This window comes from Coffea arabica, chromosome 9e (genome assembly GCF_036785885.1).
Source record: "Coffea arabica cultivar ET-39 chromosome 9e, Coffea Arabica ET-39 HiFi, whole genome shotgun sequence".
NCBI lineage: Eukaryota > Viridiplantae > Streptophyta > Magnoliopsida > Gentianales > Rubiaceae > Coffea > Coffea arabica.
Genome location: NC_092327.1, coordinates 10629175 through 10701263, shown reverse-complemented (window position 1 = coordinate 10701263; position 72089 = coordinate 10629175). Strand labels below are relative to the sequence as shown.

The following is a 72089-nucleotide window of genomic DNA, read 5'->3' as shown; positions in this document are numbered from 1 at the left end:
AAGAACTATAGTTACTGATAAAATGTTGATAAAAGTAATATAATAAAGAAATTAAAAGAAAACGGGTGCACAGGAATAAAATAATAAATAAATAAATAAAAAATTTTTTTTTTCTGGGTTCTCACACTCTCTCCCCCTTAACGAATTTCGCCCTCGAAATTGCTCACCTGGGTTACTAAATAGCTCAGGGTATTTCTTTTGCATCTCTTCCTCCAACTCCCAAGTTGCCTCTTCTATTCCATGATTTCTCCACAAAACCTTTACCAATGGAATTTGCTTATTCCTCAGTTCCTTAATCCTTCGATCGAGTACTTGTACAGGTCTCTCTTCATAAGTAAGTGCCTCATCTAACTCAATCTCCTCTGGTCGCACAACGTGGGTTGGATCAGGATAGTATTTTTTCAGCATCGAAACATGGAAGACGTCATGAATCCGAGATAAACTTGGCGGCAACTCGAGTCGGTACGCTACCTTCCCAACTCGTTGGAGAATTTTGTAAGGCCCCACGAACCGTGGTTGAAGTTTCTTTCCTCTACCCGCAGTGACGCTTCGTAGTGGTGTGATTTTAAGGAAAACACGGTCTCCAACTTCGAACTCTAAATCTTTCCTTCGATTATCTGCGTAGCTCTTTTGTCGGCTTTGAGCTGTTTGGAGTCTTTGACGGATCAATTTAACCTTCTCTTGTGCCTCCTCCATCCAAGGAATGGTTGTTGGATCTAGAGCTTTCTTTTCCCCTACTTCATCCCAATAAATGGGCGAACGACACTTCCGTCCGTAGAGAGCTTCATATGGTGCCATTTGAATGGACGAATGGAAACTGTTATTGTAGGCAAACTCTACCAAAGTCATATGTTGACCCCAATTACCCCCAAAATCCAGAATACAAGTCCGTAACATATCCTCGAGGGTTTGAATGGTTCGCTCTGACTGTCCATCCGTCTGGGGGTTGTGAGGACTCGCAAATTTCTTGTATTTTTCTCAAAAATACCCTTTTATTTGAAAATTAGTATTTATCAAAGGCCACTATCCAAATATTTCACATTAAGTGTAGATAAACCTAGAAAATAGGGTTTTACGCTTCGGTTTCAAGTTTGGAGCGAAATTAGGGTTTTCGCGATTTTTCGCCGGATGAATTTTCGGTACAGAGTAAGAATTAATTTGGGGATTAAAAGTGACTTTTAAGTGAGAAATAATATGTGACTAGTGGCAATGATATAAGGTTAGTGAATGGGAAGAAAAAACCCTAGTACATGAGTTTTTAAGAAAAACGGCGCGAACCGGCGGGTCCCGCGCACTACCGGTTGAACGCACCACTTGACCACCACTTTCTTACCATACAAGCTTATTGATATTTGAGCAAAATATCTCCTAAATTCCAGCTAAGCTTGACCGAAATTAGAGGCTGAAAATACAAGAAAAGAAAAGGAAATTTTGCTTGGTAAGGGTTGTGACAAGTGTCACACCATTAGAGGCCATTGACCAAGACATTGTCCAACCTTCTTATCCCCAAAATTGCACCATTCTTCCTCATTATTTTTGCTGAAGAGCCGTGAGAGAGAGAGAGCAAAAACAAGAGAAAAGCTTCTCCATTTCTTCTTGAATCAAGTCACAAAGTGAGGAAACAAAGGAACTAAACCGATTAAAGGCACCCTTGAGTGTTTATTGAGTGAGTTGTGGTGAGTTTTTTGAAGGAGAAAGCTTGGGCTACTTGTAGTGACCTTTATTCAAGGTAAGAGAGTTTATCTCTCTAAGTTTTGCTTTCAATTTTGTTAAATTAAGCTTAGTAGTTTGATTTTGTGGTGGAATCATGGATGATTAGCATGTTTTAGAAGTTTTCCCCAATTTATTTGATGAACTAGGGCTTGTGGAAATTCTGCCCAAATTGGTGTAAGATGCTTATATGTTGCAATTGAAGTTTTATAGGGTGTTGTGGTAGTGATTAGACCAAGAAATTAAGGAAAGTTGCACTAGAAACTCAAAATTCCAGAATCTGGAAAATTTTCCCAACATTCTGTCCGAATTTGTATCTGTGTGTTAGAGGCCGAATGGGCCTTAGCTCAAAGAAGAAAAGTTGTAGAGAATGGCATTTTATAGGTTCCTACAAAATTTCAGCTCAATCGGAGAAACGTAGGACGTGAAAAGTCCAAAATACCCTTACTGTTCTAAGTATTTCCCAGCAGTCCGTTTCACCAGTTAAGTCCAGTTTATCACGTTTTTTGACCAGGATCCATTTTGATTTAGCTCTGGGCCAAAACATGAAAGTTGTAGTGTTCTGAAGTAGCTTTAAAATTCCTCTAAGAACACCTGAATTGGATTTTTGTACACTGAGTTATGACCATTACAGTGTTCTGCGATTAAGCAGCCGACGAATTGGTTTCTGGTTTAGCAATTCGAGAATTTGACCAAGTTACATTAGAAACTGGACTAAGTGAACTTCATGAAAATTGTAGCCCTGAGTCTTAGCTTCGAAACGGCATAGGTTGCGTCTTAATCCGATAAGCGTAGCCTCGGATAAGTTATTTCCGCTTTCATACGTCAAATCTGTCTTTTGCTAAATTGAATTTCTGCACTTGTTATTACTGTATTTCTTATTCTTATGATATTATGAGCCTATGGAATGGCTCTTGACTTGAATTGCTTATGTGTGATGTTGGGTTGTGGTTGAGGAAAAATAATGAAGCCAAAATGGCTGGAAAATTAGGTAAACACAAAGGGCGTGCTGCCCAAATTTTCGCCCGATGGCTAGGTTTCTATTTGAACTTGTATGCTTTTGTTTGGCCAATACCATGACCGGTTTTCCATTTTAAAACATGAATTTTCATCCTTGGGTTCAAACAACCCTCTTCTTACTTGAAAGTCATCTTTACACGTTTTACTCCTAATTAGTCGGGTTTCTTTGTTTCCCTTAAATGTTTTGCTCGATAAACTGTAATATGTTCTCTTGTTCAACCTTAGGTTTCATTGGTGATTAAGGGTAATATCCGGAAGGATATTTTGCATTTCTAAGTGAGTGTTCCTTATTTGATTCTATGGCTTGTTGTTATCATTTGCTAATGTGTTAAGTGCTTTTAATGATTTCCAAAACGAGCTTTCTAGGCGAGTGTGTACTTTATCGCACTCGACCTAAATAACTGTGCAATTTTCAAGGATTTAATGATTGAAATGTTACTTGCGCATGAATGTAAGCCTTTTGGGCTGAACTGGCCATTGCCCCTTGTTACCGATCGTCTCGAGCCAGAAGCGGACTCGGTCGGGCGATTAGGGACTTGGGTGAACGTTTGGTATACTCGAGTATTACCCTGTAGGTTGGTGGAGACTGGCCAACGGCCAGGACGGGGGTGAATGAATGAACGAACGAACGAACGAGGGTTTATTGATAAACGAAAAATGTATTTTCAAATGATTGGAGGAATAAGGGGAAATGTCAGGAGAACGAATGAACGAAATAACGAATTGCTCCTTGTGAGCCGTATCCTTTTAATGAATGTGTTACTACCGCTTTCCATTGTAAATGTTTCTTGAATTATTGATACTCCATGTTTAATGTATTGGATTGATTATCTGATTATGTGTTCGGAACCTCACTGGGCTTTTAGCTCATCCCTTTAGTTTTGTTTTCCTTACAGGGAAAGACGAGCGAGGACGTGAGCTTGAGATAGACTAGCCAATCTAGTTTTGTTTCTTTTGTTTCTTTTGTAGTGGTTCTCACCTAGTGCTTGGCACGGGCTGGACGTATGAAGGATTGAGAACCCTTGTATATTTGATGTTCATATTCTCTTTTGGGTTGGCAATGTATATAAGTTCCGCTTTAAGTTTGAATCAATGCCCTATTTATTCTTGTGATTTATTTCAATTTTTAATTGAGGACTGTAGCGAACGACTGAGTCCCGGCGAGAGCTGGGCAGGCGGCCTGCCGAACCCTCTGGTACGCCTTAGGGGGAGGTGGGGTCGTCACAAGTGGTATCAGAGCTTAGGCTTCAGATCTCTTTAGTGTATCCTAGATTAAAGATTAGGATACCGGACTGTGGGATTTGATTGGACTTGAAAGTTAAGCGATTGAGGGATAAAACTTATAGCTGCTTCGCGTGGTTTCTACGTGGAGTGACCCTGGACTAAGTGGTGAAAAAGTATGAGGGACTAAGTGAAGCTATGAATTGCGAATGTTATAGGCCTTAAATCTTTCTCATGGTATCTGAAGACCATAGATAGGTATGTCAGGTAGGAATTCCGATTGTAGATAGTTTACTCTTGAGACTGCAGCTCGAGATGTGAATTATCTTATTTCGGATTCTCGTGCCTGAGTACTCTATAGTTGAGGTGCTGCTAAATACTTGAGACTTGTATTTTGGGAACATGAACAGGCTTTGTCTGACTAGAATGAGCACAAGAGGTCAGGGACATCTAGTTTGGATAGTAAGTGACGTGAGAGACCAGACGGGCTGATACTGGGGTGACTTCATTTTTTTCTTTTGATTTACCTGTATATTGTTACTACATGACGTTAGTATACCTGTATGTACATGGTTATCTGTCCAACTTGATATGTATTTGTGTATTTGCTTATCCATCTTCTTGGTATGGCGTGTTATGTGGGTATATGTTTATTTGCATATTTGGTGCCCTCAATAGTTACTTTAGTAACCTTATCGTGTTTATTTACTAAATTACCTTTTTGGGGGGGGAAAAGAAAAGAGAGGGAAAACATATATATGGACGGGAGACGTAGCCGTGGACGTGGACGTGGCCGTGGGAATGAACGAGCTCAAGAGCCAAGAGAGGAAAGAGAAACAATAGCTGCACAAGAGCAAGGAACGAGGGTTGAAGCCGAAGACCAAATGGCAACGGTAATGCAACAAATGACAGATATCTTGGCAAGACTGGTGGATCAACAAGGCCAAATGGCCGTGAATCAACCCCGGAACCCTGAAATCGGAGAAGATAAGGCTCTTGAGAGGTTCCAGAAATTTACTCCTCCGAAATTCCTTGGAGGATCTGATCCGGATATAGCCGAACAATGGTTAGAGGCCATGATTAATATTTTCACCGTCTTGAACTACACCGAGCAAAGACAAGTAAACTTTGCGGTGTTCCAATTTGAAGGATCGGCCCGAGCGTGGTGGAACGTTATTAAAGCAAAATGGGAAAGAGAACAGACCGTATGGACATGGACGAATTTCATAAGGGAATTTAACGAGAAATACCTCCCTCCTTTAGTTCAAGAAAGGAGAGAGGAAGAGTTTATTGGACTACGCCAGGGAACGTTAAGTGTGGCCGAATATGAAACGAAATTTACGAAACTATCCAAGTTTGCTTCTGAATTGGTAGCCACAGAACGGCGAAGAGTAAGACGGTTTATACAAGGATTAAATTTGGAACTCCAAGAAGCATTAGCGGCAGTACAAGTGAATACGTTTACGGAGGCCCTTGAGAAAGCTCAAAGAATCGAGACTGCAAAGGCACAGATAAAAGCTTCCCAGACCCAGAAAAGGAGTGCATCGAGTAGTGTAGTGGAGGAATTAAGTGAAGCGAGAGTCCCTTCCAAAGTGCAAAAAGTGAACTTTTTGTCCCACCCACCATGGACATTAGGGGCGATAGGTGAAGGATCTACAAAAGAAAGCCAAACCAGATTTGGGAAAAGTTTTCAAGAAAGCAAAAAGATGGCTTCTCACGTAGTCTGTGGGTACTGTGGAAAGGCAAATCATGTCGAAAGCGATTGTTGGAGAAAGGGGCGGAAATGTTTAATCTGCGGAAGTGGCGATCATCAAGTTAGCAACTGTCCGAGGAGACAGTCACGTGAAAGCAATACTCTGCAACTGGATGGAGCTAAGTCACAAGTGAATGAAGGAGGGAAACGAACTAGCGGACCGGCAAAGGTTTATGCTTTAGACAACCGACAAGTTCCGGACTCGTCTGAGGCAACTGAAGGTAAAATTTCGAGGACGAAATTTTTTTAAGGGGGAGAGAATGTGAGGACTCGCAAATTTCTTGTATTTTTCTCAAAAATACCCTTTTATTTGAAAATTAGTATTTATCAAAGGCCACTATCCAAATATTTCACATTAAGTGTAGATAAACCTAGAAAATAGGGTTTTACGCTTCGGTTTCAAGTTTGGAGCGAAATTAGGGTTTTCGCGATTTTTCGCCGGATGAATTTTCGGTACAGAGTAAGAATTAATTTGGGGATTAAAAGTGACTTTTAAGTGAGAAATAATATGTGACTAGTGGCAATGATATAAGGTTAGTGAATGGGAAGAAAAAACCCTAGTACATGAGTTTTTAAGAAAAACGGCGCGAACCGGCGGGTCCCGCGCACTACCGGTTGAACGCACCACTTGACCACCACTTTCTTACCATACAAGCTTATTGATATTTGAGCAAAATATCTCCTAAATTCCAGCTAAGCTTGACCGAAATTAGAGGCTGAAAATACAAGAAAAGAAAAGGAAATTTTGCTTGGTAAGGGTTGTGACAAGTGTCACACCATTAGAGGCCATTGACCAAGACATTGTCCAACCTTCTTATCCCCAAAATTGCACCATTCTTCCTCATTATTTTTGCTGAAGAGCCGTGAGAGAGAGAGAGCAAAAACAAGAGAAAAGCTTCTCCATTTCTTCTTGAATCAAGTCACAAAGTGAGGAAACAAAGGAACTAAACCGATTAAAGGCACCCTTGAGTGTTTATTGAGTGAGTTGTGGTGAGTTTTTTGAAGGAGAAAGCTTGGGCTACTTGTAGTGACCTTTATTCAAGGTAAGAGAGTTTATCTCTCTAAGTTTTGCTTTCAATTTTGTTAAATTAAGCTTAGTAGTTTGATTTTGTGGTGGAATCATGGATGATTAGCATGTTTTAGAAGTTTTCCCCAATTTATTTGATGAACTAGGGCTTGTGGAAATTCTGCCCAAATTGGTGTAAGATGCTTATATGTTGCAATTGAAGTTTTATAGGGTGTTGTGGTAGTGATTAGACCAAGAAATTAAGGAAAGTTGCACTAGAAACTCAAAATTCCAGAATCTGGAAAATTTTCCCAACATTCTGTCCGAATTTGTATCTGTGTGTTAGAGGCCGAATGGGCCTTAGCTCAAAGAAGAAAAGTTGTAGAGAATGGCATTTTATAGGTTCCTACAAAATTTCAGCTCAATCGGAGCAACGTAGGACGTGAAAAGTCCAAAATACCCTTACTGTTCTAAGTATTTCCCAGCAGTCCGTTTCACCAGTTAAGTCCAGTTTATCACGTTTTTTGACCAGGATCCATTTTGATTTAGCTCTGGGCCAAAACATGAAAGTTGTAGTGTTCTGAAGTAGCTTTAAAATTCCTCTAAGAACACCTGAATTGGATTTTTGTACACTGAGTTATGACCATTACAGTGTTCTGCGATTAAGCAGCCGACGAATTGGTTTCTGGTTTAGCAATTCGAGAATTTGACCAAGTTACATTAGAAACTGGACTAAGTGAACTTCATGAAAATTGTAGCCCTGAGTCTTAGCTTCGAAACGGCATAGGTTGCGTCTTAATCCGATAAGCGTAGCCTCGGATAAGTTATTTCCGCTTTCATACGTCAAATCTGTCTTTTGCTAAATTGAATTTCTGCACTTGTTATTACTGTATTTCTTATTCTTATGATATTATGAGCCTATGGAATGGCTCTTGACTTGAATTGCTTATGTGTGATGTTGGGTTGTGGTTGAGGAAAAATAATGAAGCCAAAATGGCTGGAAAATTAGGTAAACACAAAGGGCGTGCTGCCCAAATTTTCGCCCGATGGCTAGGTTTCTATTTGAACTTGTATGCTTTTGTTTGGCCAATACCATGACCGGTTTTCCATTTTAAAACATGAATTTTCATCCTTGGGTTCAAACAACCCTCTTCTTACTTGAAAGTCATCTTTACACGTTTTACTCCTAATTAGTCGGGTTTCTTTGTTTCCCTTAAATGTTTTGCTCGATAAACTGTAATATGTTCTCTTGTTCAACCTTAGGTTTCATTGGTGATTAAGGGTAATATCCGGAAGGATATTTTGCATTTCTAAGTGAGTGTTCCTTATTTGATTCTATGGCTTGTTGTTATCATTTGCTAATGTGTTAAGTGCTTTTAATGATTTCCAAAACGAGCTTTCTAGGCGAGTGTGTACTTTATCGCACTCGACCTAAATAACTGTGCAATTTTCAAGGATTTAATGATTGAAATGTTACTTGCGCATGAATGTAAGCCTTTTGGGCTGAACTGGCCATTGCCCCTTGTTACCGATCGTCTCGAGCCAGAAGCGGACTCGGTCGGGCGATTAGGGACTTGGGTGAACGTTTGGTATACTCGAGTATTACCCTGTAGGTTGGTGGAGACTGGCCAACGGCCAGGACGGGGGTGAATGAATGAACGAACGAACGAACGAGGGTTTATTGATAAACGAAAAATGTATTTTCAAATGATTGGAGGAATAAGGGGAAATGTCAGGAGAACGAATGAACGAAATAACGAATTGCTCCTTGTGAGCCGTATCCTTTTAATGAATGTGTTACTACCGCTTTCCATTGTAAATGTTTCTTGAATTATTGATACTCCATGTTTAATGTATTGGATTGATTATCTGATTATGTGTTCGGAACCTCACTGGGCTTTTAGCTCATCCCTTTAGTTTTGTTTTCCTTACAGGGAAAGACGAGCGAGGACGTGAGCTTGAGATAGACTAGCCAATCTAGTTTTGTTTCTTTTGTTTCTTTTGTAGTGGTTCTCACCTAGTGCTTGGCACGGGCTGGACGTATGAAGGATTGAGAACCCTTGTATATTTGATGTTCATATTCTCTTTTGGGTTGGCAATGTATATAAGTTCCGCTTTAAGTTTGAATCAATGCCCTATTTATTCTTGTGATTTATTTCAATTTTTAATTGAGGACTGTAGCGAACGACTGAGTCCCGGCGAGAGCTGGGCAGGCGGCCTGCCGAACCCTCTGGTACGCCTTAGGGGGAGGTGGGGTCGTCACAAGTGGTATCAGAGCTTAGGCTTCAGATCTCTTTAGTGTATCCTAGATTAAAGATTAGGATACCGGACTGTGGGATTTGATTGGACTTGAAAGTTAAGCGATTGAGGGATAAAACTTATAGCTGCTTCGCGTGGTTTCTACGTGGAGTGACCCTGGACTAAGTGGTGAAAAAGTATGAGGGACTAAGTGAAGCTATGAATTGCGAATGTTATAGGCCTTAAATCTTTCTCATGGTATCTGAAGACCATAGATAGGTATGTCAGGTAGGAATTCCGATTGTAGATAGTTTACTCTTGAGACTGCAGCTCGAGATGTGAATTATCTTATTTCGGATTCTCGTGCCTGAGTACTCTATAGTTGAGGTGCTGCTAAATACTTGAGACTTGTATTTTGGGAACATGAACAGGCTTTGTCTGACTAGAATGAGCACAAGAGGTCAGGGACATCTAGTTTGGATAGTAAGTGACGTGAGAGACCAGACGGGCTGATACTGGGGTGACTTCATTTTTTTCTTTTGATTTACCTGTATATTGTTACTACATGACGTTAGTATACCTGTATGTACATGGTTATCTGTCCAACTTGATATGTATTTGTGTATTTGCTTATCCATCTTCTTGGTATGGCGTGTTATGTGGGTATATGTTTATTTGCATATTTGGTGCCCTCAATAGTTACTTTAGTAACCTTATCGTGTTTATTTACTAAATTACCTTTTTGGGGGGGGAAAAGAAAAGAGAGGGAAAACATATATATGGACGGGAGACGTAGCCGTGGACGTGGACGTGGCCGTGGGAATGAACGAGCTCAAGAGCCAAGAGAGGAAAGAGAAACAATAGCTGCACAAGAGCAAGGAACGAGGGTTGAAGCCGAAGACCAAATGGCAACGGTAATGCAACAAATGACAGATATCTTGGCAAGACTGGTGGATCAACAAGGCCAAATGGCCGTGAATCAACCCCGGAACCCTGAAATCGGAGAAGATAAGGCTCTTGAGAGGTTCCAGAAATTTACTCCTCCGAAATTCCTTGGAGGATCTGATCCGGATATAGCCGAACAATGGTTAGAGGCCATGATTAATATTTTCACCGTCTTGAACTACACCGAGCAAAGACAAGTAAACTTTGCGGTGTTCCAATTTGAAGGATCGGCCCGAGCGTGGTGGAACGTTATTAAAGCAAAATGGGAAAGAGAACAGACCGTATGGACATGGACGAATTTCATAAGGGAATTTAACGAGAAATACCTCCCTCCTTTAGTTCAAGAAAGGAGAGAGGAAGAGTTTATTGGACTACGCCAGGGAACGTTAAGTGTGGCCGAATATGAAACGAAATTTACGAAACTATCCAAGTTTGCTTCTGAATTGGTAGCCACAGAACGGCGAAGAGTAAGACGGTTTATACAAGGATTAAATTTGGAACTCCAAGAAGCATTAGCGGCAGTACAAGTGAATACGTTTACGGAGGCCCTTGAGAAAGCTCAAAGAATCGAGACTGCAAAGGCACAGATAAAAGCTTCCCAGACCCAGAAAAGGAGTGCATCGAGTAGTGTAGTGGAGGAATTAAGTGAAGCGAGAGTCCCTTCCAAAGTGCAAAAAGTGAACTTTTTGTCCCACCCACCATGGACATTAGGGGCGATAGGTGAAGGATCTACAAAAGAAAGCCAAACCAGATTTGGGAAAAGTTTTCAAGAAAGCAAAAAGATGGCTTCTCACGTAGTCTGTGGGTACTGTGGAAAGGCAAATCATGTCGAAAGCGATTGTTGGAGAAAGGGGCGGAAATGTTTAATCTGCGGAAGTGGCGATCATCAAGTTAGCAACTGTCCGAGGAGACAGTCACGTGAAAGCAATACTCTGCAACTGGATGGAGCTAAGTCACAAGTGAATGAAGGAGGGAAACGAACTAGCGGACCGGCAAAGGTTTATGCTTTAGACAACCGACAAGTTCCGGACTCGTCTGAGGCAACTGAAGGTAAAATTTCGAGGACGAAATTTTTTTAAGGGGGAGAGAATGTGAGGACTCGCAAATTTCTTGTATTTTTCTCAAAAATACCCTTTTATTTGAAAATTAGTATTTATCAAAGGCCACTATCCAAATATTTCACATTAAGTGTAGATAAACCTAGAAAATAGGGTTTTACGCTTCGGTTTCAAGTTTGGAGCGAAATTAGGGTTTTCGCGATTTTTCGCCGTATGAATTTTCGGTACAGAGTAAGAATTAATTTGGGGATTAAAAGTGACTTTTAAGTGAGAAATAATATGTGACTAGTGGCAATGATATAAGGTTAGTGAATGGGAAGAAAAAACCCTAGTACATGAGTTTTTAAGAAAAACGGCGCGAACCGGCGGGTCCCGCGCACTACCGGTTGAACGCACCACTTGACCACCACTTTCTTACCATACAAGCTTATTGATATTTGAGCAAAATATCTCCTAAATTCCAGCTAAGCTTGACCGAAATTAGAGGCTGAAAATACAAGAAAAGAAAAGGAAATTTTGCTTGGTAAGGGTTGTGACAAGTGTCACACCATTAGAGGCCATTGACCAAGACATTGTCCAACCTTCTTATCCCCAAAATTGCACCATTCTTCCTCATTATTTTTGCTGAAGAGCCGTGAGAGAGAGAGAGCAAAAACAAGAGAAAAGCTTCTCCATTTCTTCTTGAATCAAGTCACAAAGTGAGGAAACAAAGGAACTAAACCGATTAAAGGCACCCTTGAGTGTTTATTGAGTGAGTTGTGGTGAGTTTTTTGAAGGAGAAAGCTTGGGCTACTTGTAGTGACCTTTATTCAAGGTAAGAGAGTTTATCTCTCTAAGTTTTGCTTTCAATTTTGTTAAATTAAGCTTAGTAGTTTGATTTTGTGGTGGAATCATGGATGATTAGCATGTTTTAGAAGTTTTCCCCAATTTATTTGATGAACTAGGGCTTGTGGAAATTCTGCCCAAATTGGTGTAAGATGCTTATATGTTGCAATTGAAGTTTTATAGGGTGTTGTGGTAGTGATTAGACCAAGAAATTAAGGAAAGTTGCACTAGAAACTCAAAATTCCAGAATCTGGAAAATTTTCCCAACATTCTGTCCGAATTTGTATCTGTGTGTTAGAGGCCGAATGGGCCTTAGCTCAAAGAAGAAAAGTTGTAGAGAATGGAATTTTATAGGTTCCTACAAAATTTCAGCTCAATCGGAGCAACGTAGGACGTGAAAAGTCCAAAATACCCTTACTGTTCTAAGTATTTCCCAGCAGTCCGTTTCACCAGTTAAGTCCAGTTTATCACGTTTTTTGACCAGGATCCATTTTGATTTAGCTCTGGGCCAAAACATGAAAGTTGTAGTGTTCTGAAGTAGCTTTAAAATTACTCTAAGAACACCTGAATTGGATTTTTGTACACTGAGTTATGACCATTACAGTGTTCTGCGATTAAGCAGCCGACGAATTGGTTTCTGGTTTAGCAATTCGAGAATTTGACCAAGTTACATTAGAAACTGGACTAAGTGAACTTCATGAAAATTGTAGCCCTGAGTCTTAGCTTCGAAACGGCATAGGTTGCGTCTTAATCCGATAAGCGTAGCCTCGGATAAGTTATTTCCGCTTTCATACGTCAAATCTGTCTTTTGCTAAATTGAATTTCTGCACTTGTTATTACTGTATTTCTTATTCTTATGATATTATGAGCCTATGGAATGGCTCTTGACTTGAATTGCTTATGTGTGATTTTGGGTTGTGGTTGAGGAAAAATAATGAAGCCAAAATGGCTGGAAAATTAGGTAAACACAAAGGGCGTGCTGCCCAAATTTTCGCCCGATGGCTAGGTTTCTATTTGAACTTGTATGCTTTTGTTTGGCCAATACCATGACCGGTTTTCCATTTTAAAACATGAATTTTCATCCTTGGGTTCAAACAACCCTCTTCTTACTTGAAAGTCATCTTTACACGTTTTACTCCTAATTAGTCGGGTTTCTTTGTTTCCCTTAAATGTTTTGCTCGATAAACTGTAATATGTTCTCTTGTTCAACCTTAGGTTTCATTGGTGATTAAGGGTAATATCCGGAAGGATATTTTGCATTTCTAAGTGAGTGTTCCTTATTTGATTCTATGGCTTGTTGTTATCATTTGCTAATGTGTTAAGTGCTTTTAATGATTTCCAAAACGAGCTTTCTAGGCGAGTGTGTACTTTATCGCACTCGACCTAAATAACTGTGCAATTTTCAAGGATTTAATGATTGAAATGTTACTTGCGCATGAATGTAAGCCTTTTGGGCTGAACTGGCCATTGCCCCTTGTTACCGATCGTCTCGAGCCAGAAGCGGACTCGGTCGGGCGATTAGGGACTTGGGTGAACGTTTGGTATACTCGAGTATTACCCTGTAGGTTGGTGGAGACTGGCCAACGGCCAGGACGGGGGTGAATGAATGAACGAACGAACGAACGAGGGTTTATTGATAAACGAAAAATGTATTTTCAAATGATTGGAGGAATAAGGGGAAATGTCAGGAGAACGAATGAACGAAATAACGAATTGCTCCTTGTGAGCCGTATCCTTTTAATGAATGTGTTACTACCGCTTTCCATTGTAAATGTTTCTTGAATTATTGATACTCCATGTTTAATGTATTGGATTGATTATCTGATTATGTGTTCGGAACCTCACTGGGCTTTTAGCTCATCCCTTTAGTTTTGTTTTCCTTACAGGGAAAGACGAGCGAGGACGTGAGCTTGAGATAGACTAGCCAATCTAGTTTTGTTTCTTTTGTTTCTTTTGTAGTGGTTCTCACCTAGTGCTTGGCACGGGCTGGACGTATGAAGGATTGAGAACCCTTGTATATTTGATGTTCATATTCTCTTTTGGGTTGGCAATGTATATAAGTTCCGCTTTAAGTTTGAATCAATGCCCTATTTATTCTTGTGATTTATTTCAATTTTTAATTGAGGACTGTAGCGAACGACTGAGTCCCGGCGAGAGCTGGGCAGGCGGCCTGCCGAACCCTCTGGTACGCCTTAGGGGGAGGTGGGGTCGTCACAGGGGTGATAAGTGGTACTAAGGTTGATTTTGGTCCCCAAGTTCTCCTGAAACTTTTGCCAAAACCGCGATACAAAACGAGGATCTCGGTCTGAAACTATACTCACTGGAACCCCATGCAACCTCACAATTTCATTCAGGTACAACCGAGCCAACTTGTCCATGGAATCCTTCACATTCACAGGTAAGAAATGGGCCGATTTGGTTAACCGATCAACGATCACCCAAACGGCATCATGTCCTTTCTGAGTTCTTGGCAGTCCAGAAACAAAGTCCATCGTGATATTTTCCCACTTCCATTCAGGTATCTCAAGAGGTTGTAACAGTCCAGAGGGTTTTTGGTGTTCAGCCTTGACTTGCTGGCAAATCAGACAGGTTTGGATATATTGAGCAATCTCCCTCTTCATCTTATCCCACCAGTACAACCGTCGCAAGTCTTGGTACATCTTATTACTACCAGGATGGATCGTGTATTTCGATCGATGGGCTTCCTCTAAAATTTCTCTTTTCAGGTTTTCATCATTGGCTACCACTACTCGGTTCCTATACCTTAAAATCCCTTCAGGACCCAAATTGAAGTCAGGTAGTGCTTCCTTTTCCACCTTTTCCTTCCACTTTTGTACCATCGGATCCTTCTCTTGGGCTTCTTTAATTCGATCGAGAATAGCAGATGTCACCCGAATATTCCCAAAAGTTATTTGTTTGCATCCCAGTCTAGGGTTCCACTCGCTAGCTGCTCCTAACATTTCCCACTCCTTGACCATTAACCCTGCTACTTGAGCCTTCCGACTTAAGGCGTCCGCTACTACGTTAGCCTTACCGGGATGGTAGTTGATCGTGCAGTCATAATCTTCTAAGAGTTCCATCCACCGGCGTTGCCTCATATTCAACTCTTTTTGGGAGAAAAGGTATTTAAGACTCTTATGGTCTGAATAAACCTCAAAGGTAACCCCGTAGAGATAGTGTCTCCACTTTTTCAGAGCAAAGACCACAGCAGCTAACTCCAAGTCATGGGTAGGGTAGTTTTGTTCATGGGTTTTCAGTTTCCTAGAGGCAAAAGCAATCACGTTCTTGTTTTGCATTAACACACACCCTAAGCCTTCCCTCGAAGCATCGGTATAAACAGTAAAACTGTCCTTCCCATTAGTCAAGGCCAAAATAGGAGCCACGGTTAACCTTCGTTTCAACTCCTGAAAACTGGTTTCACACCTAGTATCCCACACAAAACGGCTATTTTTCTTCGTTAGGTCGGTTAAAGGGCCAGCCAGTTTGGAAAAGTCTTTAATAAAGCGTCTATAGTACCCAGCCAACCCTAAGAAACTGCGAATCTCAGTGGGGTTTTCGGGCCTCTTCCGTTCAGCCACTGCCTCTACTTTCGCGGGATCCACTGTAATACCTTCTTTTGAAATCACATGTCCCAAGAAAGAAATTTTCTCCAACCAAAATTCACACTTACTAAATTTGGCGTATAGCCGATGATCTCTCAGGGTTTGTAACACTAGCTTCAAATGCTGCTCATGTTCCTCATGGGTTTTAGAATAGACCAAGATGTCGTCAATAAACACGACAACAAATCGGTCCAGGTAGGGTTTGAAAACCCGATGCATCAAATCCATAAAGGCGGCAGGGGCATTGGTCAACCCAAAGGGCATGACTGCAAACTCAAAATGCCCATATCTAGAATTGAAAGCAGTCTTGGGTACATCTTCTTTCTTAATAAGCAACTGATAGTAACCCTGTCGGAGATCTAACTTTGAAAAGACCACCGCGCCTTGCAACTGGTCAAACAGTTCATCGATATGGGGAAGTGGGTATTTGTTCTTAATGGTCATATTGTTTAATCCCCGATAATCGATACACAATCTTAAAGTTCCATCCTTCTTCTTAACAAATAGTACTGGAGCCCCCCACGGAGATCCACTCTCCTGAATAAACCCACGCTCCAACAGGTCTTGCAACTGTAATTTCAACTCCTTGAGCTCAGCAGGTGCCATTCGATAGGGGGTCTTAGAGATAGGTGATGTCCCCGGTAACAAGTCAATCTTAAACTCTATCTCTCTCTCCGGAGGTAAAGTTACTAATTCATCAGGAAACACATTCGGATACTCACTTACTACAGGCACATCTTCAACCCTCAACTTATCAGTAGGAGTGTTTATAAGAAAAGCTAGGAACCCTTGGGCCCCTTTATACATAAATTTCCTAGCCTGAATACCCGAAATCAAAGCAGATGAGGCTAAACTACCCCTTATATCGAGCCTTACGGTTGCCTCCCCCGGTATACGAAATTCCACTATTTTTCTCTTACAATCAAGTTGTGCATCGTACTTAGCTAGCCAGTCCATACCCAATATAACGTCGTACCCCTTAATAGCTAAACTTATAAGATTCCCCAAAAGCTTCCTCTCTCCTACCCAAATTTCGCAATTTGTATACATCAAACCAGTAATCAAACGTTGGTCCCCCGTAGGAGTACTAACTTCTAAGTCATAAGGCAAGCTAACAGGGGTTATATCAATGCCGCACATAAAATTGGGGTTAACAAAGGAATGGGTAGCACCAGGGTCGATCAAAATCCTAGCTAGACGATGAAAAACAGGGATCGTACCTTCTACAACCCCAGAGGAATCAGGGACTTGTTGTTGCTCAAGGGAGTAAACCCGAGCTGGCACCTTTGGCTTTGTCCCTTCTACGTTGGACTGTCCCGAGTTAGCCTTCGACGACTGGGTGGTTACTCTAGCCTCCCGAGGTAACACCGGACAGTTAGCTATTTGATGCTCCGCACTCCCGCAGCGCAAGCATTTCCTTTCTTTCCTCCAACAGTTGTCCTCAGTGTCGTTTGGTTTCCCACAAAATCCACAGGGTCCACGTGCAACTGAGGCCGAACTTCCTTGTGAGACGCTTCTCTGCGGGCCCCGTCCATTGTGACCACCCCTCGGCGGAGTCCCTCGTGTCATTCCCGGTTGCCTTCCTCCCCCGGCTCCTCTTCCAAACTTGGGAGGGGTCCCTTTATCCCCTTGGGTCGAACTACTGGCAGAGAACCCCCGTTTTTTCACCTGAAAGTTTCTTACTTGAAGCCTGGCATTTTCCACTCGCAAAGCTTTCTCCACAGCGTCACTAAAGATATTGATCTGGGCTACCGCCAGATCCTTTTGAATTTCCACATTGAGCCATTGAATAAAACGCCGAACTCTCCTTTGCTCCGTTAGAATCAGTTCAGGGGCAAACTTAGATAAACGAGTAAACTGGCTCTCATACTCAGCCACCGATTGAGTCCCCTGGCGGAGTCTAATGAACTCGTCCTCCTTCTTTTCCTGGACTAGAGGGGGAAAGTATTTCGCATTGAAGTCCCTCACAAAGTTTACCCATGTTCTTGGGGTTTGTTCCCGGTCCCACTTCATTCGTATCACGTTCCACCAAGAACGCGCGGCCCCTTCCAATTGGAAGACAGCGAAAGTAACCTGCCTCTCCTCTGAATAGTGTAGGGCGGCGAAAATATCTATCATTTTCTCTAACCATTTTTCGGCCACGTCCGGATCTGGCCCGCCCAGAAATTTTGGCGGAGAGAACTTCTGAAATCTCTCTAGGGCCCGATCTTCACTCTCTACTACATGGCCAGGGTTCCCAGGTTGCTGGATAGGAGGTTGGCCCTGCTGTTGCACTACGTGGGCTAACAAGTCGGTCATTTGCTGCATAGCAGCAGCTATTTGGGCATTAGGGTCAACCCTAGGTTCAGGATTTGGTTCAGTCATGGTATCCCTAGTACCCTCGTCAGTTGTGGGTTGCCTAACCCCGCGCCCGCGGCCTCGTCCACTACGAGTGCCTTCCATTGCTCTAATGTCACTCTAAAGTCGAGGTACAAAATAATATTAAAAGTGCATATCAATATAGTCACATAAGCATGGTCGAAGAACCAAAATAAACACCACATAAGATATGTATACACAGAACACATAACTGTGACAAACAGTCATACATGAGCAGTCAAGCAAATATATACAAAAGTACTCCCGTGAAGCCAAAAGAGGGTCTGTCAAAATACACTGTACAACCTAGGCCCTAAAAGGTACAAAAGGTATAAAACAGCTAACCAAAAGCTTCTCCTAGGTATCCCTCACACGGGATCAAAACAAGGCTCAAAACCCTAATCTAGTCCTCGACGGAGCCAACCGACTCCCCCCCAGAGCTAGAGCTAGGGGCGCCTCCCTGACCTGGAGCTCCGCCACCTGGAACTCCCCCTGGCGCATTGGCGCCAATCACTCCCTGGATGAGTGCCCCACACTCATCGATAATAGCGCCGGACCGGTCTCTCACCTCCCGGACTACCCTAGTGAGGCGGTCGTTAACCACCTGCAACTGCTCTCTCAGAGCGTTCGTCCTCTCCTGCTCCATGGCCACGTCCCCCTGGAGCTCGCCAATCCTATCGGCCTGCATCCGCGTGATGCCCCTAAGCCTAAGGGTCTCAGTGCGCTCCCTGGCGGCGGCACACCTAAGCCTCCGTCGCTCAGCAAGCACTGCCACAACCACGTGGTCCGCGTAAGAATAAAACTGGCAACGCCTACAGCGGCGGGTCCGGCTAGCGGTATACCACAGCCGGATCGGACCTCCTGGTCTCTCCTGGAAGTCGATAACCCGTGAGCGCCTCTGAGGTGGCTCGTCTCCGCCCGCTCCACTAGTGCCAGCCATAACCTACAAAGATAACAAAGGTTTATAGCTTAGACAATATATTCACACTTAATGGCGTCTAAAAGCAATCCCAAAAGTTCGAAGGACCAGGTTTTAGGTTCGCCCAGGGTAATTCTAACCTAGGCTCTGATACCACCTGTGACAGCCCCACCTTCCCCTAAGGCGTACCAAAAGGGTTAGCGGACTGCCTGCCCAGCTCTCGCCAGGACTACTAAAATGGTAAAACAGTAACTCAAGGCGTTCGGGAATCTACTAGCACGCTTAACCAAGCCAACAATCAAGAAATGGAAAAACAAATGTCAAAACATAACGTGAATAGTGACTACCACGTCACAATCAGCCAGGACCCAATCAAATGCAAATAACTGCTTACAATCCCTGAAAGGAATATATATACAAGCCAAGTATACTACATGGAACATGAATACACACACTGTTACCAACCACATTTGTATGATTACAAGCCAAAAGGAAACATGTAAACTCAAGTACAATCAAGTTGCCAACTATTGAGGAGCTATACAAAATCTCTCAACCAGCTCCACTCAACTCATCTTCAACTCACAAATCCAAAAGGTAAATCCCTGTAAGGAAAACAAAATTCACGGAGTGAGCTTTCGCCCAATGAGGTACCATCACCAAAATATACCAGGATCACATAAACACAAGAATATTCAGTCCAAATCGCACGTCAAGAAAGTAAAATCAACAACACCCAAGTGTAGGGAATAAAAGGATACGGATGGCTCTCAAGAGCCCTTTTCCTCTTTTGCCATGCTTGATCTCATCTCATTGACTCTCCGTCAATGTATACCAGGTAATCATGACCGTAGACTCCTCTTTACTCCAATTATCCGTCCACCTCACTTTCCCCTTACCGGGCCCGAACACCAAACAGTACAGAATTGGTATTACTCGAGTATACCGGAATCAAGGGTCTCATACCCAAAGATTCCCAAATACAGTCCCCATGGCTTGTCAAATGTCCCCGACCAAGTCCTTACTGGCTCGAGTCCATTGACTTCCAATGAGGTAGAGCTCAGAGTGAACACTAAAGTTGGTATCCAAGCGATACCAAATCCAGTACAGTCAATAATATTCAAGTAATATCATAAACAGTCAAGTAAGCTTAGTATAATAACCAGTCAAAGAGGCTAGAGAGTACGAGAGTGGTAAAGTACACCCTCGCCTCACCTAGCTCAAACAATCATCACAACTAGTCCAAACCACAGAATTCAAGTACAAGAAAGCCACGGAATAACAAACATGTGAGTAGTACACTCACCAAGTTCAACAAAGAAATTTCACAAGTTTTCGCCCGACGTGAGCCTCGGATCACCGGCACGCCCTATAACAATCAAGAAAGTACAATGAAAACGCAAACACAAGTCGAATACCTTTTTCTAGGAACTATTAAGGCAAGACCCAAATATAGCTTGGAAATGAAAAATACATAACATTTAGGGTTAAAAGTAGAAATAAACCCTAAGATTATTCACTTCTATCAAATCTCAACCCAACACATAAGAATCTAATACCCTAGCCACTCGGACAGCATTTCCCCTAAAATTTCAGCTTTTCCAACCTGCCAGACAACCAATAAAACTATCCAACACAACCACAAGCACCCAAACAAGTCATAAGCCATTCAATATACTTCATTAGGGTCACAATACCCTTCAATTATAGCCAATTAGAAGGTCAACAATCAACAATAGAAAACCCCCAATTTGAAACCCTAAATCTGAAATTTTCCGCACAAACGGAAATTGTCCGCAATTAACCACAATTAACGCACAAGAGAGCTATAAAATGCCATCTAGAACCATCAATTCCAGCTCAATCATCTCAATCATAGGAAAACAGAAAAAAAATCCAGAAAAATCAGAAAATTAGGAAACTTCACTCCAATCCACCAAATCTTCCGAAAAATCACGTATAGAGCTACTATAAGGCACCACTTGGCCAAAATTAGAAACAAAAGATGAGTTTCAAGCAAGATACCTTAGATCTTCAAGAAAGGTTGAAGCTTAGAGGGTTTCCTTCCAAAATAACACCACCAAGGTCTTCAAACACTCCTAGCAAGATGATTCTACGGACTAATTCAAGAAACAATCGGTTGATTTTCAAGATTGAGCAAGGATTTGGAGAGAGAAGGTTAAGGAATTTTCCCTTTTCTTGCTAGAGGAATTTCGGCCAAGAAGGAATGAAGAATGAAGATGATTTGGTCCAATTTTTGACTTTTATGTAATGACAAGAAAGTTAGGCAAAGTTAGGTAGCTTGGTCCAATAACACTTTGACACTTGTCACTTTGTTTTGTTTAGAGTTATCCTCTTGTCCCTCATGGCTAATCCATCTAGGCAACCTCCAATTATCTCCTAATACCTAGTAACAACATCCCTTTACGCAAAACTTTAACCTAATGGGCCGAATTTCTCTCACTTAATGCACTAGCGGGTCCCACGCCCAAATTACGTACCAAATTTCTCACCAACTACCCTATACTAGAAAAATGATTTAAGAACTATATTTACTGATAAAATGTTGATAAAATTAATATAATAAAGAAATTAAAAGAAAACGGGTGCACAGGAATAAAATAATAAATAAATAAATAAATAAATTTTTTTTTTCTGGGTTCTCACAAGGAGCCTTCGCTAAACCAGTTCAAAAGGGCGAATGAAATGCTGTACTAGAAGCTTCCAAACTATGAAATTGGGATAGCAGATGCTTTAGATGTCAAGAGTTTAGGCACATAGCTTCTCAATGCTTGAATCAACGAAACATGATCATGTTCCAAATGAAGATGTCGTGACTGATGATGAGGCCGAATATGATGAGATGCCGTCTCGTAATGAAGAGAATGATGATGAGGATGAGGAAATAGAAAAGCACCCTATACAAGATATGGTAGGACTAGTGGTGAGACGAGCACTAGCTACTCAAGCTAGTAGAGACGAGCTACAACGTGAGAACATCTTCTATACTAGTTGCCACATCGAAGATAAGGTCTGTAGCTTGGTGATTGATTGTGGAAGCTGTACTAATGTAGCAAGCACATTAATGGTGGAGAAATTGAGCTTGTCTACAAGTAATCACCCTCAATTTTAAAAATTGCAATGGCTCAACAACAGCGGAGAGGTACACATCTTAAACAAGTACTTGTTTCCTTCCACATTGGTCGTTATGAAGATAAAATTATGTGTGATGTTGTGCCTATACAAACTATCATATCATCCTAGGGCATCCATGGCAATTTGACAGAAGAGTTTATTTTGATGGTTTGACTAACAAATACTCTTTTGTCCGTTGTAATAGAAAAATAACACTTGTACCACTTACACCACAACAAGTGTATGAAGATTAAGCTTACAAAAAGAGTATGATCTTGAGAGTGAAAAGAGGAAAAAGGCCAAGAAAATTAAAGAGGAAAAAAGCAACGTAGATTTAGCCATTTTAGTGATAAAGGAGAGAAAACAAAGGATGGTAGCGAAGGCCAAAGATGTGAAAAGAGCTATGTTAACTAATCAACCTCTTTTGTTATTTTGGTATAAACAGGTTTTAGTAACTACTAACGAACTTTATGTTTCTTTTCCTAGTAGTGTTGCTAACCTATTGCAGGAGTACCAAGACATATTCCCTGAGGAGATACCAAGTGGCTCACCCCATTTGCGGGGAATTGAGCACCAAATTGACCTCATTCCTGGTGCTTCATTACCAAACAAGCCACCCTATAAGACCAATCCCAAGGAGACTAAGGAGTTGCAACATCAAGTTGAAGAGTTTTTGGATAAGGGATGGGTGAAAGAGAGTTTAAGCTCGCGCATTGTACTTGTCTTGCTTGTGCCTAGAAGGATGGAAGCTAGAGAATATGCACTGATTGTAAGGCTATTAATGCCATAACGGTAAAGTATCACTATCCTATACCTAGGCTCAAGGTGCTATGATATTCATTAAAAAATGGCAAAGTGGATACCATCAAATAAGAATGAAAGAGGGAGATGATTGGAAGACTGCATTCAAAACTAAACATGGGTTGTATAAATGGTTGGTTATGCCTTTCGGTTTAACTAATGCACTTAGTATAGTCATGCGTTTAATGAATCATGTCTTGCATCCATTTCTTGGTAAATTTGTGGTTGTCTACTTTGATGATATTTTGATATATAGTAAGAGTTTAGATGAATACGTTGAGCATTTGCGAGCTGTCCTTGAAGTGCTTCGAAAGGAACGGCTCGATGCCAACTTTAAGAAGTGCACATGTTGTACTAGCCAACTTTTCCTAGGATATGTTGTGAATGAGCAGGGAATTCAAGTTAATCAAGACAAGGTGAAAGGTATTATTGACTATGTGAGAACCCGAAAATTTTCTTATTTTCTAGGCTTTATTTAATTTAATTGCATGCCTTTTCTATATTTTCTTTATTAGAAAAATTTTCTAGATAATTTTTAAGAGTGAATATAGTTTTTAAATCATTTTTCTAGTACAAGTTAGTTCATGAGAAATTAGGAGTATATACCGGGCGTGGGACCCGCTAGTGCGATAAGTGTGATAAATTCAGCCAATTGGGTTAAGTTTTGTATACAGGGATTAATTTACTAGGTGTTAAGAGGTAATTAGAGGTTACCTAGATGGATTAACATTGGAGAGACAAAAGGATAGCTTTGAACTAAAAAGGTGACAAGTGTCACTTTGTGATTAAATGTTGGACTTTCACCATCTTACACTAACTTTACTAATTAACAAAAATTGACCCAAAATCATCTTCATTCTTCATCACCTTGGCCGAGCTTCACAAGGAGAAAAAGAAAGGAAAGCTTTCAACTTGTTTCTTCATTTCTTGCTTCCATCTAGAGATTTAACCGTTTAAACTTCAAATTTCTCCATAAAAACCCTTAGCTAGGTACTATTGAAGTAGTTGGTGGAGTGGTTTGGAAGGAAGAGGTGCTAAGTTGCTTCTTTTCTTGAGGTTGCAAGGTGAGTGGCTAAGGAATTCTTTCTTTGGTCTTGATAATGGTAAATTAGTGACTTGTGATAGTTAAAGAAGTGATTTTGTGGAAGATTTCATGACTTTTGGTAGAGATTGATGGATTTTTATTTTTATTCATGATTTTTCTGTTTTTATATGTTTAGAGTTGGTTGGCCATGGATGATGGCTTGGTATGGTCTAAAATGGTACTTTGTTGTGTTAATTGTAGTTATTTGCGGAAAATTTCCGCTTTGTACGGAAAATTTCAGATTTAGGGTTTGGAATTGGGGCTTTTCTAGGGTTATTGTGGGATTCTTGAATTGGGTTTGTTTGAAGGGTATTGTAACCCTAATAAGGGGTATTGAATGGCCCATGACTTGCAATTGTAATTGTGGTTGTGTTGGGGTAATATAAGTGATTGATTGTAGGTTGGAAATCTGAAATTTTAAGGGGAAATGCTGTCCAAATTTTAGGTCCCTATGAATTCTTGGATTTGGGTTGCGTAGAGTGTTAATTAGTGACTTTGAATGTCTAAACCCTTAGCCCCAAGTATTCCTTATATTACTTTCAAGTGTTATTGGCCTTACATTAGTGATATGTGGTTGGGTTTATGACTCGTATTCGAGTCTCATTGTGTTTCCTTGAATGATTTAGGTCGTGCCGGTGACCCAAGGCGCTCGTTGGACGAAAATTTGTGAAATCTTCCTTTGCTTGATTGGTGAGTGTACTACTCACATGATTGTTACTTTATGGTTTTATTATACTTGAAATCTATGATTTGAATGTTTGTGTGTACTGTTGAGACTGATTGAGTCGAGGGTGTACTTTATCTCTCTCGCACTTTATGGCTTATGTGACTGTTTACTGTATCGATTGAATGTTTCTTGAATATACTTGAACTGGTGTCGTTTGGACGTGTATCCAACGACTCTTATTGTTGACTCTGAGCTCAACCCCATCGGCGGTCGATTGACTCGAGCCAGCAAGGGCTTGGTCGGGGAGATTGACAAGCCATGGGGACTGTTTCTATGGAATCATTGGGTATGAGACTCTTGATTCCGGTATACTCGAGTATTACCATTTTGAACTGGTTGGAGTTTGGGCCCGATAGGGGTATGTGAGGTGGAAGGAAATTGGGGAAAATGGAGTCTACGGTATTGGTTCCTCCTTAAGCTTTGACGGAGGGTCAACGGGGCAAGATCAAGTACGGCAAGCGAGGAAAAGGGCTCTTGAGAACTGACCGTATCCTTTTACATATCTTTATTGAAATGGGGTGCTCGTTGACTCACTTATTGAATGTATTTGGATTGAGTACCTTTGTGCTTATATGAACTTTGTTACTTGAGTGATGGTACCTCATTGGGCGAGAGCTCACTCCATTGCCTTTGTTTTCCTTACAGGGCTATGAATACCTTTTGGGGAACTGTGATTTTGAAGTCGAGTTGAGCTAGTTTAATATTCTTTTGTCTAGCTCCTCGATGGTTGAAAAACCTTAAGTGTATTTTGACTTAATCTTTCCTTCTGGGTTGTAAATTTGAAACCATATGTGTATAAACGTGGTTGGCAATGTTCATGTGTTATTTTGGTTTGTAAATGTCAAATTCCAAGGTTTATATGATTTGATGGTGATTGATTGGGTTTCGGGCACTGTTCCTATGCGGCTCCGTTTTCCATTTTTCGTTTCGCGAATTTTGAATCGTTTGAGCGCGCTTTACCTTTCGGAACATTTTAGATTGTTTATAACCATCATAGTAGTCCTGGCGAGAGCTGGGCAGATAGTCTGCTAACCCCTTTGGTACGCCTTAGGGGAAGGTGGGGCTGTCACAGACTGGCTGATTCCCTCTAATGTTAGTGAGGTGCAAACTTTCCATGGTTTGGCTAGTTTCTACGACACATTGTCAAGGACTTTAACACTATTGCAGCACCACTTGCATACATTAGAAAGAAGAAAGAAAAGTTCCATTGAGACCCTGATCAAGATAAGGCATTCCAATTACTTAAACACAACATCACACATGCACCATTACTTAGTTTACCGTATTTTGACAAGTCATTTGAAATTGAGTTTGATGCTTCTGGTATAAGTATTGGAACAGTATTGATCCAAGAAGGTCAACTATTGGTTTACTTTAGTAAGAACTCTATGCCTTAGTACATGCATTGCAAACTTGGCAACACTCCTTAGGCCAAAGCAGTTTATTTTGCACACTGATCATGAGTCGCTTAAATACATTAAGTCTCAAAACAAATTGAGCAAGCGACATGCAAGATGGATCGCATTTGTTGAGAGTTTTCCAATGGTGACCAAGTACAAACCTGGTAAGACAAACGTGGTTGCTGATGCTCTTTCAAGAAGGTATACTCTTATCACTACACTTGATGCCAAATTGTTAGGGTTTGAACTAGTTAAAGAATTGTATACGAATGACCCTGATTTTGATGAAATTATACCTCTTGGAAGCATGAAAACCATGAACATTATTATGTGAGTGATGGGTTTCTTTTCTTTAAAGGTAAGTTATGTATTTCGTCTTGTTCCATACACGATTTATTAGTTCGTGAATCTCATGGAGGGGATCTAATGGGTTATTTTGGAGTGACCATGACTTTATCTATCTTACAAGAACATTTCTTCTGGCCAAAAATGAGGCGTGATATTGAACGTCTAGTTGAAAGATGTGTAACTTGCCATCATGCCAAGTCTAAGGTAAATCACTATGGACTTTATACTCCATTGCCTATTCCTAGTCATCTTGGGTAGACTTGTCTACGGATTTTGTTCTTGGATTGCCCAGAACTAGGAAGGGACATGACTCTATTTATGTTGTAGTTGATTGGTTTTTGTAAGATGGCACATTTCATACCTTGTCATAAAATCGATGATGCCAAACATGTTGCTGATTTGTTCTTTCATCAAATAGTTCATTTGCATGGCAAGCCATGTACAATAGTATCTGATAGGGATGTTAAGTTCCTTAGCTACTTTTGGAAGACATTGTAGAGTAGGTTAGGTACTAAACTTTTGTTTTCTACTTCTAGTCATCCACAAACTGATGGTCAAACTAAAGTAGTTAATAGAACCTTGTCTACTTTGTTGCGAGCAATCATTGGAAAGAATCTTAAAACTTGGGAAGATTACTTGCCATATGTAGAATTTGTATACACAACACTATGCAATATTCACCATTTGAGATTGTATATGGTTTAAACCCCTTAACCCATTGGATTTATCCCCTTTACCTGTGTCTGAGAGAACTAGTTTTGATGGTAAGAAAAAGGCTGAGATGGTTCAACAATTGCATGAGAAAGCTCGACAATTGCACTATACAATATTCACTGTTTGAGATTGTGTATGGTTTTAACCCCTTTACCCCATTGCATTTATCCGTTTTACTTGTATCTGAGAGAACTAGTCTTGATGGTAAGAAAAAAACTGAGATGGTTTGACAATTGCATGAGAAAGCTCAACTTAACACTGAAAGGAGGACCGTGCAGATTGTTCAAAATGCTAACAAAGGATGTCATAAAATTGTTTTTGAACCTGGTAATTGGGTTTGGATTCACATGCGCAATGAGCGTTTTCCAGTTCAACGATGCAATAAGCTAATCCCACGAGGAGATGGTCCATTTCAATTCATTGAGCACATCACTGATAATGCCTACAAGCTGGATCTCCCTAATGAGTATAGTGTTGATGCTACTTTTAACGTTTCTGACTTTAGTCCAAATCTTGCAGACGATGAGCTTGATTTGGGGACAAATCGCCTTCAAGAGAGGGGGAGTGATGAAGGAACCAAGGCTGGTCATGATCCAAAGGATAGTGTCATAGAGGTTTCACGTGGTTCAATGACTAGGGCTCATGCGAAGAAACGCAAAGAGTCATTACAAGTGTTGGTGCCCGCGGTGCATGGTCAAGTTGCTGAAGCAAGTGTGATTGAAGGTCTCAAAGATGATGAACAAACACTCTACACTTTGCTTGAGATTCATGACAATGAAGGAAGCTCCAAATGAGGACATCTCGATTTAATGGTTTCCAAACCCTAACTGGCCGAATGCACTTCAAGTTTTTGGTTGATTGAGTAGTCATTGGTTAGTAGTGTTTTGTTAGGTGCTGGTAGTTAATTTTCATTATTAGTTGGTGTGATAATGTATGGCCAGAATTAATTAATTAATAAGGCCATTTTTTAGTTTCCAAAATAGTTAGTTTTAGTTAGTTGGACCGCTAGGTCTTGTTGAGCTTTTTTTAGTGCCGACTTGGGTTTCCCCACAGAAGTTGGTTCATGGTTTCCTAATCCGTTAGGGCCTTGAGTCATGTAAAAGGCTATAAATATGCCTTAAGTTTAATGCTTTTGATAGTCAAGAATCAATAAACAAATTTAACTACTAACACCTAACAAAACACTACTAACCAACGACTACTTAGTCAACCAAAACTTAAAGTGCATTCGGCTACCTAGGGTTTGGAAAACCTTAAACACGAGATGTCCTCATTTGGAGCTTCCTTCATTTCCATGAATCTCAAGCAAAGTGTAGAGTGTTTTTCATCATCTTTGACGTCTTCAATCACACTTGCTTGAGCAACTTGATCATGGACCATGTGCACCAACACTTGTAATGACTCTTTGAGTTTCTTCGTGCAAGCCCTAGCCATTAGACCATGTGAAACCTCTATGACACCATCCTTTTGATCATGACCAGCCTTGGTTGGATCACGACCGGCCTTGGTTCCTTCATCACACTGGCTGCTAGATGATAAGCTTGTTCCTGCTTGTTTCTAGTTTTCCAGAATTACGAATGCTATGTTCAACTTTTATTGCACGGATGCTGCTTTTTGGGATAAGGTGTGTTGATTTATATTTGTTCCCTTTCTGGCTGTTTTGGGAGCTTGGTGTATTGTTACTGCCTTAATTTTTTTCCTTTCGGCTTTTGATTTGTTTTTCGTAGTATGTTGCTAAATCTGATGGCAATCTAAGACAATGAATGTTGGTTATAATTTTCTTTTTTTTTTTAATGATCAAGTGGCTGCTGGATGTTGAGTTGTTCCTACTTGTTTCTTGTTTTCTAGAATTTTGAATGCTATGTTCAACAATTATTGCATGGATGCTGCTATTTAGCAAAGAATTAAAGACTTTTAGTATTCATTGAAAATAAAACGTTGCTGGATTAAGTCCTTTCCCTGCCAACTGATCAATGCATTATTGAAAAACTTAAAGACGGTCAAGAAGAATTCGAAAATATTGTTGTATGACAGTCTTACTAAACATGATTTTACATAGTTTGATTGCATGTTTTGTGTAAGGCAGTATTGTAAAGAGAGGAAGTAGACTGTGGAGAGTAGAGAGGAGAACAATCAAGAAATGATGCTCAGGAGGCCAAGACACTACTGAAATCGCTTTTCATGTTTGAACCCTCTGTGTACTTGACTAATTGTGTTTGAAATTTGGATTGAAGTATTGTTGGATCATTATTTGATCATTCATTTTTGATTTCATGCTTGTATTATTGGACGGTTAACAACTTAGTTATTACTTTTAAATTCATTGTTGGACTAAGGAATTGTTAAATTAATTAGGTTGCAACCTGCAAGGCATTGTATGCTACTATTATCGTCTAAATTTGATTGAAATAGGTTACAAAAGGCTAGCTTTGTACTAGTATTTCTGCCAAAAACTCGAGCTCAGACTTGAGCTTTTGCTATTGAGCTTTGGCGATTCGAACTCAAACATGGGTATTTCTTATTCAAGTCGAGTTGATCATCATTTTCCTTGGCTTATCGAGTTCGAGTTTAAACTCAAGCTCATCTGCAGATTGGTCAAGCCTTGCTCGATAAGTTTAATATTTGACTCGACATAAGTCATACATAGCCCTAGGCTCTCCATTTTCGGGCTATCCTTGGCAACTCGGGCTTAGTAGGTTTTCATGGCGGCTCTCCAGCATGGGGAGGCGCCGCCTCTTTTTCGGCCTACGAAGACGTTCGCCTCCATTCTTTCTCAACCTCCTTCTTCTTCGTCCTCTGGCATTGGCCATCTCAGTACATACAAGGGTGAGCCATCGTTGGTGATATCCCGTCAAGATATGATACATATAGCAGCACCTTACTCTAACGCACTGGTTGGCAGATTTTGTGAGAACCCGTATTTTCCCTAATAATTTTCCTAGGGTTTTTCCCTTTAATTGCATGTTTTCTGCATTTTCTGGCTTAGGAAAAATTTCTTGGTGCATTTTATGGGTAATTATAGTTTTTAGATGTTTTTTCTAGCATTGGGTAGTTTTTGAAAAATTACGGATAGATTATGGACGTGGGCCCCACTAGTGTGAAAAGTTCGGAAAAATTCGGCCAATAAGATTAAGTTCCGGATACTGAGTGAAATTTATCGGGTGTTAAGAGATAAGAAGAGGAGGTGATTTGATTGATGTGAGAGAGACTTAAAGGATAGAAATGCATTTAACAGAGTGCCAAGTGGCACTTTCTCATTGGTTGGACTTTTTGACTTTTTACCCTTAAGTTAAATATCTCAAAAATTGACTAAAAATCACCATTTTTCACTCCTTGGTGGCCGACTCTCTTAAGCTCAAGAAGGAAGAAGATTTCTCCAATTTTCAAGCTTCCATTTAGCTCAATCTTCCAAACCAATTGCATCAACTAGTTTCTACTCCATAAAAGTCTTCCATTTGGTGCTAGTGAGTGTTTTCGTGAAGTTTTTTGGAGAAGCTAAGGTGTTCTACAACTCCCTCTCTCTTTTTTACTAGGTAAGTGGTGATTACACTTCCTCCTAGACTTAATGATGTTTAATTTGTGCCTGGTGGTGGCTAAAGTGTTGAAATTTGTGATTGATTTCTTGGTTTGAGATGAATTGGTGAAGTTTTTATTTTTTTGAGGAATTTTCTGGTTTAATGTGATCATGGTGTTGTGGTTATTTATGATGGTTGGTAATGAGGGGTTATGACTCTAGTAGGTGTGAATGATTGATAATTGCAACCAATTTTGGGTTTGGATTGAAATGTGAAAAGTTAGGGTTTCATAACCCCCTTTTCTGTCCGGTTTTGGGATCATATGGTTAGAGGCCGAATTGGCATTTTCTTAAAACATGAAAGTTGTAGATATTGATGTTTTTGAGGTGCCTGTAAAATTTCAGGGCAATTGGAGTAGTGTAGAATGAGATATGTCGATTTTACTGTTGCTATTCTGGGTTGATCAGAATGTGCGAACTGCGCTTGTAATCGTCTGTTTTGACTGGAATTGTTTTGGATTTGGATGTTGGTGTCTTCTGATGAAATGTAGCTTGATGTCTTAGCTACCGCATGCCTTTGGAATTTCTGCATTTGGACCTGTATAGACTGAGTTGTACTGATTACAGCATAGTGTGATTTGCAAACCTGCAATTACGATTCTGGTTTGGTATTCTGCATATTTGACCTAGTTGTGCTAGGATTTGGACTGAGTGGCTGTCGCGCCCCATTTTTTGATAAAATAAATAAATGGTTTAAAAATGTATTTTTTGATTCAATTTGTGATTTGGAAAATGAATTGTGATTTAAAAGAAAAATGGGTCTAAATGGGGGTTTGAGAATGCGACGATTTGACCCAAAATTATAGTTTAAAAAGGGTTTTTTTGAAATAAAAAATCGGAGTCGCCACTTGGTAATGAGTTAAGGTGTACCAAGTCACCTAAAAATGAATTTTTAAAGAAAAATAGGAAAAAGTAGTAAGAAACCCCTTTTAAACGACTCCTAGTCCACGTAAACCAACGAAAAAGGTTCGGGAGTCACATTTGACGAAGGGGAAGGCAAGGATAAAATCCAAGGCACCCCTTCGACCTAGCCAAGGCTAGTTGCTTGATTTAATCAAAGATTTTCTTGTTTTAATCAAAGAATTTATTACATTTGGATGTACTACATGAATGCAAACCCTAGACCTAGGGGTATTGGGGAAAATTTCTCTTCAAAGGTTGAGTGGTGCCAATCACATTAATTGTGAAGCCCAATGACGATCCTTTGAAGAAGTCACGAATAATGCGAGTGGGATGCAAATGAATGGAATGCATGTATGCAATGTGAGGACATGAGTTTTGAAAAAGTAATAAAAAAACAATAAATATGTAAAGGAAAATGTGCACGTGAGTGGGCAAGGTACGGTATGTGAAATGATAATATGAAGTGCATGTGTGCAAGTGATGATAAAAGTGTTCGTGTGCAAGTGAAGAAACATAAAGGTGCACGTGTGCAAAATGGAACAAAAGTGTTCGTGTGCAAGTGAAGGGATAAAAGGTGTATGTGTGCAAATGGAATGAAAAGTGAAAGTGTAATGATAGAGTGGATTTAGAATGCATGAGCCTAGGGAACGCATGCATATTGGGTACGGGGAGACCTAAATCGTGACTCAATTTACCCTTTTATAGAGGGAATACAAGCGTGCTAAGGCTTAGAAAAAGCCACACTCGTCTATATCCCATATTTAAGGGGACTCTCAAGCAAATGAACCCTATAACTAGCATGAAATGCAAAAATCCTAAAATGGAGGGAAAAGGGGGTCGAGGGGCATGCAAAATGATAAAACTAAAAGAATGCATGACATGTAATGAACATGCAAACATGTACTAACGAGGGGAAATCCCTAAGGGTCTAGCGTTGGACTAGCCCATTCTATGAATTCCGACTAGCGTTGGACTAGTGGAAACGTACATTCGTCCATCACATTCATTCATGACCATGGAAAGCGAGTAGACATGCCAAACACTTATAAACACATAGCACATAACACTTAGCATGCTCAACTAGATGCAAGAACCTAATTAAAGCAAGTAACACATAACACATAGGCAATTAAAGCCCTAACTATTACATTTGCTAGCTAGGCACACGTCTTCGATAGGTCTTCATTGAATGCTCCTCCAAGCCCTATCTATTACAAGCCAAGAGGTGTACACATACCCCATAAAGAAGAACTTAAATAAAAGCAAAAGTAAATGAAATGAAAGAACTAAAGAAAGGCAATGAAAGCAAATAGTCATGTAATTTCCACGTAACACGTTGGATCACATAGAAGAGATACAAAAAGGGATAAAAGAAAATATACCGCCCCCTTTGAATGGTGACCAAATGAAAGAAAAATGGCTTCAAAACAATAAAAAGGTCAAGGTACCACTTTAATTGAGAAAAATTAAAAGAAAATGGAAACAACCGTCAAATTGAATCACTCGAAGCATTCCAAGGAAAGTAAACTACTCGTACTTAACCAATTAAGACAAACAAAAACCCAATTGGAAAAAAAAATTAAAGAGGTCTAAAGGGCCAATTTATTACTATTATAAACACTAAGGAACTAAAAGAAACATAAAATAAAATTAAGAATCTAAGGTGAAACTTACCAAATCAAACTAGGAAATTCACAAAAAGGTAAACGAGGAGCAATTTACTAGTAGCTAAACAACCAAATGCCAAAGAATCCAAAAAAAATCAAATTAACTACAAGTCTAGGAAAAAGAAATTATTAGACCCTTCAAATTCATTCTACAATCCCTTAAGTATCTACCCAAAACATATCAAGATGTATTAAAGAGGAAATGGCATGTTAGGAGGACAAAATTAATTAAGTTTCCAATTAATTGGGCCATGGAAGCATTAGATGGAAGCCAAGGGGTTGGAGTGCGATTTTTGAAAGTCATTTTCATGCAAAAGCCATGCAATCACGTAGAAGAAACTTTCTCTGCAACAAATTTCATTTCCAGCCGTGGCTTCTTTCCATTCTACCATGCAAACACAATCCAACAAACAAAAAAACTTGTAAGGAGATCAAACATTCTTCCCCCTCTTCGGAACGCAAAAATCCAGAAAACAAGAATATTCAAATGCTAAAACAAAATCCAGCAACTTTGACTTGTTCTTCCTATTTCATGCGGCAAAAACTGAAAACTAGCAAGATAGACAACTAAACCAGTTTTGGTGAATTGCTGCATTACCGAGTTGCTCAAATGCACTCCTAGCACAATTAAAAATTCAGCCAATCGATCCAAGCTTCAACATTAAATCAAAGACAAGCGTAACTCAACAGGCCAACAACTCCAAATACAAATTCTGGCAGCCTCTCATGCGAAGAAAAATGAAAAAAAAAAAACTTTCTTATAATCTGCTGCAAATTTGTGGCTTACTCTTTGTACAGACCATCCATGAGCTCAAATCAAAACATAATGAGGCAAATATCGCATGTTACCCACTAGTATACCCCAAGACATAAACCATTTAACATGCTCAAACAAGCAAAATATAGTTCGGTGACTGCTAAAAAAAACAAAGTGCAGCAGCAATTTCCAGCCGCAATCTTTCGCATTTTTATCATGCAAACAAATTCATCAACCCAGAAATTATTGACCCAATTTAAAACATGAAATTTTGGGTGCAAGATTAAGATGGCAAATCTGGTTTTGATCATCAACAAAGGAAGGAAATTCATTATCCATCAATAATAAAAGAAGCAAATCTGGCTTTGTGCACCTTCAGCCGCAGCTTTTCTTGCATTTCAACATACAAATGTGTTCACCATATATCAGAGTTTTAACTACCAATCACCAACTAAACTTGTAACTTCATTGTAGCATTGAAACAAGAAAATGGAGCTAATCATCAAAGGTAGAAAGAAAACTAAACAGCACAAGAATGAAACAGAAAAAAACGCAGCAAGCTTTCTGCAATTCGGCACTTTACAAAATCCAGCTTTCAAACACAATCAAATCCAAACACAAGGCTTTAAACTAGGCAGCAAACCATCATCCAAACAAATAGAAAAAAAAACTGAGCAAAATCCAGTGCAAATACAAATAAAATACGTTCAGCAAGTTGAAAAATCTGGAACATATAAAACTGATTTGGCAAGTTGAAATGCATTTTCCAGCAAGTACTTGGGCATGAATCCGAATTTACCTCGGTTAAATCATTGTGTTAAGTACCCAAAACTAACATGCAAGGCTACTTAATGAAATTACTATCATTTCTAGTTCAGATCAAGTTCGGACAGCAACTATAAACATCCACAAATCCAGAAATTCTGTTCGCCATCCTTGGATGAACTTGCATGTAGCCGTTCACTATTTCATTTTTTTTTTTTTTTTTGCTTAGCCGGACCAATAAACTTCCTGCAAAGCTTAATCATCTAATTTTAATTAGTCAAACACCTAACCAAGTGAAAATCAACCACTTTCCAGCAAATTTCATGCTAAAATACCCATGCAATTTCCAAAACAACTTCAACGGCTAAACTGGAAAAATTGTTTCAGCAATCCATCAACTTCCATTAAAATTTCCAGCCATGCAACCAAAATTCAGGCCACGTAGTTCACATGCAACATCAAATAAGGAACTATCTATCAGGTTGAGTCCAAAATTAAGCTCAGATCATCACAGCTAGCAAATTAAAAACCGAAACTTCCAGCTCAAGCTCTCGGCAGCTTCACTTCCTTCTCAAACAGATTTTCCTATGATTTAACCTATCATCTAACCACACAATCCCACATGCATGCTTATAGTCAGCTTCATCAACCCATAAACAACTCATCTAAGTTCAGAAATTACCTTAGCTTGAAGCCTAAAACACACGACTAGCAGCTGCAAATCCTCCACTCTCGGCTGTCCAGAATTGCAGTCCGCAACTCTCCCTCTCCCTGGCTCAAACTTGCGGCTGGATTGGAGGAAGTTTGACTCTCGGTTCTCTCTCTCCCTCTCTCGGTTGGTCTTGAAGTGAGGCTGGAAGATAAGCTAAGTCCTCACCTCTCTCTCTCTCGTCGTTATTTCCAAAGAAGCTGATCACTTCACAGCTCCCGGCATAGGAACAATTGAAAAAATAAAATGTTATGGTGAGTGATAATGATTGTAGTGAACTGGCAATGATATAGCGTAGTGGGATGTATATATTGAGGTATTGGGAGTGGAGTGGAGTGGAGTGGAGTCGGCAATAACAATGGAAGGTGCTAGGTTGAGAAGTGGAAAATGGAGCCGGCAGAAATAGAATTGTGATTTTTTGATTTTTTGATTTTTTGATTTTTTTTGATTTATTGAATAGAAACTAAATCTAAATAAACTAGAATCCACAAAGCACAATTTTCCATTTTTCATCAATTTCCTCTTTTCTTTTTGTCGCGCCCCACTTTTTGATGGTGATGTGACGTGTGTGTGGAGTGTGGTGTGAACGTGTGCAAAATGAAAAGTAAAAGGCCATGGGACTTTGGAAAGCGACGATTTGGCCAAATGAAATTTAAAAAGGGTTTTTTGTATCAAAAATGGAGTCGCCACTTGGTATAGAGTTAGGGTGTACCAAGTCACCCAAAAAGTGTTTTTTTTTTTTTTTTTTAAAGACAAAGTAGTAAAACCCTTTTTAAAACGACTCCTAGTCCACGTAAGCCAAAGAAAAAAGGTTCGGGAGTCACGTTTGACAAAGGGGAAGGCAAGGATAGAATCCAAGGCACCCCTTTGACCTAGCCAAGGCTAGTTGCGCGACTTAACCTTACCTTTCCTATTTTTCTACCCAATGTATGTTCGCACGTTGGATATGACTATATGAATGTAAAACGGAAAAAAATGCAATCCTAGATTCTACGATGTCTCTTGTGAGGCTTTTGGTCCCAAACCACATGAATTGTGGCGGCCAACAAAGGAAAACCTCATAGAGGTCGATTAATGCAAATGAGATTCAAGCGTGCAAGTGTGAAAGTGTATGAAAGATGCAAGAAATGTAAGTGCAAGTGTGCGAAATTGTATAAAGGTGCTTGTGTGAAATTGTATAAAATTCAAGTGTTTTTCGTGTGCAAGTGTATGAAAATAAAATAATAGATATATAAGGTAAAGTGGAGAGTATGACCCTAGAGGAATGCAACAAGTCGGGTACGGGGGTTGACTCCTAACTTTTCGACTTTGATTTTCCCTTTGATTAGAAGGCAAAACTAGCGTGCTAAGGCTAACGAGTAGCCACACTCGCTCGTTTCCCTTATCAGAAGGGGACACTCAAGCAAAATGAACCCTATAGCTAGTATGGGATGCAAAACCTAAAATGAGGGGAAAAGGGGGTCGAGGATCATGCCAAATGATAAAACTAAGGAAAATACTTGATATGTAGTGAACAGGCAAATAATTCATTAATGAAAAATAAAGGAAAAATCCTATTGGGTCTAGAGTTGGACTAGCCCTTTCTATGAATTCCTAATGAAATAATGAGCCACAACTAGCGTTGGACTAGTGTGGTGACGTACATTCATCAATTCCATTCATTCATGGTTATGAAAGCAAGTAGACATGTCAAAACGCTCGTAAACACGTAGCACGTAGCACTTAGCATGCTCGACTAGATGCAAGAGCCTACTAAAGCAATTTAACATGCAACAACAAAAGCAAGCAACCAGGGGGAAGGGGAAGTGGACCAGATGCTCTCCGAGCCCTATTTATTACAAGCCAAGAGGTGTACACATACCCCATAAAACTTAAATAAAAGCAACCAAGGGGAAGGGGAAATGGACCAAAGGCTCTCCGAGCCCTATCTATTACAAGCCAAGAGGTGTACACATACCCCATAATGAATAACAAAAACAACTAAGGGGAAGGGGAAATGGACCAAATGCTCTCCGAGCCCTATCTATTACAAGCCAAGAGGTGTACACATACCCCATAAAAACTTAAATAAAAGTAAAAGTAAGTAAATGCATGCAAGGAGGTAAAGAAAGCGAAGTAGACAGGCATATTCACATAACACATAGGAGCACGTAGGGTCAAATGAAGTGCAAATGAGGGATAGAGTGTACCTCCCTTGAAGCGACGCCCTAACGTAGTGAAATTACTAACTTACCCTCCAAAATAATAAAAAGGTCAAGGTACCACTTTATTTATCAAACAATCACATGAGACAACAATTCAACAAAAATGGAAATTAAGCATGAAATGAGCATTAACCATGGAATAAAATTAAACACGTAATGAAGATGAACCTAACAAGGGATCACTTAAAGTATTTTTCATAAAAAAACATTAACATTCAAGAAATTAAAGTGGGAAGGAATCCAAAGGAAGAAAGAGCTCTAAACTAAAATGATGACTTAAAGTGGAATCCATCCAAAGCAAGCGCTAAACTTCTCAAAAAGAAATGAAAAAAAAACAAACAAATTATTAGACTTAAACGATGAAATTAGCCAAGATCTTAATCGAATGGAGAATCAAGCTAAAACTTTTCCCAAAACTTTTAAACTTACCTAATTCATCTTAAATTTCATAAAAAAACTATCCATGAGTCAAACAAAAGCACACCAAGGAAAGCTAACATGTTGAAGGGATACAATTGAGGAAATTTTCCAATCTCATGGGCCATAGTAGCATAAGTTAGAAGCCATGGGGTTGATGTGCAATTTTTGGAACCTATTTCTTCATGCAAAGCATGCACGCACGTAAGAATGCTTCTGTAACTTAAAATCTGCTACAACTAGAATGCTTGCTGCATTCTCCATTCCCTTCCTATATGATGTGCTGTGTTTCATTATCAACCAAATGCATCACCAAACAAACATCAACAACCACTAAACATCCCTCCTAACCATCAACCAATTCAAGTGACACTTTCATTACAAGACTAAAATGAAAAATCTGGATTGGTGGCTACCAAAGATACAAAGAATATCAACCAAAAGAAAGGAGTAAAGTGCTGCAATTTGGAAGCTTTGGCAAAGGGTGGAATCTTTTGGCAACAAAACTAGTTGTGACTTTCATTTCCAAATGCAGATTTCAGACCCAAAGGATAGCTTTGTTCAAAAACAGAAAATGTTAACCAAAGACATAGTGTGGAACTAAACCACACGGCCCGAAACTTTGACAGCAAACAAACAAAAACATAACAAAAACTGATGCAAATTTCTTGGAAGCTTTCATGCAAAATGATCCAACTACCTATTGTCTATATGGCCAGCTAGCATTCAATTCCAACTCAAGTATGTTTAGACCCAAACACCCAAAACCAATCTAAGTATCATAACAACCATTTCAACATTCAAACAAACCAAAACATAGAAGAAAAATCATGCAAAGGCTGGAAAATCTTGATGTGCAATCACAGAATAGAAAAACAAAACAGAGTATACAACTTCTTTTTGTTTTTGCTAAGAAATTTCGCAGCTACAAAGCTCGTGTAGGTTAAAATGCCAAAACATTCGATTAAACCCAACCATTTATTCAGCAAATGCACACACATTTTCCAGATATCTGTTTTAGCAGTGAAGGAACCAAAAAAAACGTAGCAAAGACAACACCACACTTCAGCTAATGTATCAAAATGCAGTGACAGGCAAAGCAGCAAATGGCAGGTTACGGTCTGCTGTCATAGTATCCAAATCCCAACAAAGCAAAACTTAATCAAGCAGGGGGGAAAGTCACGGCTGCAACAGCTTTTAGCTACTTGTGGCAATCCAAAAAATATTCCGCACTTTGCTATTTAAAAATGGTAGCTAACACACATGGGATACTATCTAACAACAAACAAACACCCAAGAGACAATTTAATCTACTCCAGAAAAATTCCAGCAGACCAAAGAGGTTGTCTTTTTTTTAAACCGCTGTAACAAAACAAAACAAAGTCAAGGCCTGTTGCGGCAGACCCTTGTTAATCTAACTAAACCCAAATCGTAAAAAAAAACAAACAAGACACTATTCAGAACTTGCAACTCACGGATCATGGGCATGCTGCTTACGGAGGAAAGAAAAACATGAAAGTTAACAGCTTTTTGGATTCATAGGTTTTCCATCACACATATTCAGAATACACATAATAACCCACATAATAACCCACATATAAATTCATGCTTGAAAGCTTCAAGATACTGAAATAAAGAAAAGAAGAACCACTTACGGTACGCGAGGTTTTCTTGATGAAGGTCCGCAGCTGCTAAATGGCGTGAAGGTTGGCAGTTCCTCCTTGCTCTCCGCCGTATCCTTTCTTCCCTCTTAGCCGCTCCAGATTTTTCTTCTCAGCCGCCCCCTTTGCCTCCCCGATTCTCTCTCTCGTTTTCTTCGGATCTTCTAAGCCCTTTTTCTTCCTACAACCCCTAACCCCAGCTCTCTCTTTCAGTTTTTCTCTCGCTGTCCCAACTCTCAATCCCTCAGCTCTCAGTTTTTCCTTTTAGCCGTTCCCTCTATCCTCTAAAAACTCTTTGCGGCTGACCTTCCTTTTCTATTTATATCGGACCTCCCAATCTCCTAAACCCTCCCCTGAAAGGTGAGGATGAGGGCCAGTCCTTGTCCCTCACATCCAGCCCTCCAAAGGGCAAGCCTGGCCGTCCTTTGCACGCTGCAAAAAATTGCAGCGTGCATGCGGCGACAAAAATTCTTTTTTTTTTTTTTTTTTAAATTTAAAAATAACTAATTAATATAGATAACAAATAACCTAATAATAAATAATAAAACAGAAATGCTAATTAAGATAAAACGAAATGCTAACTTTCTTTCTCTTTTCCTTCTTTTTCCCCTTTTCCCTTTTCCTAAAAAGTAATTTAGCAAAATGATAACAGAATTAAGTAAAAACCAACAATCAGATAAAAATAAATAAACTAGAAATAATAAACAGTAAAAATGGCAATTTTTCATTTTCTTTTCATTTTCCTTTTTCCCATTTTTTCCAAGAAAACATTGAATTTAAATCAAAACAATTAAAACATATTTTTTTGAATGCTTTTCTTTTCTTTTCGAGAAATTCTATAATAATAATAACACAAAAAACTAAAAAACTAAAAACTAAAAAGTGAATAAAACGAGCACAGACTAAAAAATAAATAGTAAATGAAATTACACCAAAATTTGGTGTCTACAGTTTGCCCCTCTTTGTCTGAGTTTTGGAAAAACTTGAGACAAAGAAGTAGACACCAAATGCTCACCTGCGTTATTCGGCTACGAGCGTCTCGAACGATGGACGCTTTAGAAATGGGGACTGACCCCTTTGACAAAAATTTAAAATGGGATTGACCTAGACAAGAAAATTAACCAAAAAATTTTTAATCGGGACTGACCCGAGACAGGAATTTAAATGGGATTGACCTACGGGATAGACTCGAACAAAATGTAAATGGGATAGACCCACGGGATAGACCCGGATAGAAATTTAAACGGGACTGACCCGAACAGGAATTTAAAATCGGGACTGACTCGAGGGGACTGACCCCAACATAAATTTAAAATCGGGAATTGAAGTGAAATGGAGTGTTGGTGGGATTGACCCATGTTTATTGGTGATGCAAATGAAAGAAGTGAAATGCTCACTGGCAGGATTGACCCACGTTTCCAGTGGCGGTGAAAATGAAACGCGAATGAAATGCTCACTAGTGGGACTGACCCACTGCTAGTGGCGATGCAAAATGAAATGCAAATGAAAGGCTCACTAGTGGGACTAACCCACGGCTAGTGGCGACGCAAAATGAAATGCTCACTAGTGGGACTGACCCACGGCTAGTGGCTAAACAAAATGAAATGCTCACTAGTGGGACTGACCCACGGCTAGTGGCGAAGCAGAATAAAATGCTCACTAGTGGGACTGACCCACGGCTAGTGGCTAAACAAAATGAAATACTCACTAGTGGGACTGACCCACGGCTAGTGGCTAAGCAGAATAAAATGCTCACTAGTGGGACTGACCCACGGCTAGTGGCTAAACAGAATGAAATGCTCACTAGTGGGACTGACCCACGGCTAGCGGCGATGAAAAGGAAATGCGAATGAAATGCTCACTAGTGGGACTGACCCACGGCTAGTGGCGATGCAAAATGAAATGCAAATGAAAGGCTCACTAGTGGGACTAACCCACGGCTAGTGGCGACGCAAAATGAAATGCTCACTAGTGGGACTGATCCACGGCTAGTGGCTAAACAAAATGAAATGCTCACTAGTGGGACTGACCCACGGCTAGTGGCGAAGCAGAATAAAATGCTCACTAGTGGGACTGACCCACGGCTAGTGGCTAAACAAAATGAAATACTCACTAGTGGGACTGACCCACGGCTAGTGGCTAAGCAGAATAAAATGCTCACTAGTGGGACTGACCCACGGCTAGTGGCTAAACAGAATGAAATGCTCACTAGTGGGACTGACCCACGGCTAGCGGCGATGAAAAGGAAATGCACACTAGTGGGACTAACCCACGGCTAGCGGCGATGAAAAGGAAATGCACACTAGTGGGACTGACCCACGGCTAGTGGCTATGAAAATGAAATGCACACTAGTGGGACTGACCCACGGCTAGCGGCGATGAAAAATGCAATGCACACTAGTGGGACTAACCCACGGCTAGCGGCTATGAAAATGAAATGCACACTAGTGGGACTAACCCACGGCTAGCGGCTATAAAAATGAAATGCACACTAGTGGGACTAACCCACGGCTAGTGGCAATGTAAAATGAAATGCTCTTGACAAACGGACAGTGGGATCAAACCCGAGCCTGCCGTGATGAACTTGATTTGATTTTTGATTTTTGTTTGGTGATTTTTCTTTTCTTTCCGCTTTTCTTTTCGACTTTTGAGAATCTTTCCAAAAAAATAATTTGCCCCAGTATGACGGATTTTTGCAACTTGAGTCCATAGTTGATTCTGTATCGCCATGTTGTTGCACCTTTTGATCAAATTTGCTTGCAATATTTTCGATTTGCCTTTGTTCACCAGAGGACTCCTTCCAACACCGATTCCAGTGCGAGGTGTGATTATTTTCGTCCATGCATGGAATTTTCTGCAAAAGAGAAAAAACAAAAGAATTGCCACCATCATTTGATCCGTTTGCCTTTGGAGAATCGTGTAAACATAAGCCTTTTGATGCCTTCGTCAAAGTTGGCCGCGGCATCTGACTTGGTTGGATTTATCACTTCAAATGTCTCTGCTTTTCCAGACTGACCGGGTAAGCATTTTGCCATATTGCAAAGCCTTCGTAATTGGCTTGGCTGCACCTTAGCCCTTTTTAAAAGATGACCGAACCCAAGTATGCTTCGAGTAAACCACGGGGGTTGTCATTTACCACAATTCAATGATAAAGAATGAGGCATGCAAGAAAAATTCACATGAATATGCACAAGAATGCACTCACAACTATTTGTGCTCAAATTCTACAAAAATGCCAGGAATGCAAGAAATTTGGTAAAAATGAGTTCCCTAAGAATGTATTTGCCAAAGAATGTTTTACAAAATGACTCAGTTTTGGCCCAAGGACGCGTATTCGAATCTCTGAATATCCTTGTTCTGGAATTCAATATTGGCAGAGGTATGACAAAAATGAGGAGAAATCCAAATGGACTAAACCACCAGTTGTTCCTCCTTGTGCTTGCTCATTGCAGAAATCCTACCTTGGCGCCCTTTCGGGTTTTCACCAAAGTTGCCCCCACTCCTTTTCTTTTGTTTTGTTTTTGTTTTTGTTTTTCTTCTTTTCCTTTTCTTTTTTCTCCTTTTCTTTTGAGGTGCCCTTTCGGATTTTCACCGAAGGAACAATGGAAAAACTCAACCATAATCGACTCAGGAGTATGAACTGAAGATTGCTGACATCAGTAAAATGCGCTTCCCTTGTAAGATTAGGCGAAGGCATTATGGACATCACTTGCCAGTTGATTAGCAAATTTCCCAATAGAAAATATGGCAAATGACGGAAGCCAGGACTTTGGGCTTTTGAAATGAAGTCAGGTGGGGTGTTTTTCAAGAAAAGTTGAGGCTTGAAAGCAAATTTTGATGAGAGGGGTGTGAAATAGCCTGAGATTGCACCATTTTGAGATTATTTCCAATTTTGAACGAAACTGAGGAAAATTTTGCCCCAGTTTGATTGGATTTTCTTTCTTTGCATTTTCTTCATTGCATTTTTCTTACTTTTGCATTTTTTTCAAAATCTAAATTTGCCCCAGTGTGGGGTTCTTTTCCTTTTCATCTCTTTTCCAAAATAAATTTGCCCCAGTATGGGGTTCTTTCTTTTCCTCAGATCTCTTTCAAAGATAAATTTGCCCCAGTGTGGGGTTTTTCGTTCCTTTCTGATTATTTTCAAAATGAATTTGCCCCCCCATTGTGGGGTTTGCAATTCTCAGGGGTTGCCAAACGAAAATTATTGTTCTGATAGCTCAAAGGGGATGACTAGGGATGAAATGTTTTGATTGGAAAGGAAGATGGCCTGACTTTTGCCTCGTCTCTTGCATGATTTCCTAGAGGGCATTTGCATAATCAAATAAAGAACTTCTTACACACGTCCGAGTTGATAGGCTGAGGGAACGTCTGTCTATCCGCCTTTGTTAGGACAAATGCTTCGCTCGGGAGCCCCTTTTGAATGACAAATGACCTTGCCAGTTTGGAACCAAATTCACCTTTGACCTCATCTTGCAATGGCAACTTCGCTTTAGAGCTTTGTCCCTTTTTCAAAGGGCCGCTGGTGGACCTTTTTGTTATGAACTTAGGCCATGCATTTTGACAATATTGGTCATGGCACATAGCATTCAACTCTTTTTCATCAATCAGAATCAATCGTTAATGACACTGCTTTAACCAATCAACTTTCTATCTGGCAAGAAAGGGATTTTCCTTATGAAGGAATTTTTAATGAAGGCTTTTCTCAATGAATGGATTTCTCAAAGACGGGATTTGAAAGCTTTCTCAGAGAAGGAAAATGAAGGCTTTCTCAAAGAAGGGATTTCTCAATGAAGGGATTTTTCAATGAAGGCTTCATCGGATTCCAGAACAGTGATATTCAAAGGGTCAAATAATTTTATTTTTGACCACCGAAAGAATTTTAGAATGAAATTGAAAATGACAATCAACCAATATAAACAAAATGATATCAAACAAGCAACCAAAAACAATGAAAGGATATAATTATGCATGCTATTGACAACACAAGAGCTTGATAAAGTTGTTTTAGTCAAAACTTGAAGCTGACAAAGCTATTTACACAAAACCAGTGAAAACTTTCATGAATTTTTGGCCAATGACAATCCCCAGATTTACGAAAGTCCCTTCAAGAGGGAAAACACTCGATCATCCAAATTGCGCAAAGCTCCTTTAGGACTTTCAAATTTCATCTTTGGAGGTGGATGCTTCAAAGGCGCCTTTGTGTTCGGGAAAGGGATTCGTACTTATGCTCGGCCCTTGTTCTGCATTTCTTCTAATCACTATTTCCCCCGCCTCAATCATTTCTTGGACTTTCTGTTTAAGTGCTCTACAACCAGTAGTTGGGTGGCCAGGTGCTCCCGAATGATAGGCACAAGTATACTGTGGATTGTAGTCGGAACGGACGCCATGAGGATAAGTTGGAGGGGGAATTTCGTCGATTTTACCGGCGGCTTTTAATTGTTCATATAATTGGTCCAAAGGCCTGCCAAGATTGGTGAATGTTTGAGAACGATTTTGATTGTAGGTTTCAGTATGCTGGGGATAGTTGTAGGTGGGTCTGTTTGGTGGAGGCATTCTTGGATTGAGTGGAGGCCGATGACGGTTTTGGTGAGCATTTGGTTGAGAAATTTGGTAAGGGGCTAAAGGCAATTTGGCATAGTTAAGGTGAGGTCGAGGACGAGTGGTATTGGTATGGTAAACAGGATGAGGGTTTGGATAATGGGGGTAAGGGTTGGAGTAGGTAGGGTTTTGTCGAAATCTGGGTTTTGGGGTAGGGTTTTGATCCCAAACAAAAGCAGTTTCCCCCTCTTGCTTTTTGAATTGTTGCTTCTTCCCATTACTACTTTGGCTTTGCAAAACTTCCACTTGAGCTTTCAGGGCAGACACATTAACAATCTTTCCAGTTTTCACGAAGTCATCATATTCTCCAGCTTATTGACAATAGCGGCAAATGAGCATCCAGTCATGCGAAAAATTTCCTCAAAGTACGGGGGATCGTGTGCTTTAATGAAGGTGCGAATAATTTCGTCCTCCGTCATTGGTGGCTCGACTTTTGCAGCTATTTTCCTCCACCTCTTGGCATAAGTCTTGTGATCCTCAGAGAGTTTTCTTTTTGTTCCTTCCAGCGTAGTCCGTGTTGGAGCTAGCTCACAATTATACTCGTATTGCCTTACAAAAGCGTTGGACAAATCAAGCCAGGTCTTCGCTTCTTCGGGTTTCAGCTTGGAGTACCAGTCGAGTGCATCCCCCTCCAGACTTTCTGGGAATAGCCTCAAAGGCAGATTTTCATCATCTGTTGGCCTACCCAACTTGTTGGCGAACAATCGGAGGTGTGTCTTGGGATTACCCGTGCCATCGTATTTATTGAATTTCGGGGTTTTGAACCCTTCAGGCAATTGCACATTTGGGAAAAGGCAAAGTTCATCGTAATCCAGGACTCCTTGCTTGTTTAACCCCTGACTCTTTCTTATAAACTCATCAAAACGGTCAAGGCGTTTGAGCAGCCTTATATCAACGGGAGCAGAGGATTCCCCCATTTCTGGCTTGTTTTGGAAAGTGTGCTCCGGTATCACGGGCTCTGCGGTAGTTTGATAAAAAGCTGGATTCGGATGTATGTTTGGGTCACCTTGAGGTGGAAACCCTTGCCCGTAAAGAGGATAGAATGGAGGATTTTGAGTGTAAACATATTGCGGGTTTTCAAACGTGGTTTGATTTGGAGGAATAACAAATGGTAAGGTGGTTTGAATCGGAGGAATAATAAATGGTTCGGATTGTGGCTGTGTGGCAGTCCCAAGCTCAAGTTGCACTCCGCTACTAATGAGCTCATCGATCAATTTCTTTTGAGCGGCCATTTCGGATGCCATTTCTCCAAATCTTGTGAGCAATTCAGTCAACTGAACCCCAGGACTTGCGGCTTCCGGCTGGGTAGTTGTAACGGCCTTATCGGATGATTCTGGCGGAGCACTCATGTTTACACGATTCCTCTGTGCTTGAGTACGGGATCGCGTTATGATGGGGCTTCGACGAGAAGCTACGTTTAAATATTACCTGAGAAGTTTTGAAAAGATTGCCTTTAGATTTAACCCTTGCTTAGTTATTCTAATAAAAATAAAGAAAAAGGAAAAAAGAAAAAGACAAGAGTTAGTAGATATCCAGAAAATTCGGATGCATGTCCTATGGGGGAACCCTTTTTGTGCCAAGGGTAGGCCTAGCATGAAAATGCAATCCTCTGAGGCAGGCACTATACCGTACCTGACGGATCTGATCAACTCATTGAGTGAAAAATAATTTAAAAAATTTGGCCATTGGAGTGACGAGAGATTTGTCAAAATGAGGACAACGTCCGAATAGATTGATCACCTTTGATTTGCAAAACGCATGGGTTTGACCTTGACGAACTCCTATCGAAGAGATTGGAATTCGTTGACAAATTTCCTCAGTGAAGCATGAGTCAAAAACTCAACTGATTAAATAGTTGGATATAATGGATGGTTTTCTCAAAAATTGACTAGACTTCCCAATTTGGAATTTGACAATGAAACCCTAATAGGGCAAATGGGTTGAATGAAATTGACAATTTATTTAAAATCGACCGAATTACCCTAAAAAGGGAAACATGTCAAATGAATTGAATGAAATTTATCCAAAATTAATCAGATCACCCTAAAAAGGGTAAATTGATCAAATAGATTGAACGAAAACTTGATTTATTCAAAATCGGCTCGGTTACCCTAAAAATGGGTAAATTGGTCAAATGAATGAAATTGAATTAGGGATTTATTCAAAAATCGGCCGAATGACCCTAAAAAGGGTAAATTGGTCAAAAGACCCTAAAAAGGGTAATTTGGTCAATTGAATTGATAATTTATTCAAAAGCGACCGAATGACCCTAAAAAGGGTAAATTGGTCAAAGGACCCTAAAAAGGATAAATTGGTCAAATGAATTGACGATTTATTCAAAATCGACCGAATGACCCTAAAAAGGGTAAATTGGTCAAAGGACTCTAAAAAGGGTAAATTGGTCAAATGAATTGACGATTTATTCAAAATCGACCGAATGACCCTAAAAAGGGTAAATTGGCCAAAAGACCCTAAAAAGGGTAATTTGGTCAAATGAATTGACGATTTGTTGAATGAATTGGCAAAATGGATTGGTTGAATCATCCGACCATTGGTTATTTCAAAATTATTGAAGTGCATTAGCCTATGACCTTCTAAAAAATCAAATTTTGGCCTCAATTTATTTATCGTCTCAATAGGAGGAATCATTTGTGAATTTCTTCAAATTAATGTCCTTCGCGCAAGGGATTTTTACCAATTTTTGATAAAATGGCCAAAAAGTGATTATTAGATGCTCATATTCCAAAGATCACTCCATGAAAACGATCGGATCCTACCTTACCTTGTGCACTACCCCCTTTGGATGGTACAAAATGTAAACGTGCAAGTCTCACTGGATTAAGTATCCGAGACACAAGGTGGCTTATTCCTAAACACGGGATTCCCTATGTGGCATTCCCTTTCTATGGTTTATGCATGATGCCATTTATTAAAGCAATGTAAATATGCAACAAATATGGCCTAAAGGGCATAAATAATGCATCGGAGGGAAGAGGTCTAAAATGAAATGTACTTATTAAAAATTAAGCATAATGACTGAAATTGAAACATGTAAGTTATCTAGTGGGTAAGTCACTAAAAGAGTGCCAAAGAGGCCCCTTATTGCTATGGCCCATGAATGCAGGCCAAGAAAACAAAAAAATGGTTAGTGCAATTGATAGTACACATAACACATTGTAACAACAAGATAAAGCAATCAAAGAAACAAAGCAATAAAAAGGAAAAAGGGATTGGACCCCTCCCCTCGTGAATAGTGTCCCTAGCTCAGGATAAGGTCGACTCTACCCTAGGCAAATCTAATATGAATGCATGAGGTTGGGATTCGCTAATGCATCTAGACTCGATAAGCTCAGGTCCCCGAGCCTTCAGACTTAGAAATCAAGGGTCATCAATCCCAAGATTCTTTGTCGGTGGCTCGAGCGATTCCCCAAACACCGCTACGCACACATCGTGTCACGGCTACGTGTTTGAGTGAATCTATCAAAACCTCAATCTTCGACCAAAAGCTAAAGGCTATCAACCAATAGCTTTAAGTGGAAGATTGAGTGACCCATTGGAACATGCTACACACACATCGTGTCGTGATCACATGTACAAGTGAGTCACCTAATCCTAATAGGGTGGAGTGGCGTGGCAAGCCACTAAAAGAAAAATAAAGGGATAAAAGAAGTAAAGCGTATGCTCGTATGCTAGTGCTCGTTTGGAGGGGAAGGGTCAAGAACCAACGCGAGGCTCTAGGGTGACCCATACCTCCCAAAATGCAATGCAAGCGCGAGATAACAAGTAAACATTCATTCAAACATACATTCGTGAGTCGAGGGATTGGTTTGATTACGTACATAAGACAAAAGGTCCTAAAAATGAAAAATGCAATCCTAATATCCACATGCCATGCATAGAAAGGGTAGAAAAAGGAAACAAATGGTTAAGTCAAAATGCTTGGACCCACTTAGGAAGTCCCCAGTGGAGTCGCCAACTGTCGCGCCCCACTTTTTGATGGTGATGTGACGTGTGTGTGGAGTGTGGTGTGAACGTGTGCAAAATGAAAAGTAAAAGGCCATGGGACTTTGGAAAGCGACGATTTGGCCAAATGAAATTTAAAAAGGGTTTTTTGTATCAAAAATGGAGTCGCCACTTGGTATAGAGTTAGGGTGTACCAAGTCACCCAAAAAGTGTTTTTTTTTTTTTTTTTTTTAAAGACAAAGTAGAAAAACCCTTTTTAAAACGACTCCTAGTCCACGTAAGCCAAAGAAAAAAGGTTCGGGAGTCACGTTTGACAAAGGGGAAGGCAAGGATAGAATCCAAGGCACCCCTTTGACCTAGCCAAGGCTAGTTGCGCGACTTAACCTTACCTTTCCTATTTTTCTACCCAATGTATGTTCGCACGTTGGATATGACTATATGAATGCAAAACGGAAAAAAATGCAATCCTAGATTCTACGATATCTCTTGTGAGGCTTTTGGTCCCAAACCACATGAATTGTGGCGGCCAACAAAGGAAAACCTCATAGAGGTCGATTAATGCAAATGAGATTCAAGCGTGCAAGTGTGAAAGTGTATGAAAGATGCAAGAAATGTAAGTGCAAGTGTGCGAAATTGTATAAAGGTGCTTGTGTGAAATTGTATAAAATTCAAGTGTTTTTCGTGTGCAAGTGTATGAAAATAAAATAATAGATATATAAGGTAAAGTGGAGAGTATGACCCTAGAGGAATGCAACAAGTCGGGTACGGGGGTTGACTCCTAACTTTTCGACTTTGATTTTCCCTTTGATTAGAAGGCAAAACTAGCGTGCTAAGGCTAACGAGTAGCCACACTCGCTCGTTTCCCTTATCAGAAGGGGACACTCAAGCAAAATGAACCCTATAGCTAGTATGGGATGCAAAACCTAAAATGAGGGGAAAAGGGGGTCGAGGATCATGCCAAATGATAAAACTAAGGAAAATACTTGAAATGTAGTGAACAGGCAAATAATGCATTAATGAAAAATAAAGGAAAAATCCTATTGGGTCTAGCGTTGGACTAGCCCTTTCTATGAATTCCTAATGAAATAATGAGCCACAACTAGCGTTGGACTAGTGTGGTGACGTACATTCATCAATTCCATTCATTCATGGTTATGAAAGCAAGTAGACATGTCAAAACGCTCGTAAACACGTAGCACGTAGCACTTAGCATGCTCGACTAGATGCAAGAGCCTACTAAAACAATTTAACATGCAACAACAAAAGCAAGCAACCAGGGGGAAGGGGAAGTGGACCAGATGCTCTCCGAGCCCTATTTATTACAAGCCAAGAGGTGTACACATACCCCATAAAACTTAAATAAAAGCAACCAAGGGGAAGGGGAAATGGACCAAAGGCTCTCCGAGCCCTATCTATTACAAGCCAAGAGGTGTACACATACCCTATAATGAATAACAAAAACAACTAAGGGGAAGGGGAAATGGACCAAATGCTCTCCGAGCCCTATCTATTACAAGCCAAGAGGTGTACACATACCCCATAAAAACTTAAATAAAAGTAAAAGTAAGTAAATGCATGCAAGGAGGTAAAGAAAGCGAAGTAGACAGGCATATTCACATAACACATAGGAGCACGTAGGGTCAAATGAAGTGCAAATGAGGGATAGAGTGTACCTCCCTTGAAGCGACGCCCTAACGTAGTGAAATTACTAACTTACCCTCCAAAATAATAAAAAGGTCAAGGTACCACTTTATTTATCAAACAATCACATGAGACAACAATTCAACAAAAATGGAAATTAAGCATGAAATGAGCATTAACCATGGAATAAAATTAAACACGTAATGAAGATGAACCTAACAAGGGATCACTTAAAGTATTTTTCATAAAAAAACATTAACATTCAAGAAATTAATGTGGGAAGGAATCCAAAGGAAGAAAGAGCTCTAAACTAAAATGATGACTTAAAGTGGAATCCATCCAAAGCAAGCGCTAAACTTCTCAAAAAGAAATGAAAAAAAAACAAACAAATTATTAGACTTAAACGATGAAATTAGCCAAGATCTTAATCGAATGGAGAATCAAGCTAAAACTTTTCCCAAAACTTTTAAACTTACCTAATTCATCTTAAATTTCATAAAAAAACTATCCATGAGTCAAACAAAAGCACACCAAGGAAAGCTAACATGTTGAAGGGATACAATTGAGGAAATTTTCCAATCTCATGGGCCATAGTAGCATAAGTTAGAAGCCATGGGGTTGATGTGCAATTTTTGGAACCTATTTCTTCATGCAAAGCATGCACGCACGTAAGAATGCTTCTGTAACTTAAAATCTGCTACAACTAGAATGCTTGCTGCATTCTCCATTCCCTTCCTATATGATGTGCTGTGTTTCATTATCAACCAAATGCATCACCAAACAAACATCAACAACCACTAAACATCCCTCCTAACCATCAACCAATTCAAGTGACACTTTCATTACAAGACTAAAATGAAAAATCTGGATTGGTGGCTACCAAAGATACAAAGAATATCAACCAAAAGAAAGGAGTAAAGTGCTGCAATTTGGAAGCTTTGGCAAAGGGTGGAATCTTTTGGCAACAAAACTAGTTGTGACTTTCATTTCCAAATGCAGATTTCAGACCCAAAGGATAGCTTTGTTCAAAAACAGAAAATGTTAACCAAAGACATAGTGTGGAACTAAACCACACGGCCCGAAACTTTGACAGCAAACAAACAAAAACATAACAAAAACTGATGCAAATTTCTTGGAAGCTTTCATGCGAAATGATCCAACTACCTATTGTCTATATGGCCAGCTAGCATTCAATTCCAACTCAAGTATGTTTAGACCCAAACACCCAAAACCAATCTAAGTATCATAACAACCATTTCAACATTCAAACAAACCAAAACATAGAAGAAAAATCATGCAAAGGCTGGAAAATCTTGATGTGCAATCACAGAATAGAAAAACAAAACAGAGTATACAACTTCTTTTTGTTTTTGCTAAGAAATTTCGCAGCTACAAAGCTCGTGTAGGTTAAAATGCCAAAACATTCGATTAAACCCAACCATTTATTCAGCAAATGCACACACATTTTCCAGATATCTGTTTTAGCAGTGAAGGAACCAAAAAAAACGTAGCAAAGACAACACCACACTTCAGCTAATGTATCAAAATGCAGTGACAGGCAAAGCAGCAAATGGCAGGTTACGGTCTGCTGTCATAGTATCCAAATCCCAACAAAGCAAAACTTAATCAAGCAGGGGGGAAAGTCACGGCTGCAACAGCTTTTAGCTACTTGTGGCAATCCAAAAAATATTCCGCACTTTGCTATTTAAAAATGGTAGCTAACACACATGGGATACTATCTAACAACAAACAAACACCCAAGAGACAATTTAATCTACTCCAGAAAAATTCCAGCAGACCAAAGAGGTTGTCTTTTTTTTAAACCGCTGTAACAAAACAAAACAAAGTCAAGGCCTGTTGCGGCAGACCCTTGTTAATCTTCCTAAACCCAAATCGTAAAAAAAAACAAACAAGACACTATTCAGAACTTGCAACTCACGGATCATGGGCATGCTGCTTACGGAGGAAAGAAAAACATGAAAGTTAACAGCTTTTTGGATTCATAGGTTTTCCATCACACATATTCAGAATACACATAATAACCCACATAATAACCCACATATAGATTCATGCTTGAAAGCTTCAAGATACTGAAATAAAGAAAAGAAGAACCACTTACGGTACGCGAGGTTTTCTTGATGAAGGTCCGCAGCTGCTAAATGGCGTGAAGGTTGGCAGTTCCTCCTTGCTCTCCGCCGTATCCTTTCTTCCCTCTTAGCCGCTCCAGATTTTTCTTCTCAGCCGCCCCCTTTGCCTCCCCGATTCTCTCTCTCATTTTCTTCGGATCTTCTAAGCCCTTTTTCTTCCTACAACCCCTAACCCCAGCTCTCTCTTTCAGTTTTTCTCTCGCTGTCCCAACTCTCAATCCCTCAGCTCTCAGTTTTTCCTTTTAGCCGTTCCCTCTATCCTCTAAAAACTCTTTGCGGCTGACCTTCCTTTTCTATTTATATCGGACCTCCCAATCTCCTAAACCCTCCCCTGAAAGGTGAGGATGAGGGCCAGTCCTTGTCCCTCACATCCAGCCCTCCAAAGGGCAAGCCTGGCCGTCCTTTGCACGCTGCAAAAAATTGCAGCGTGCATGCGGCGACAAAAATTCTTTTTTTTTTTTTTTTTTTTAAAATTTAAAAATAACTAATTAATATAGATAACAAATAACCTAATAATAAATAATAAAACAGAAATGCTAATTAAGATAAAACGAAATGCTAACTTTCTTTCTCTTTTCCTTCTTTTTCCCCTTTTCCCTTTTCCTAAAAAGTAATTTAGCAAAATGATAACAGAATTAAGTAAAAACCAACAATCAGATAAAAATAAATAAACTAGAAATAATAAACAGTAAAAATGGCAATTTTTCATTTTCTTTTCATTTTCCTTTTTCCCATTTTTTCCAAGAAAACATTGAATTTAAATCAAAACAATTAAAACATATTTTTTTGAATGCTTTTCTTTTCTTTTCGAGAAATTCTATAATAATAATAACACAAAAAACTAAAAAACTAAAAACTAAAAAGTGAATAAAACGAGCACAGACTAAAAAATAAACAGTAAATGAAATTACACCAAAATTTGGTGTCTACACTTTTCTTTTCTTTTTTCACAAATTTTACGTTAAAACTTAAAACTAAAACTAAAACTAAAACGTGAACAAAATTAATATGACAAATAATTAGCAAATAAAAGACAAATAAAAAGGTAACAACTAAAATGCAGACAATCTAAAACAAAATCATGAATTAGATGCAACATACAAATTATTTAAAAATTTGGTGTCTACAGTTTGCCCCTCTTTGTTTGAGTTTTGAAAAAACTTGAGACAAAGAAGTAGACACCAAATACTTACCTGTGTTATTCGGCTGCAGAATGATTTGAACGGACAGGACTTTTAAAAAACGGGACTGACCCGAACAAGGAATTTAAAACGGAACTGACCCGAACAGGGATTTAAAACGGGACTGACCCGAACAGGGATTTAAAACGGGACTGGCCCGAACAGGGATTTAAAACGGGACTGGCCCGAACAGGAATTTTAAAACGGGACTGGCCCGAACAGGGATTTAAAACGGGACTGGCCCGAACAGGGATTTAAAACGGGACTGGCCCGAACAGGAATTTAAAACGGGACTGACCCGAACAGGGATTTAAAAGGGGACTTCACTGGGGAAGTTTAAACAATGAATTGAGTTTTTTTTTTTTTTTTTTTTACCTCAGAATATTTCAACTTTTGTACCAAGAGGGAAATTTGGATTTCTGTGACTGAAACGATAGCTGATGCTGTTTCTTATGATCGAGTCTTGCAAATAACATCGATCCTTGTTTACTGGGAAGCTTTTGTCTGACATCGGTTTAGGTGCCAAAAAGAGAGTGGCTGCTTTTGTTTGTAAATGCAACATTCCTGCAAAAAAAGAAGAAATAATGGGCTTGCCACCATTATTTGATCCGGTTTGTCTTGAGAGTCGTGTAAACATGAGTCTTGTGATGCTTTTATTTCGGCTCGGCGGCGTCTGCCTTAAACCTTTCAATTTCTGAGACTGATAAAATGCAGATTTACCACGTCACCCAATCCAGGTGGTAGCTTTGTTGTATGTTACTCCCTGTAACTGATGATTGAATCCCCTATTTTTGCACAAACCTCAGGGTTTATCATTCATTTGAATTTAATGGTGAAAGAATGATGCATGAAAATTAGTATATGCAAGATGATTTCCTATGTTAGGCAAAGATGAGCATGCAAAAGAATGTAGACAATCATAAGCATTCACACACAAATAATTTGAGAATAACCAAGAGGTTTATAAAGATACATTTTGCAAAAGAATATTTGTAAAGAACAAATACAAATTTAACCAACGAATATCATATTCAAAACTTTGGATATTTTCTCTTCGGAATCCGATATTGGCAGAAGTATCACAAATATGAGGAAAACCCCAAATGAACCAGGTCACCGGCTGTTCCTTCTTGAGCTTGTCTGTTGAGAAAACCTACCTTGGCGCCCTTTCGGGTTTTCACCAAGGTTGCCCCCACCCTTTTTGTTGTTTTTTTTTTTTCTTTTTTTCTTTCTTTCTTTCTTTTTTTTTCGAGGCGCCCTTTCGGGTTTTCACCTAGAGAACCATGAAATATCTCGACCATTATCGACTCAGAAATATGAATTGAAGATTTCTGGCATCAGTAGAATGCATTTCCCTTGTGAGATTAGGCGAAAGCATTATAGACATCACCTGCCAGTTGATTAACAAATTTCCTAATAGAAATGTAGCAAGTGATGAAAACCAGGACTTTGGGCTTTTGTAATGAGGTCCGGTGGGGTGTTTTTCAAGAAAGGTTAAGGCTTGAAAGCAGATTTGATACGAGGGGTGAAATAACTTGAGATTGCACCCTTTTGAAAACAACTCCGAAACTGAGGAAAATTTGCCCCAGTTTGATCAGATTTTCTCTCTTTGCATTTTTCATTGTATTTTCCTCACTTTTTGCATTTTTCTTTGAAAACTAAATTTGCCCCAGTATAGGGTTTTCTTCTTCTTTTTTTTTTTTTTTTTTCGAAACAAATTTACCCCAGTGTGGGGTTTGCAATTCTCAAGGGTTATCAAACGAAATTTGTCAATTCTGATGGCTCAAAGGGGACAAGTAGAGATAAAATGTTTTTAGTGTAAAAGAAGATGGCCTGACTTGCATTTCGCCATTTGCATGAATTTCTAAAGAAAATTTGCATGATCAAATGAAAAACTTTTTGCACATATCTGAGTTGATGGGTTGAGGGAAAACCCGTCCATCCATTTCCGCCAAAATAAGAGCTCCGCCAGGTAATACCTTTTGGATAATGAACGGCCCTTGCCAATTTGGAGCGAACTTGCCTTTAGCTTCATCTTGCATTGACAAAATTCGCTTCAGTACCTTATCACCTTCTTCAAATGCCCGCCGATGGACTTTTTTGTTGTAAGCTCGGGCCACACGTTTTTGATAGCATTGCCCATGACAGATAGCATTGAATCGCTTCTCATCTATCAAAGTCAATTGCTCATGGCGCTGCTTGATCCAATCGGCCTCCTCCAATTTAGCTTCCATAAGGATTCGTAGCGACGGAATTTCAACCTCAGCTGGTAATACAGCTTCCATCCCATACATAAGTGAATATGGCGTTGCCCCAGTCGATGTCCGAATAGAAGTCCGGTACGCCATCAATGCATAAGGCAACTTTTCATGCCAATCGCGATGCTTTTCTGTCATTTTGCGGATAATTTTCTTCAGATTCTTATTTGCGGCTTCTACAGCTCCATTCATCTGAGGCCTATAAATGGCAGAATTGCGGTGTTTGATTTTGAACTGCTCACATAGTCCATCTACCATGTCATTGTTCAGATTCTTGGCATTGTCCGTGATAAGCGTTTCGGGTACTCCAAAGCGACAGATGATGTGATCTCTCAGGAAATTGGCCACTACCTTCTTCGTGACATGTTTGAATGACTCTGCTTCAACCCATTTGGTAAAGTACTCGATCGCCACCAATATAAATCGATGTCCATTTGAAGCGGGAGGATCGATTGTACCAATCACGTCCATACCCCACATTGAACAGGGCCATGGGGCGGTCATGCTATGCAGTTCAGTGGGTGGAGCGCGTATAATGTCACCGTGCATTTGGCATTTTATACATCCCCGGACAAAATCTATACAATCATGCTCCATAGTAAGCCAGAAGTATCCGGTTCTCATGATTTTCTTCGCTAGCAAATGGCCATTCATGTGAGGTCCACAAACGCCACTATGCACTTCTTTCATCATATATTGAGCTTCATCCTCATCAATGCACCTTAAAAGGTTCAAATCTGAGGTTCTTTTGTATAACACTTCTCCATTTAAGAAAAATTTTGAAGCCATTCTACGCAGAAAATTCTTGTCCTTTGTCTTAGCATGCAGAGGGTAAGATCCTGTTTTGAGAAACTCCTTAAGATCATTATACCACGGAACATTGTCGGAGGACTTGTCTACAACCCAACAGTGGGCAGGTTTGTCTTGAAGTTGAATCGGAATTGGCTCGATCCTCAACTCATCAGGATATTGGATCATAGAAGCTAAAGTGGCCAAAGCATCGGCAAATGCGTTTCGGGCACGTGGAAGATGTCTGAACTCCAAATTTCGAAATTGCTTGGCCAGAGTAAGCAGACTGCAATGGTAGGGCAGAATTTTTGAATCTTTGGTTATCCACTGTTTCAAGGTTTGATGTACAAGCAAATCTGAATCGCTGAAAGCTATCAACTCTTTGATTTCCATTTCCAAAGCCATTTTGAGACCAAAAATGCAAGCTTCATATTCAGCCATGTTGTTTGTGCAGGCAAATTGCAATTTGGCAGCGGCAGGGTAATGTTTCCCTTCGGGTGAAACCAGAACAGCTCCAATTCCAACTCCGAGGGAATTCGAAGCTCCATCGAAGAAAAGCCTCCATTCAGGGCTTTGTTCACTCATATCATCTGTAGCGCCTACGAATAAAACTTTCTCATCAGGGAAATAAGTATGAAGTGGCTGATAATCATCATCCCTTGGATTTTCCGCCAGATGATCAGCTATAGCTTGCCCCTTGACCGCCTTTTGTGAAGTGAAAACAATGTCGAACTCTGATAGAATTATCTGCCATTTGGCCAGGCGTCCGGTTAACATCGGCTTCTCCAAAAGAAACTTCAGAGGATCAGATCGGGAAATAAGATAAGTGGTATGGCTCAACAAGTAGTGTCTCAACTTTTGAGCCGCCCAGGCCAATGCACAACAGCTTTTCTCAATGAATGAATAATTAGCTTCGTACTGTGTGAACTTCTTACTTAGATAGTAAATGGCTTGTTCTTTCCTCCCAGAGTCATCGTGCTGACCTAGAACACACCCTACTGCTCCATCGAGTACAGATAAATACATAATCAAAGGTCGGCCCAGTTTGGGTGGCACTAAAACTGGTGGATGCAACAAATAATCTTTAATCTTGTCGAAAGCCTGTTGGCACTCCTCATTCCAATACAACGGCACATTCTTTCTCAATAATTTGAACAACGGCTCGCATGTGGCAGTTAGTTGGCCGATGAACCTCCCAATGAAATTGATCTTCCCTAAGAAGCTTTTCACGTCCTTCTGAGTTTTCGGCACTGGCATATCTCGAATTGCTTTGATTTTCGCCGGATCTATTTCTATGCCCTTCTTGCTAACAATGAATCCCAACAGCTTACCCGCAGGTGCTCCAAAGGCGCATTTCGCAGGATTTAACTTCAAATTGTACTTCCGCAATCTTTCGAATAACTTCTTCAAATCAACCAAATGGTCCTCTGCCCTCTTAGACTTGATTATGATGTCATCCACGTAGACCTCCATCTCCCGGTGGATCATATCATGAAATAAGGTTGTCATGGTCCTCTGATACGTTGCTCCTGCATTCTTTAAACCGAAAGGCATGACTCGGTAGCAAAAGGTACCCCAAGGGGTAATGAAAGCAGTTTTCTCCCTATCCTCTTCTGCCATCAAAATTTGGTGGTAGCCAGCAAAACAATCGCAAAAGGATTCAATCTCATGTCCGGCAGTATTGTCTAAGAGAATGTGAATGTTTGGTAGAGGGAAATCATCTTTAGGACTGGCTTTATTAAGGTCTCTATAATCAACGCAAACTCGCACCTCTCCATTCTTTTTTGGAACAGGGACTGGATTTGAAAGCCAAATTGGGTAATGGGAAACAATGATAATGTTGGTTTTGAGTTGTTTTTCAATTTGCTCTTTTATTTTGAGGCTCATATCGGGTTTGAACTTTCTGGGTTTTTGCTTTACGGGTGGAAAAGAAGGGTCTGTGGGTAACCTATGCACTACCACGTCAGTTGAAATGCCAGTCATATCATCATAGGACCATGCAAAGACATCTTGGAACATAGTCAAAAATTCAAGCATCTCCTTTTTCTGCCTCTCATTCAAATGAATACTAATTTGCACCTCCTTAACTTCATCCTCAGTGCCAATGTTAACCTTTTCTGTTTCTTCCAGGTTCGGTTTTGGTTTTTCCTCATATTGTTCAAGGTCCTTTGCAAAAGAATCGAATACCTCCTCATTATCACTCTCGCTTTGGAGTTCGGATTCACAGACCTCCAAGTCATGAGTGATATAGAGATTGCCGTTATTGAATTCCAGAATTGTGATATCCAAAGGGTCAAATAATTTTATTTTTGGCCATCTGAAAGAATTAATGAATGTGGGATAATAAGCAAATAAGCATACAACAAACAAATGGTCAAGCAATACAACGAAGATATAAACAAATGAATAAACAAAACAACATGACAAGAACAACTTGTACATTTTCATAAAACCTTTGATTGAAAGCAAATGGAAATGAAAACTTAACAATATTTACATGCGAAAATGTTAGTCAAAAAGTAAAATTGTTTTCATTGGCTATTTACAGATGCAACTTTTCATGAATTCACATGAATGATAAACCCCTTTCAGTTTACCGAAACTCCTTCCGAACGGGCAGGAACTCGGCTGTCCAATTGGGAATTGATCCTTCGGGGATGTCAGGAAATTCAGCTTCGCCTGGAACACTATCTTCAAATGTTGCCCCAACGAACAATTGGGCCAAACTAGCTTCAATTTCGTCAACTGGGTTGATTTCTGACATGATCACCTCGGCTGGTCGTGGGAAAGTATAATGCAGGGGTGGAATGTCAAGAGCCCTTTGCCTTCCTTCTTTCTCCGCTTTCTTGCGCTCCTTCATTTCTCTGATATCCTTAGCAGTCGGTCGGAAACCCAAACCAAACGAATCATTTTTCTCCACAATCTCCACTGGCTTTAAAATTCCTTGCAGATCTCGTCCCAGCCCTTTGTCAAATTCATAGCCTCCACGGATCATCTCCTTAGCCATCATGACACTGGCCCTTGATAGAGCTTGCTCCTCCTTTGTTATCCAACTGACGGAGACAATATCAGATGTGCTATGAGGGGTCACTGTGGAGCTTCGGCTACCCTCTTCTTTGGACTCGGAATCGATGATTACAAGGCAATCCTCTTCGGCAAATATAGTTATCAGCTTGTCATTTACTACAAATTTCAACAACTGATGTAATGAAGAAGGCACCGCCCCAGACTTGTGAATCCATGGCCTGCCAAGCAAAACGTTGTAAACACTAGGAAAGTGCATGACTTGGCAGGTTATTTGAAACTGGGCGGGTCCCATTTCAACTACTAAATCCACTTCTCCTATTGGCTCTCTTTGTGCTCCATCAAAACCTCGAACTATGGTCCCTGAAGGCCTCAGCTTGATGTCTTGCAATCCCAGCTTTTCCAAGGTGCTCCAAGGACAGATATTAAGCGCGGATCCATTATCAATCAAAACCTTCGGCAGCCTTTTCCCATTGCACCTAACAACTATGTACAGGGCCTTGTTATGTCCAATGCCTTCCGCCGGCAATTCATCGTCAGAAAAAGTAATTTGCTTGGTGAATAACACACTCCCAACCACGTGCGAAAAATTATCAACAGAAATGTCCCTAGGGATTTGAGCTTTAGTCAATACCTCGATCAACGCATCCCTATGCACATCTGAAGAAAAAAGTAAATCCAACATGGATATCTGGGCAGGTGACTTGCTTAGCTTCTCAATCACATTGTATTCACTTCTCTGGAGCCTTTTAAGAAAATCCAAGGCTTCCTTCTCAGTGATTGTTGGTTTGGCGGGTGGCTCGGAATTATTTGCTTGAATCGGAATGGTAGCTTCAAATGGACTTACGATTTTCCCTGATCTGGTGACCACTGACACTTCTTCCTTCGCGATTGACTTTTCCCCAATCTGTACAGTAGGTTCATTGTAATTCCATGGCACTTGTTGCAGACTCAGAACAGGCTCCTGCTTCGGGAATTCGATGATTACTGGCTCCAAAGCCTCACTCTCCGCTGGCGTGAGATCCAAAACAAAGGGCTTTTCGTCCTCTTCAAATGGCAATTCTATGACAAAGGGTTGGTCTGTGACCCCAAACACTTCAGCTTCCCTTGTCAATTCTTTGACCGGTTCCACATACTCCGTATCATCCAGAATAACCCCAATGATATTGGCATGTTCCGGTAAAGGGTTCCTATTTACGTTCGGCCCTTGCGCCTCCCTTTTCCGGATTACAATCTCCCCGGCTTCAACCATATCTTGGATTTTATGCTTAAGCGCCTTGCAATCAAAGGTGGCATGTCCGGGGGCCCTTGAATGATAAGCACAGACAGCTTGTGGATTATACCACGCGGGCATGCCATATGGGTACGTAGGAGGGGGTACTGTACTAATTTTCCCGGCGGCCTTCAACTGGTCATACAATTGGTCCAGAGGCCTGCCTAAATTGGTGAATGTACGGCTAGGTGGTCGGTTGTAAGGTTCAGGAGGTTGAGGATAGTTGTAAACAGGTCTATTTGGTGGAGGAAATCTTAGGTTATATGGAAGGCGAGGTCGGTTTTGAGTTGGATTTGGTTGGGAAATTTGAAAAGGGGCTGAAAGTGGGTTAGGATAACTTGGGCGAGGTCGAGGGTGGTGGATGTTGGTGGTATATACAGGATGCGGGTTTGAGTAGTAAGGGTAATGTGGTTGGTAGGTTGGATTGTGTTGGTATCGGGGTCGGGGTGAAGGGTTTTGGTTCCAAATAAAGGTTGCATCCCCCTCCTTCTTTTTGAACGGCGGCTTTTTCACATTGCTTCCTTGACCTTGTAAAGCATCCAACTGGGATTTGAGAGCAGAGACGTTGACAATTTTCCCGGCTCTTACAAAGTCATCAAACTCTTCCAATTTATTCACAATGGCAGCAAATGAACAACCAGTCATACGGAAAATTTCTTCGAAATATGGAGGATCATGCGCCTTTATGAATGTGCGAATAATTTCATCATCGGTCATCGGAGGCTCCACTTTCGCAGCTATCTTTCTCCATCTCTTGGCATATGTCTTATGATCTTCAGATGGTCGCCTCTTCGTTCCTTCCAAAGTAGTTCGGGTTGGTGCCAGCTCACAGTTATACTCATATTGTCTGATGAAGGCATTGGACAGATCGAGCCAGGTCTTCACTTCCTCTGGCTTTAGGTTGGAATACCAATCGAGAGCATCCCCTTCTAAGCTTTCTGGAAATAATCTCAACGGCAAATTCTCGTCATCCACTGGCTTGCCCAACTTGTTAGCAAACAAACGCAGGTGCGTCTTAGGGTTACCCGTTCCATCATATTTGTTGAACTTAGGGGTCTTGAACCCCACCGGTAGTTGTACGTTCGGAAATAGGCACAAATCATCATAATCCAACACCCCTTGTTTGCTTAAACCTTGGCTTTTCTGAATAAATTCATCAAAACGATCCAAGCGTTTAAGTAACTTCATATCAATCTGGGCAGACGACTCTCCCATTTCTGGCTTATTTTGAAAAGTGTGCTCCGGCACCACGGGCTCCGCGGTAGTCTGATAAAAAACTGGTGGGTTCAAATGCAGGGTCGGATTGTCTTGAGGCTGAAATCCTTGACCATAAGGAGGGTAGAAAGGAGGATTTTGAGTAAAAGCATATTGCGGGTTTACAGTTCCCTCAAACGTAGTTTGAAATGGAGGAATAACAAATGGTTCGGATTGTGTTTGTGTGGCGGGTACAGGTTCAGGTTGCACTCCGCTACTAACGAGCTCATCAATCAACTTCTTCTGAGCGGCCATTTCCGATGCCATTTCCCCAAATTTTGTGAGTAACTCTGTCAACTGAACCCCAGGACTTGCAGCTTCCGGCTGGGTAGTTGCGACGGCCTTATCAGATGATTCTGGTTGAGTACTCATGTCTACACGATTCCTTTGGGCTTTACTTCGGGATCGCGTAATAATGGGGCTTTTCCGAAAAGCTATTTTGAAATTTACCTGAGAATGCAAAAGACTTCTTTAGATAAATCAATGATTACTGAATTTCTGCAATTTATTCAAAAAAAGAGAAAAAAGAAAAAGACATGAGTTAGTAATTATTCAAACAATTCGGATGCATGTCTTATTTGGGGGGCCCTTTTTGTGCCAAGGGTAGGCCTAGCATGATGCAACACCTTCGAAATGGGACCCGTAATACAAACCTGTTTTTGACAATAATCCAAAATAAGAGCAAAAGAAAAGTCATTTTCATTGATAAACTTGCCAATATTTACATCATGTCACGAAGACGATTCCATACAAGATTACCAAAACTTCTGAACCTATCTAATACAGAGTCCTTTGTTTCCCTAGCATATGAAATTCTAACACATTCAGTTTGGTCATATAATTCTGCACATTTCCTTTTCAGCTCTTGACGCTTTCCTTGTTCATTTTCATACAATTGCTTGTTTTGCTCGGCCATCCCTTTGTATGCTTCGGCAAACTTACTTAACTGCAGAATTTCCCTATCTTTTGCTTCGACAATGGCCTTTAACCTTTTCACCTCCTCAGCTGGCTCATCTTGAATTTCTTGCGCAGCGGATCCTCTTACCCAGTCTTCGTATTATGAAGTCGTCAAACCCTTCTGCTTGAGCTCCGGGATGTATCTAAAACTCACGTCATCGGATAGCGTCACCCAGGCGTCAATAATCCGATCTTTCATAGGGATTTGATTTGGACACATTCCCCAGTTAAAAATAATGGTGACTTCGCTCATGTCAATTACGGGTGGTATTTCTTGGACACGCCCTAATTGTCTGAGAAACCTTTTTGGGGCGTACGCGGTAATCCCTTGAGTACCCAGTAGGAGAATGAATTCGGATGCCTGAGTGCGAAGAACGGGTTTAGTACAATCGGTGTAGACACCAAATTTTTGGTGTAATTTCATTTTTTAGTTTTTTATTTGTCATGTTCATTTTTAGTTTTTAGTTTCCAGTTTTATTTTTATTTTTAAGTTTTATCATAGAATTTGTTGAAAAAAGAAAAAAGAAAAAAAGCATTCAAAAAATATATGTTTTAGTCATTTTGTTTTTATTCAATGCTTTCTTGAAAGAAAAATGAAAATGAAAAATCATAAAAAAAGGAGAAAAGAGAAAAAAAGAAAAAAAGCATTTTTTGTTTTTATTTATCTATTTTGGTCATTTCTACTTAATTTAAATTTTGTTTTTGTTTGGTTCATTTAGGGAAAAAAGGAAAAATGTTGAACATGGGAGATTGAAAGTGACATTTTGTTATTTCTAGTTTTATTTTTTGTTTTTTGTTTATTCAATCCAATGTTAATTAAGTTATTTTTGTTATTATTATTATTAGTATTATTGTTATCAATTTTGTTTGATTAAATCGGTTAGTTGTTAAGTTAAAAAAAAAAAAAAAAAAAAAATTTTAAACCGCGGCATGCAGGCCGCGTTTCTACTCAGCTTGCAAAGAGGGGCTGGGCAGCTCCTTAAGCTGCAAATATGGTGGCAAAGTTTTAAGGGTTTAGGAGGGGGGTTGATGATATATATAGCAAAAGAAAGGTAGCCGCAACGGAGGTTTTTTGAGAGGAGAAATAACGGCTGAAAGCTAGAAAGAGAGAGGGGGATGGAGAGAAACAAGGACGGCTGAGCTTGGGAAGCAAAAACCGAGAGAGCCACAAACGAGGAGAGATAGAAACACAGCAAGGGAAAAGAAAGAGAGGCATCGGGGATAAGGAAAAATCAAGAGAGTCTGGGGAAGTGAGTGTAGCAGCTGCACATCTGAAAAGGAGGGGGACGGACGGGAGAAGAAAGAGTGAGAGATAGCCGAGAGAGAAAGGAGAATAGAAAAGGAAAAATCTGAAAAGAGAGGGAGCCTGTTGGCGGCTGAATGAAAGGAAGGCTGAGGGAGAGTGAAAGAGAGAGAGCCGAGTGAGGAAGAAACGAGAAGAGTGAAAAGAAATCTTGGGAAAGAAACGAAGGAAAACAAAATTTTCTGCAGAGACTCATAGAATGGGCTAGTCCAACGCTAGACCCTTAGGGATTTCCCCTCATTAGCATATCATTTGCTTGTTCACCACATATCATGCATTTTTCTTAGTTTTATCACTTGGCATGCTCCTCGAACCCCCTTTCCCTTCATTTTAGGTTTTTTGCATATCATGATAGTTGTAAGGTCCATTTGCTTGAGGGTCCCCTTCCGATAAGGGAAACGAGCGAGTGTGGCTACTCGATAGCCTTAGCACGCTAGTTTCGCCTTCTAATCAAAGGGAAAATCAAGTCACGATTTAGGTTTCCCCGTACCCAATATGCATGAATTCCCTAGGCTCATGCATTCTCAATCCACTCTATCATTACACTTTCACTTTTGTCTCATTTGCACACATGCACCTTTTTATCACCTTCACTTGCACACGAACACTTTTTTGTCTCCACTTGCACACGAACCCTTTTATCTTCACTTGCACACGAGCATTTTGTCTTCACTCGCACACGAGTACTTTCATCTACATTTGCACACCTTCATTCTTATCTTATTACTTTTATCATTTTTCTCACTTCACACAAACTCACACTTTCACATGGCATGCATTCCACTCATTTTTCACGTCATTTAGGTTTAGGTGTGACCTCTCCAAAAGGATCATTATTGGGCTTCACAATTAATGTGACTGGCACCACTCAACCTTCGAAGAGAAATTTCCCCCAATCCCCCTAGGTCTAGGTTTTTGCATTCATATAGACATATCCAATACGCGATACATACCTTGGGTAGAAAAATTAGGGAAAATTGGTTTGAGTCGCGCAACTAGCCTTGGCTAGGTCAAAGGGGTGCCTTGGATTCTATCCTTGCCTTCCCCTTTGTCAAACGTGACCCCCGAACCTTTTTCTTTGGCTTACGTGGACTAGGAGTCGTTTTAAAAAGGGTTTGGCTACTTTGTCTTTAAAAAACACTTTTTGGGTGACTTGGTACACCCCAAGTCTACACCAAGTGGCGACTCCGTTTTCATATTTAAAAAACCCTTTTTAAAATTTCATTTGGCCAAATCGTCGCTTTCCAAAGTCCCATGGCCTTTTACTTTTCATTTTGCACACGTTCACACCACACTTCACACACACATCACTCACATAACAATTCATACATTTCATCAATCGAAAAGTGGGGCGCGACAGTTGGCGACTCCACTGGGGACTTCCTAAGTGGGTCCGAGCATTTGACTTAGCCATTCGTTTCCTTTTTCTACCCTTTTTATGCATTGCATTTGGATACTAGGGTTGCATATTCCATTTTTAGGGCCTTTTGCCTCGCGCGCGTATCCGACTATTCCCTCACTCACGTACGTGTGATTGGTTGATTGGATGTTATTTACTTGATTATCTCGCGCTTGCATTGCATTTGGGGGGGGTGTGTCACCTTTTAGAGCCTCGCGAGGTTCTCGACCCCTTCCCTCAAAATAGGGGAACACTTCATACGTGCATGTTTACTTGCTTTTATCCCATTTTATTTTATTTTTCGTGGGCGCCATCCCACACCGCCTTGTAGGATTAGGATCGATTGCCTTGGGTAGGCGGCTGGTGTGCTCTGCGCCCATAGCGCTACCTAAGGGATCACTCGAGCCACCGATCAAAGGCCCTGGGAGTGATGACCCTTCGCCTTTAGGTCTGAAGGCTTGGGAGCCGAAGCTTTATCGAGTCTAGGCATTAGTGAACCAAACCGCATGCATCCATATTAGAATAACCTAGGGTAGAGTCGGCCTCACCTTTTCTTAAGCACATTAGGCACGAGGGAGGGGGTTCCACCCCTTTTACCTGCTTTATTGTATTTCTTTTCTTAATTGCTCCCAATGTGTTATGTGTACTATCAACTGCACTAACCATTTCATTGTTTTCTTGGCTTGCATTCATATGCCCTTTTTGGCACTCTTTTAATGACTCACCCACTAGATAGCTCACATGTTTAAATTTCAGTCATTACACTTAGTTTTCAACAAATACATTTCATTTTAGGCCATTTTCCCCCTCGATGCATTCTTTATGTCCTTTAGGCCATCTTTGTCACATATTTACATCGCTTTAATAATTGGCATCATGCATAAACCATAGAAAGGGAATGCCACATAGGGAATCCCGTGTTTAGGAATAAGCCACCTTGTGTCTCGGATACTTAATCCAAAGAGACTTGCACGTTTACCTTTCTCGTACCATCCGAAGGGGTAGTGCACAAGGTAAGGTAAAGATCCGATCATTTTCATGAAACAATTTTTGGAATATGAGCATCTAATAATCACTTTTTGGCCATTTTCTCAAAATTGGTAAAATTCCCTTGCGTAAAAGGACATTAATTCGAAGAAAATTCACAAATGATTCCTCATTGTTGAGACGATAAATATAGAGGCCAAATTTTGATTTTAGAGGCTCATAGACCAAGGCATTGTAATGATTTCTTGAAACCACCCAGTGGGCGAATAATTCAATCGATTTTTGAACAAATCATCCATCTTATCCAATCCATTTTTTCCAATTCATTCAATTTTAGTTCAATCTAATCATTTTTGAATAAATTCATTTCATTCAAATCATTTGACCAATTTACCCTTTCTAGGGTCATCCGGTCGTTTTTGAATAAATCGTCAAATCATTTGACCAATTTACCCTTTCTAGGGTCATCCGGTCGTTTTTGAATAAATCGTCAAATCATTTGACCAATTTACCCTTTCCAGGGTCATCCGGTCGTTTTTGAATAAATCGTCAAGTCATTTGATCAATTTACCCTTTTTTAGGGTCATTTGACCAATTTACCCTTTTTAGGGTCATTTGACCAATTTACCCTTTTTTGGGTCATCCGGTCAATTTTGAATAAATCGTCAATTCATTTGACTAATTTACCCTTTTTAGGGTCATTCGGCTGATTTTTGAATCAATCATTCATTTGGCCAATTTACCCATTTTTAGGGCAACCGAGCCGATTTTTGAATAGATCAAGTTTCGTTCAATCTATTTGATCGATTTACCCTTGTTAGGGTGATTTGATTAATTTTGGATAAATTCCTTTGAATTCATTTGACCTGTTTCCCTTTTAGGGTAATCCGGTCGATTTTCAATAAATTGTCAATTTCATTTGACCAATTAGGATTTCAATGTCGAATTCCAAATTGGGAAGTCTAGTCAATTTTGAGAAAACCATCCATTATATCCAACTATTTAATTAGTTGGATTTTTGACTCATGCTTCACTGAGAAATTCGTCAACAAATTCCAATCTCTTCGATAGGAGTTCGTCAAGGTCAAACCCATGCGTTTTTGCAAGTTCTTGTATCGATCAAAGGTGATCAATCTATTTGGACGTTGACCTCATTTTGACAAATTTCTCGTCACTCCAATTGACCAAATTCTTTCAAATTATTTTTCACTCAATGAGTTGATCAGATTCATCAGGTATGGTATGGTGCCTACCCTAGAGGATTGCATTTTCATGCTAGGCCTACCCTTGGCACAAAAAGGGTCCCCCATAGGACATGCATCCGAGTTGTTTAAATAATTACTAACTAATGCCTTTTTCTTTTTCCCTTTTGAATAAATTGCAGAAATCTAATAACGATTGGTTTATCTAAAGAAGTCTTTTGCATTCTCAGGTAAAATTTCAAAAATAGCTTTTCGGAAAAGCCCCATTATTACGCGATCCCGAAGTAAGGCCCAAGGGAATCGTGTAGACATGAGTACTCAACCAGAATCATCCGATAAGGCCGTAGCAACTACCCAGCCGGAAGCTGCAAGTCCTGGGGTTCAGTTGACAGAGTTACTCACAAAATTTGGGGAAATGGCGTCAGAAATGGCCGCTCAGAAAAAGTTGATTGATGAGCTCGTTAATAGCGGAGTGCAACCTGAGCCTGTACCCATTACACAACCACAATCCGAACCACTTGTAATTCCTCCATTTCAAACTACGTTTGAGGGAGCTGTAAACCCGCAATATGCTTTTACTCAAAATCCTCATTTCTACCCTCCTTATGGTCAAGGATTTCAGCCTCAAGGCGACCCAAACGTGCATTTGAACCCACCAGTTTTTTATCAAACCACCGCAGAACCCGTGATACCGGAGCACACTTTCCAAAATAAGGCAGAAATGGGGGAATCTTCTGCTCCAATTGATATGAAGTTGCTTAAGCGCCTGGACCGCTTTGATGAGTTTATGAGGAAAAGTCAGGGTTTAAACAAGCAAGGAGTGCTGGACTATGACGACCTTTGCCTTTTCCCAAATGTGCAATTGCCTGAAGGGTTCAAAACCCCGAAATTCAGCAAGTATGATGGGACGGGCAATCCCAAGACACACCTCCGATTGTTCGCCAACAAGTTGGGTAGGCCAACAGATGATGAAAATCTGCCTTTGAGGCTATTCCCAGAAAGTCTCGAAGGGGATGCACTCGACTGGTATTCCAAGCTGAAACCCGAAGAAGCGAAGACCTGGCTTGACTTGTCCAACGCTTTTGTAAGGCAGTACGAGTATAATTGCGAGCTGGCTCCAACACGAACCACGTTGGAAGGGACAAAGAGGCAGCCATCTGAAGATCACAAGACTTATGCTAAGAGGTGGAGGAAAGTAGCTGCAAAAGCCGAGCCACCAATGACGGAGGACGAAATCATACGAACTTTCATTAAGGCACATGATCCGCCGTACTTTGAAGAAATATTCCGCATGACTGGATGCTCATTTGCCGCAATTGTTAATAAACTTGAGGAATTTGATGATTTCGTGAAGGCTGGAAAGATTGTTAATGTGTCTGCCCTCAAATCGCAGTTGGATGCTTTGCAAAGCCAAGGTAGTAATGGGAAGAAGCAACAATCCAAAAGGCAAGAGGGGGAAACTGCTTTTGTCTGGAATCGAAGCCCTATTCCAAGACCCAGACCTCGACAATACCCTACCTACTCAAACCCTTACTATTCAAGCCCTCATCCTGTTTATCACACCAATACCATTCATCCTCGACCTCGGCCTAACTACAACAACTCTCCTATGGCCCCTTTTCAAATATCTCAACCTAACTTCCAACAAGTTCGACCCCGACCTCCCTATAATCAACAATTTCCTCCACCAAATAGGCCCACCTATAATTACCCCCGACCCATTGAACCCCAAAAACAAAACCATTATCGTACCTTTACCAATCTTGGCAGGCCCTTGGACCAATTGTACGAACAATTAAAAGCTGCCGGTAAAATCAGCGTAATTCCCCCTCCATCTCACCCTCATGGCGTCCCTGCCAACTACGACTCGCAGTACACTTGTGCCTATCATTCGGGAGCACCCGGCCACCCAACTACTGACTGTAGAGCACTTAAGCACAGAGTCCAAGACATGATCGAGGCAGGTGAAATAGTGTTAAAAAAGAAAGGTGGACAAGGACCGAGCATAAATACAAATCCTTTTCCTGAACACAAGGACCCCTTTGAGGCATCCACTTCCAATGAAGACATTTGAAAATCTTGAAGAAACCTTGCACAATTGGATTGCCAAGTATCTTCTCTCGCAAAGGGAATTTGGGATGAATCCGGGGATTGTTATTTGTTAAACTTCATGAAACTCGTCACCGTTTATAGTTTTATCATGTTTAATTAAGTTTTGACTAAATCATTTTTGCACTATCAAGCTCCTATGTTGTTTTCTTTCGATAGCATGCATAGTCACATCTTTTCATTATTTTGTTAATACCATATTGATTGTTAATTGGTTCAATTTCATTCTAAATTCTTTCAATGGCCAAAGTAAAATTGTTTGACCCTTTGAATATCACCGTTCTGGAATCCGATGAAGCCTTCATTAAAAAATCCTTTCATTTGGAAATTCCTTCATTGATAAATCCCTTCATTTGAGAAAATCCCTTTCCAGCCAGGTTAAAAGTTGATTGGTCAAAGCAGTATCATTAACGATTGATTCTGATTGATAGTGCTATGTGCCATGACCAACGTTGTCAAAACGCATGGCCTATGTTCATAACAAAAGGATCCGCCACCGATCATCTGAAGAAGGGAACCAAGTGCTAAAGTGATGAAAGATGAAGTCAAAGGCAAATTTGCTTCAAATCGGCAAAGCTTATTGGGTGTTCAAAGGAGAGATGGAAGGACAGACATTCCCTCAACCTATCAATTCGGACATGTGTAAGATGTTTTTTATTTGATTATGCAAAGTTTCTTTTAGGGAATCATGCAAGAGACGAGGCAAAAGTCAGGCCATCTTCCTTTCCAATCAAAACGTTTCATCCCTAGTCATCCCCTTTGAACTATCAGAACAATAATTTTCGTTTGGCAACCCCTGAGAATTGCAAACCCCACACTGGGGCAAATTCATTTTGAAAAGTGATCAGAAAGAAAAGGAGAACCCCACACTGGGGCAAATTTAGTTTTGAAGGAAAATGCAAAAAGTGAGAAAATGCAATGAAGAAAATGCAAAGAAAGAGAAAATCCAATCAAACTGGGGCAAATTTCCTCGATTTCGTTCAAAATTAGAGATAATTTCAAAATGATGCAATCTCAGGTTATTTCACACCTTTCATCAAACCTGCTTTCAAGCCTCAACTTTTCTTGAAAAACACCCCACCTGACCTCATTACAAAAGCCCAAAGTCCTGGCTTTCGTCACTTGCTGCATTTCTATTAGGGATTTTGCTAATCAACTGGCAGGTGATGTCCATAATGCCTTCGTTTAAGTTTATAAGGGAAGCGCATTTTACTGATGCCAGCAATCTTCAACTTACATTCCTGAGTCGACTATGGTTGAGCTCTTCCATTGTTTCCTTAGGTGAAAACCCACAAGGGCACCTCAAGAGAAAGGAAAAAAGAAAGAAGGAAAAGAGAAAAGAAAGAAAAAGAAAGAAAAAACCAACAAAAAGGGTGGGGGGCAACCTTGGTGAAAACCCGAAAGGGCGCCAAGGCAGGTTTTCTGCAATGAGAAAGCACAAAGGGGAACAGCTGGTGGTTTGGTCCATTTAGATTTCTCCTCA

At 40.2% G+C, this 72089-nt stretch overlaps 1 protein-coding gene across 1 annotated transcript; it reads right to left on the bottom strand.

Annotated features, from left to right (window-relative positions):
* Positions 1–28100: 28100 nt before the first annotated feature.
* LOC140014595 (uncharacterized) lies at positions 28101–61476 on the bottom strand. Its single transcript, XM_072065661.1, has 2 exons — positions 59917–61476; positions 28101–28421 (listed from the first exon to the last, which is right to left on the bottom strand). The coding sequence occupies exons 1-2, from the start codon at positions 61474–61476 to the stop codon at positions 28101–28103; spliced, it is 1881 nt and encodes a 626-aa protein (XP_071921762.1).
* Between the last annotated feature and the right edge of the window lie 10613 nt (positions 61477–72089).

Bases quoted from the DNA above. Each gene is read 5' to 3' on its own strand.
- LOC140014595 (XM_072065661.1), bottom strand. From the start codon at position 61,476: ATGCCCGCGTGGTATAATCCACAAGCTGTCTGTGCTTATCATTCAAGG. The intron at 28,422-59,916 runs GCTCTTGACATT...CTGGAAAACTAG, and splicing joins AGAAAGAAGGAAGGCAAAGG to AAACAAGCAGGAACAAGCTT.